Source organism: Oxyura jamaicensis, chromosome 1, assembly GCF_011077185.1.
Source record: "Oxyura jamaicensis isolate SHBP4307 breed ruddy duck chromosome 1, BPBGC_Ojam_1.0, whole genome shotgun sequence".
Lineage (NCBI taxonomy): Eukaryota > Metazoa > Chordata > Aves > Anseriformes > Anatidae > Oxyura > Oxyura jamaicensis.
Window position 1 is genome coordinate 112,962,431 of NC_048893.1, and position 70,393 is coordinate 113,032,823.

General features: G+C 41.5%; 2 protein-coding genes across 5 annotated transcripts; one reads left to right on the forward strand and one right to left on the reverse strand.

The window, feature by feature from the left end:
- Positions 1–4,295: 4,295 nt before the first annotated feature.
- Positions 4,296–19,035, reverse strand: RSPH1 (radial spoke head component 1). 2 transcript variants are annotated; one of them, XM_035315874.1, is made up of 9 exons: positions 18,925–19,035; positions 12,042–12,155; positions 11,818–11,923; positions 10,445–10,535; positions 10,108–10,243; positions 9,274–9,345; positions 6,808–7,033; positions 6,256–6,402; positions 4,296–4,488 (listed from the first exon to the last, which is right to left on the reverse strand). In XM_035315874.1, the coding sequence occupies exons 1-9, from the start codon at positions 19,018–19,020 to the stop codon at positions 4,439–4,441; spliced, it is 1,038 nt and encodes a 345-aa protein (XP_035171765.1). In that variant the 5' UTR covers positions 19,021–19,035; the 3' UTR covers positions 4,296–4,438. The 2 variants fall into 2 exon arrangements, with proteins under 2 accessions (XP_035171765.1, XP_035171764.1); XM_035315873.1 differs by lacking the exon at positions 18,925–19,035 and adding an exon at positions 12,312–12,455.
- A 6,819-nt stretch (positions 19,036–25,854) lies between these two features.
- On the forward strand, positions 25,855–57,695 carry SLC37A1 (solute carrier family 37 member 1). Of its 3 annotated transcripts, XM_035315875.1 has the most exons (20): positions 25,855–26,112; positions 27,722–27,803; positions 28,708–28,834; positions 30,768–30,846; positions 31,682–31,817; positions 33,343–33,419; positions 35,257–35,423; positions 36,201–36,238; positions 39,667–39,705; positions 41,734–41,817; positions 44,952–45,083; positions 46,308–46,398; positions 47,913–47,975; positions 49,672–49,757; positions 50,417–50,465; positions 51,341–51,414; positions 52,375–52,453; positions 53,015–53,112; positions 55,423–55,475; positions 56,069–57,695. In XM_035315875.1, the coding sequence occupies exons 1-20, from the start codon at positions 26,057–26,059 to the stop codon at positions 56,082–56,084; spliced, it is 1,626 nt and encodes a 541-aa protein (XP_035171766.1). In that variant the 5' UTR covers positions 25,855–26,056; the 3' UTR covers positions 56,085–57,695. The 3 variants fall into 3 exon arrangements, with proteins under 3 accessions (XP_035171766.1, XP_035171767.1, XP_035171768.1); XM_035315876.1 differs by lacking the exon at positions 39,667–39,705; XM_035315877.1 differs by lacking the exons at positions 39,667–39,705; positions 41,734–41,817.
- The last annotated feature ends 12,698 nt before the right edge of the window (positions 57,696–70,393 follow it).

Here is a 70,393-nt window from a genome sequence, read left to right on the forward strand (position 1 = left end):
AGCCTACGCTCTGAACAAGGCAGGTTAACAAAGATCCTTTCAAGAGTACATGGCCTTTTGGGATGTATACGTAGGGAAGCTGTTGCAGCCTTTCAATACCTAAAGGGGGGCTTATAAGAAAGATCGCTAACATTTGATTTCTGACATTACTTCTCATTTGGTAAAAGTCTCCAGGCTGAACATGTTTGAAAAGTACACAGCCAGTTAATAAATAAATAAATGAATAAATAAATATATTTGCCTTCAAAATGGAAGGTAAAAAAAAAATACCTCCTAGAAAAGAAGAAAGATGTGCACTTGTGTTCCACTGCATGTAAAGGCTTTTTAAGAGAGAAAAGACCTATATACTGCAAGGTTTTCCTCCTGCAGCCTCACAGGAAGGATTCAAGGATTCATAAAATTAGGCAAAAGGGATGTTTCCTACAACTTGCATGCATAGATCATAGCGCTCTGGAAAATGGCTAAAATTCCCTTAGGATGAAGTGAATGAAAGAGGAAAAATGCAACAGCTCAGACAGGTCTTTTTTCCCTTATCATCCGTAACTGTAAAATTGGCATCCCTTTGAGGTGTTTTAAAACATTTGCACTTTCAGGTGGAAGCAGGTATGCTCCTTCATGTTTTCAGAAGAATTTGAGAATCCCAGGTGCCTCCTTTAGCTGCAATGAACTATCTTGACCAAGTTCCTTGCTCACTGTGGAAAGAGTCCCATCTCTGGGGAAGATGTAGCTCTGCAAGACAAATATGCCAGGGTTTTCTGATGTTTTTTCTAAGATATGTAGAGCACAGATATTCTAAGCACCATTTTTTTCATAAACAGCTTTGGATTTGTGAGAGCATTAATGACTTTTAACCTAAAACTCACATTGGCTAACTTGCCATTGATTTAAAGGCAACATTTGGGCATCTACACCAACATTAGATGCACAGGTTAAAATGGCCTAATATTTTTAAAGAACCCTTGTGCCACCTTTGGAGAAAGTTGTTCAGACACTAGAATGGTAATCTAGGGACAAAAAACTGAAGGGAAAACTTCAAAACCTTAAGTTCAATGTTCCTTGCATTCAGTCTTTTTTAAAAAAAAAAATAATAATAAGGAAGAGGTTTCAAATATGACTATTTTGATGCTATTTAAAATAGTCTTCATTATTGAAAAGTGAAGAGACAGATGGATGAGGGGGGCTTGCACACCTCAGTGCAACAGCTTTTGGTGGGGGTTCCTCTTTCCAAGATAGTGATGAAGGAACTGCTATTCACTAATTTACAAATTATCCTTAGGGTATCTCTGAAAGTTACAGTGAAATGAATTGTCTCCTCCTACAAAAGCACAAGTGGTTTCCAAAAGGAGCAAACCATCTTCGCTGGAGTACTTTCTAACACACAAAGGCTTCCCGATGTTCTTAGTTGTCCTCGACTGTATTCTAGCAAGGATGTACTTTTTGCTGCTATGCCACTGGAGGTCACTCGTGTACTAACAAACAGTACAGTACTGGATGCTGTAGAGAAAAAGGTAATTTCATAAATCAAACAGGAATCAACTCAGCTTGAAGATTACCTTAAAATCAAGGTGCATTAGAAGAAATGAAAGAAATGGAAGAAATATACGTTGTGAGGATATTTCTCAAATTTACAGTGGAATATGGTGAGTAAACAGCTAGCAAACCAATGATTTGTAATATTTTTTATAAAAAGACCAACAACATTACCAAGCCAAGTTTGCTTTGATCATGCTACTGCAATAATGGAAATTCAGCATTTCTTTTTGTCAAAGCACATCTCTTTGCTCACTGAAGTCACACTGGTGTGACTAGGAAAAAAAAAAAAAAAGCATGGAAGACACGAGAGAAAAGAGTGCCTAGGAAATTTCTCACTATGACATGTCTGATAGGAGAAAAAATGTGGGAAGAAGCAATAAACTATTTTTTTTCCCATGTAATTCCTCTCCTTATCTCCACTCTCTGTTAATCAATTTTTATCACTAACTTAAACTTCTGGGCATATCTTTGCTGAAGTTGTGAGTTGCAGAGAAAATGTTTTCCCTTTTTCCCCTGAACTAAAATTTTAGAATAGATTTCGTGAACAAAAATAATATATATTTGTTAAAAATGTAAGCCCTGTTTCAGTGATATTGGTTGGACATCTCTTACCGCAATCAGGCCAAAACCAGTTATTTCACTTCAAAAGCAAACTGCTGCAGGCTGGCAGCTCTCTACCTCAGCCATACCAATATTCTCACAAGTGTGAGGAAGTCAGTTAAAGTCACAAAGATGCATCTGGTAACAATTAAGGTATTGTTTGCACATTATCAGGAAAACAATGGTTCAGAGCAGCTCCTTTCACTTGCAGAAGAGGAAAAATACGCCTACAGCATATAGTGCTTGTACAGTATTTTGTGCAGCTCTGCCTTGCCGTGGCCTTTTAACTCACTATATATATAATGACATTTGATTCTGGCAGCTTCCAGAAGGCTTCTTCAGCTGATACCTCCTGCTAGCTGCCTCCTGATTGACAGGTTCTTGATTTTAAAAGAGCAGCATGTTCATAGCTAGCTGCCTGCTCATAAGGGATTGCTGGTGTTTGTCTTTTTCTTGCGGTGTGGGGATGCCTGTTCAGCTGGGAGATGGGAATGCAGCAGACAGAACTTTTGCTGGTTCGTGTGGGTGCTGGGGGAAGGCAGAAACTTTCCTGCAAACAGTGTGGGGCTGTGCAACATCAGTGTTGATCAGCTTCTGGGCCTGATCTCCAGCACCAGTGGGGAAAGTACCGTTGGCACATCCGTGGTGTCAGTCTAGACCTGGCTTTGGCAGCGGGATGTTGTGTCCAGGTCTTGAGTTGGTGTCTCTTGATGGGGCTGTGAGTAATGAGTTACTCCCCTGTGGGAGGTGCGCCGTGGTCCAGCTGAAGGACCTGAGGGAGGAGGTGAATCACTGGGGATGGGAAAATGGGACATCAGCAGGGTCCCTGAAGAGGCACGAGCACAAGCTGTGAGGTGGGGGCATGGTTAGGGGCTGCGTTGGATGAAGCAATCAATAACCTTGTGGGGACACAGTAGATTCTCATCAGGTTTGCAGACAGAACTAAACCAAGAGGTGCAGCTGATACCTCTAAGAGCAAGGCTGCATTTCAGAGGGACCTAGGCATGCTAGCAGGATAGGCCAAGAGGAATACTGAAGAAATCAACAAGTCCTGATCCTGTTCTGCACTGGGAGGGAGCCCTGTATTGCCATGGACTGGCTGGTGGATAGCACCTCTGCTGCAATGGACTTGGGCACCTTGCAGACGAGAGGCTAAGCAAGAGTCAGCCTTGTGTTCTGGCAGCAATCAATGACAGCAACACACAGGGTTGTACTAAAAGCACTATAGTCAGCAGAATAAAGGAATGGACTGTTTGGCACTCATTAGACTCTGTCTGGAATACTGCATCCAGTTTGAGGTCTTGTCAGTACCAGAAGACTTGAGCAAGTCCAGCTGCAGGTCATTGAGATTGTCAGGGGCTGGAACAGTTAACAACATGACCTGCAAGGAGAGGCTGAAGGAACTGAGCTTATTTAGCAAGAGGATGTTTTAGGGGGACATAACAGCAGCCTTCCAATATACATATGTATCTAAGGTTACATATAGCCAACAGTCGTCTCCCTTTTTACCTGAGGTACAGAGTTAAGAGAATTAAGAGATGGTGATCATAAATTGGAATATTGGATGTTATAACTGGATATAAGTAGAAAAAAAGTATTCACTCTGAGGACACCTAAGCATTCAAATACTTTGCAAAGAGGTTGTGCACCTTCCATCTTTATAATATTTCTGGCCTTTACTGAAAAAAGAAAAAGAAAAAAAAAAAAAAGACATACTTGATCTGAATTTCATGTTGACCCTGCTTTGAGCAGAATTTTGAATTAAAGAACTCTTGAGTTTACTTTCAAATTAAAAGATTCTAAGATTGCCTTCTAGCATGTTAACTAACTTCCAAGATGGATACAACCTTCTGAATTTTGGGGCAATATTGAAGTATTCATCAGGTTCAAAAGACATCTTCCTGTGAAGAAATGAACATAGATCTTCAAAAGCAATGTACTTACCACAGGCATTAAGTGGTCTGATCTGTTACTGCATGCATATTTATGTTCCATTTTAAAACTATCATGCCTAGTGTTTCAAAGGTTGATTCTGCAAATGTGTAAGAACACAACTTTATGGACCCAGAGTAATCCCATACTGAATTCAACTGACTGCCTGCTGTGTGGAATAAATTGGTCCTGAAACTGCACAGTCTGAGATCATAAAAGTTTCAGAGAGATATATTCCAGACAGAACAGTGACATAAATGTTTATTCAAAATAGCTTAACTAGGCTTTTTATGAATAAAATATTTCAGATTTACCATAACAAATGATTTACTCTGATTTTTTTTTGCCGGTCTTTGTTGTTGGTTGTATCCAATTATTCTGCTTCCTTTGATTCATCCTCCTTATCCTCTAAACTAGCAGTTCCTGTGGAAGCAAAGGAGAAAAAACAAACAGGAAACTGAAATTAATAATATAAAATACTGGAAAATAATCCTAGTAACCTAAAATATAACTCTAGGATCATGCTGTCTACCACAGTCCTCCTTCCCACTGCCTTTCACTGCCAATACTTGAACCTAACTGTTATACATTGTTTGTCAGCTGCCAGACAGACTCAGTACACACAGACTGACTGCCAGCCAGTCCATATGTAACTCTGGAATAGCCAAAGAATGTCTCCTATGTAGAGAAGTAGCACAAAAACATGGAGTAAGGATGGAACTGCTGTCTGGAAAAAATGACGGTAATGGGACAGAGAAGGCAAACCTGCTAGAAAACAGATTTTGTTACATCTGCTCCTTACAGTTTGCATATTTTCTTCAAATCATTTTCTTTTACTATAACTTAATCTTGCTAAATATAAAGACAGGGGAACAATGTATAGCCTAAGTAATTATGGCTGTAGACGTATGCTGAAAAATATGTAAAATCCAACTCTTTAATTCTAGAAATAAAGAGCTGGAAAGACCTTCAAAAACACCTATCACATTCCTATGTTTTCATGCATTAGACTATGCATCTGTACCGTCTCTGAGAGACATTTGTCCTTACAATATACCAAAAAAAAAAACAATGGGGATACCAGAACTGCTTTATTGTAGTAGGCCAGAAAATTCGTTAGAATCAAGTTCAATCAAAAATGACTATTTGAGTCCAAGAAACTTTGAGACAAACCAGGCTCAATGAACATTTGCCAAATCCAAAGCAGAGCTATTCAGGAAACCTACTTAGATTTCTGCTGGATTTGATCTAAACCCAGGGATCCTGTAAGCTATCAGTCCTACACATCAGATCAGCTAGTTGGCTAGTCTGCCCTGAAGCAGGAGGTCACCTTCAGAGGTGATGAGTGAAAAATGAGAGCAAATAAGTTACAAGAACTCTATGCAATTTTCAAGTAGATAACCTTTCAGATCTTTAGGAATAGTGCTTTGCTTTGATATATTACAAAATGGATGGATAACAAATGGAGAAATTTATCTCATGTTTTCCTGCATCAGAAGCTGGTAAATGGTAACATTTAACAAATGCAAAAAGGACAATTGGGTGGAGGCTTATCAATTAAATATGGGTAAGCATGGATGCTTCCTTTTATGTTGCTTTTTAGTAATTCTGTATAAAAATTGGCTTCTAAAATGCCCAGTAGAAAACCTTAGCATCTAAATGCCAAATCAATTTGCTTTGTAATAGGAATAATCAATCAGACACTAATTTTTGGCTATCCAAATCATAACGTATAACAATACCTAAGACTTGTTTCTTCAGAAGAATTTTTTTCTGTGTTTCCTGAGAACAGGAACACACAGTTCCAGTCATAATGGAAAAGTGGTGTGCTCAAACCCCTGAATTCCCCAGGGTCGAAAATCTGCTCTCTCAGTTTTGTACCAAAAAACTTGCAAATGAGGTCACTTCTAAGCTCAGCTCTGCAAGTGCTGTCAGCTCTACATGTGCAGATAATGCCACACTGCACTATCACTAATTAGTACTGTTAAGGTACAAATTGAACTTGACTGCTCAAAAACAGTTTATATCTTTAGAGGACTGCTCTCCTTACAAAAGGTAGAGCTTCCCACATTCTCTTCAGCCTTAATATGGGCCTTCCAGCAGGAGCAGCATGTCCTCAGCTGATTGACAGGCACCACTTCCAAACCTGATTGCTTATTGAAGAATGAGCATGCATGCCCCATTCTTCACCTTGGTCCTCCTGAGCTTGTTTGTTTTCTTCTTCCCCTCTGCTTCTCTCATCTTCCTCCTCTGCATGCTTTTCAGGGCTAAAAACTTCACTGGATACTTCATGAGGAGAAGGCTCATCATCCCTACCGTCAGCGGTCTCATCAGTGACTGAAATATGAGCATTAAAAATACTGAAGAAAATTCATTTTTACAAATTTGCACTCATTGTTTTCATGCAGCAACTAATAAATGACTGAAGTCTGCAGTCGTCACTCACATGAGAAAACCCACAACATTTTCTGCAACTGTTTATAATGAAGTTTGTATAACAGGCCATGATATAGACTAAAATGACTGACAGGCTTCCCAAGACAGTTGTGTCTTATTATGCTATGTGAGAGAACACTGATGTAAACATATTGTGCCATTTATGAACTGACTTGGTAGTTTCCAATTCTGAATATAAGGTAAATAATAGGGAAAAAACATCTCATACTACTTGAAATTAAACCAGAAAAATATGGTTTCAGGGGCTAGTCAAAGCACAGTTTCCAGCTGTCTGTCAAAACAAACCTCCATTTGTTGGCATTGTCTCCTCTCCATCTACTGCTCCTCCCGTTTCTTCCACTGCTTCACCTGCTGCTGCTGCTGCCGCCTCTGCTGCTGCTGGGGAGGCTTCACTGGGAGAAGGTGCTTTTTTCTCACTGGGTGTCCAGAGTGTTAATGCAGTAATTTCTGTTGCTTTCCATTTTGGTGCAGCAAGTAATGAGGGGTCCTCTTCTTCTTCCTCCCATTTATCCTAAAAGACAACTCTTAAAATCCAGGATCTCATCTTACGGGTATTAAGGCAGTAGCTAAGATGATGTGTGCTTATCTACTAAGATTTCTTTACCTGGGCTCAAAATGATAATAAGACAGACTTTTAAAACACTGACAGGTGGAGGAACTTCAGCAGTTGCACATCTTGGAAGAGAACAACACTTCCAACCTTGATGAAGTCATTTGACCAATAGTGCTGATCTATGCTTTCCAGCTTTCTTTCTTAAAGGTAAAATTTTGTCTCTCCCGCAAACAAAACGGCCGTGAGGGGCCTATTGACCACGCCTCCCCTTCTATGCCTGTCTACAGCATAGCAGTGGCAAATTAAGACCTGATGTTCTGTCTGGTAGATGCTCCACTGTCTTTCTCATACAGAAACAGAATGGTAAAACAGCTCTTTCTGACTTTGTCTTTGATTATGGAACACCTTGGAATGGATCTAGGAAGTGGTAAGTTACTGCACAAAGCTTATGGTTTTGAACTTTGAAGATATATTTTTTTTAAAAAAAGCTTTATTTTATCAAAATCTGAAGGAGCTTTAGTAACAAAATCATTACCTGTATTGTAAGCTAACTTCTCTTAAAATGTTCTTTAAACGGGCCTTGATTTGTAGTTACTTCAATGAAAGCAAAAGGCAACATTTAATCTTACTTTAGTGACAGCACTGTTCCTTGCTCTACATAGTCACTACAGAATTCATATGAGAAGAGATGACTTTTCCTGAGTAATGATTTTCAGAAGTTGGATGCTTAACATTAGGTTCTTAAATTCATATTTAAACTCCCACACTGATGGCCTAGTATTCCAAAATCAGGACATCCAACAATTCCCCATTGCCTGGGAATATTAGATACACATCATTTTAGATACTCATGGCAGGTGTTGCCAGGCACCTGAATACAAAGCCAAATAAGCAAAACAGTCTCTGTTTTGCAAATCTCTATCATTAATGATAAGTTCTTTTTTATTATTTTGTCCTGTCTTAGGAATATTTTTACACTGTTTTACCTAGTATTTAAAAAATAACAATTTTGAAATTATTTAACTAGGACTTAGAGAATGGTATTTATGTACAGCTACATTTAGGTAAGTATGGTGGAAATACAGGGACAGGTGTCATTACAGCTGTCAGAACGAGCTGGCCAAACAAAGCACTGGGAACAGAATCAGGGCTGCACATACTGCAGAATATGTATTTCTACTAATCACTCACTGCTCTTCCACCCACCAAAAAAGAGGGATTATGTCTCCTCCAGAGGCAGAGTGTACCCAGCAGTACTTCCCAAAAAGTATCGATTCTACCACAGGACTATCATTCTGGTTCTTAAAGCTAATAGCCAAGCACTATTGATATAAAATTAGAGGTCCAATGTGGAGAGACAGAAAAATAAAAAGTAAATCTCGCTTGGAAAAGGTAAAATATACACAACAGAAGAAACTTAGTGAGGTTATATTATAAAACAATTGTTGCACTAGAGAATTTTTTAAGTATGTAATGGGAACAAATGTGTCAGACAACAGAGGTAGAAAACTCTGAGGTAAAATGTGGCATATTTTCTTGAAATCAAAACGGTAATATTAACATATATTTCTTACTTCTATAGCTATTTTGTATCATTTTAGCCAGAAAGACTTAAGAAAGTTCACGCCTGAAGGAGAAGGAAAAAGAGGCCCTGATACCAGTTCCTCCCTATGATTAGTAGCTGTGAATATTAAGTTTCCAACAGGACAAGGCAATGATGGGACATGTTTCCAAAACAAGAATCTTCTGGAAATTACCTTTTGCAGACATAGCATCAAGCAATTCAGAAATATAAGAAATAATTTCCATTGTTTTCTGGTGTGCAGAACAAAGTGGAATACAGGTTAAATGTACAGACAGATTTTTAGGTTCTTTTGTGGTCTGAAACCACAGAAACCTAAAAATTTTGGGGTAGGTCCTGACTCTTCTAAAGTTTAAGCACAAAACATTTCTGTCTGCAAGCAAGGCAAAATCACTCCTTTTAGTTGTCAAAGTTTGTACAGTAGAGAAGCTAAAGAAAAATGTAAAATGAAACCTTATTTAGTACTAAAGAAAGCATAAATTTCCACCTTTTTTGACTGGTTAGATCTAAGATACTTTAACATCAGTATCTATAAGGCATTTTATTGATTACTCAGCAGTAGATTCAATTTACTGAGTTCTCTGATTTTCAGTATAACTTTCATTATTTCATTTACCTCTGCTGACTGAATGTATTCACCATGCTGTTCACATCCAATATCAAAGACATATTTTCCACAACCTACAGGCTGCACAGAGAGATACAAAAAGGTCAGCAGAACTATAAAGTCTGTAAATTCTAAGCATATAAATGTAAAATATGCTTTACTACTAAATTCATGTAATAGTCAATAACAAGATTGTACAAGAGACATGGACATACTAGAAAAAGTCCAACACAAGGCCACCAGGATGAAAAAGGGACTGGAGCACCTCTCCTGTAAGAAAAGGCTGAGAGAGCTGGGACTGTACAGGCTGGAAAAGAGGAGGCTCAAGGGGATTTCTTCACTATCTATAAATACCTGAAAAGAGGGTGCAAAGGCTCTTTTCAGTAGTGCCCAGTGCCAGGACAAGAGGCAATGGACACAAACCAGAGCACAGGAGGCTCTGTCTAAATATCAGGAAAAACTTCTTTACTGTGAGTGTGCCAAGCCCTGGCACAGGCTGCCCAGAGAGCTGTGGGGTCTCCTCCTTGGGGATCTCCAACAGCTGCCTGGGCATGGCCCTGGGCAGCCTGCTCTGGGTGGCCCTGCTTGGGCAGGGAGATGGACCAGATGACCTCCCTTCCCACCTTAGCCATTCTGTGATTCTGTAATACTGTTTAAAAGCAAAGTTGCAGACACTTAGCTTCCTGATCTGCAGATCAAATTGGTTTCATCTGCTACATTTAAGGTACACGAAATACTACACATGAACAGGAGCCTACCTTGTCATTTAAATGAAAACAGATGACATTAAGACAATTCTATGCTAACTGTTCAAATGAATAGAGAATTTTCCAGCACACTTACATTTCCATTCAAAAACTTGCCCCTAAATCTGTGGTTTAGGTGAATAAGTTCAGCTTCTCCTTCCTGATTTCCATCTACCCAACCACCAACATATTTAGATCCAGTGTCTTTATACACGTATGTACCTTGGCCACGCCTAAGGAGAAAAAAAAATAATCTTGCTTTATATTACCAAATAAAAAGAATGTAGGATGTTGTTATATGTAAGGTACTAAGGCTTAATACCAACGTCATCCAGTAACACCTGATTTGCTGCAGTCATCTACACTTTGAAAATAACCATCATATCGTAATGCTACTGGGTAACCTGAAACATCACTCTAAGAATGAAACAAACCTATTGTGGTTAAACCATTCTCCAGCGTAGGTGTCTCCATTTGCATAGGTATATTCTCCATAGCCATGTCTCTGGTCATTCACCCAGCTTCCTTTAATGAGAACACATCAAAACTAGAGTGAGATGTGGTGTATTTCAGTGTGTTATATGGTGGCCAGTTTATAAAGTTATCATACATGAGTTAAGCTAATTTCTAAGTGAGTGGAGAATGCACCTCATTAGAGAAGGAAAAGAAAGCTATGACAGCATAATGATTGGCTACTAAAAACCAACCAAACAAAAAAACAAATCCCACTTCCTCCCACTAAACACAAAAAATCTCAAATGAAAGGGAAACATATGTCTATTAAACTCTAGGCATATCTAATTTCTCTATCAACTAAAATAGATTAAATCAAAGAAGTACTGGTACTCTCTGGCAGAGAAAAGTTTAATTTATCATGTATCTGACAAATGGGTGAGAACCCTGACAGGCAACGAGAAGAGCCATCAGTAGATGTAACAGAGTAGACAACAGCTCCACATACAAGATTATCCAATAACTTTCCACCTTCTGATCTGGATATATGTGTAAGAACAATTCTCATTTATGGACAAAAAAAAAATTCTAATGTTCTCACTTGAGATTGTTTTGTTCCCCTATTCAGATACTGTCTTCTTTGCTGCCAAGGAAAGACTTCCCCATAAACAGAATTTCCAGGTTCTGTTATCTGTCTTGGAAGTTCTGCCTTGTGGTTCCCTGCTCATTTACCAACACTGCCTTCATTTTGTTGCCCCAGTTGTTGTTTCTTAAGGAACAATAATAAAATCAATACAAGGAGGGTTTTGGCTAGGCACACAGGCCTGTGGGCTTTGTCATGTCAGCTAGACCAGTCTCGGCTTAAGATCTACTCTGCTGTATACTGTTTCAGGCTTCGTGTGTTCTGCTGGAAGAAGGGAAACTGTGAGTTTCAGCTTCTTCAAACTTCAGTGGCATCCCAATCCTAGGGTAAGTGCTCTAATCAGTTGATTATTTTTTAAGGGTGGACTTAATAAAATCTGCAGTGAACACACTCTAGTTCTAATCATCATACAGAAATAAGCAGTTATAATCTTTCTTGTGCAAACCCAGGAACTGGACCCGATGATCCTTGAGTGACAAGAACAAACTGCTACTAAATACCATGCTTCTCACAATAATCCACGTGAATCCCCATAAATAAATTTTAAAAAACACTGTTCTCAGAGCTTGTGAAAAAGGAATAAAAGGAAAATGTTGCATAGCAAACGTATCTTCTTAAAATAATACACTCTTCACCATCTCCTAGTATTCTGGGGGCTGCAGAAATGTGTCTTTCTGTTACGGAAATCCTTGCAACTGCATTCTGTTTTACCTTCGTATTTTGATCCATCTGGATAAAAGAAAACCCCATGGCCATGCTTTTTGTTTTGAAGATACTGTCCAATGTAGTAAGCACCATTTTTAAATCTGTAGGTCCCCTGAAACATATACGGTATAGATAAAATACTTGTCAGTTCTCACTCTTGTTTCAATAGTGACCAGACTAACACTACTGTGGAAACGTGAGGCAAACACTGTCTTCTGCCTCTGCCCTACCTGTCCATTTCTCAAACTGTGTTCATATTCACCATCGTACGTATCACCATTGGGTAGCTGTGCTTTCCCGCGCCCATGTCGTTCACCTGCTGAATTGCGCTCACCATCATACTCCTGATGAAATGCGATGAAAAACGGCTTGTGAGGGACAGACCTGCCACCACACACCGTTCAAGACCCCGTGACCGGCACCATTCGCCCTTCTCTCTCCCTGCTGGCCCTCCCGCCCTGTCCCGAGGCCCTGCTGCCCGCCACGGCACCCCGCCGGACCCCCAAATCGGCCTCGGTCTCCTCGGTCTCCTCGGCCTCGGCGTCGCTCTCCTCGCTCTCGCTCTCGGTCTCCTCGGCGTCGGCCTCGGCCTCCTCGGAGCTCGGGTCCGACATCTTGCGGCCGCGGCGCCGCCGTCACCCTGGCAACGACGGGGCGGGAAGGGGGGGGGGGGGGAGTGCGCTCCGCCGCCATATTGCTGCCGTGGCAACGGGCGGGGGCGCGCTGCTGTCCCGGGTGCTGAGGGGCGGCGGGGCAGGGCCCGCGGGGCCGGGGATTGCTGCGTTAATAAGCGATTAGTCTGCGATTTGTGCTTCTTTCGCTTACCTGGGCGGGCTGGGTTTCCCTGTTTTGTCATTCTTTCCTTTACCTAAGTGTTGTGAAAGCGGCTGGTGAGCTCAGATCTTCGAGTATTCGGAGGGTTCCCGGTGATTCAGCAGGTTTAGCCTGTAAACAACATTTAGATTTTAAGGTCATTCCTTCACCTAGACTTTTTTCTTTTCTTTTCTTTTCTTTTCTTTTCTTTTCTTTTCTCCCTGTAAGGGAAATGTTCAGAAACCCCAAGTCCATGGATCTTATCTTTTCATTATGTCTTACAGTTCCCACCCGTTAAAAGCAGACTTTCCCTGCTCACGGTGGTGAATCCCACTGTAAACACACTTCATCAGGTGAAGCCTGAAGCCTCCAGCCCCAAGATCCAAAATCCCTCAGGATTTCAGGAGATGGCTTCGAAGGACGCTTTGGCCGGCACAGCGAGACAAAGGACCTCCGTGTGCTGGGATGTGCGTGGGCTGCCCACTGCGCTGCTGGTGGTGGTCAGGCTCTGCATTGAGGGAGGACAAACTCCCTCTTCTACGTAAAACACAGCAGAACCGTCTGGATGGCTTCCCATACAAATATGATTACAGCTAAATGAATTTGGAAGGCAAGATAAGGGCTCTCCTTTCTCAAAAGGCCAAGGAGTAGAAGGGAGTGGCTCACAAGGAAGAGGAGAGGGTTGGTACACCATGGCCACCAAAGTTCCTTGGCTAAAGGGAGTAACTTGTCACTCCATCATGGCTAGTGCCCGCTTCCAAGGTTGCCTTGCTAAATGCAAGGGGTACTTTACTTCTCTGCCAAGTGGCAGCACTTCTGCCTGCTCCACAGTGCTTGCAGGAGCCTGGTGAGACTGTGGGCCTGCCAGTGATGGTGGGGTCCCTGCACCGGGTGACCTCCTGAGGTCCCTCCCAGCCTCAGCCATCCTGGGATTCTGTGGTGCAGGCAAACCACCTCACTGTCACTTTGTGAGGCAATTTAATGGCTAAGGTTTCACAACAGGAGCCATGCGAGGGTGTGCATGGTAAAAGCAGCTAGCTAGCTAGCCAAGCACTGTGCAGAGGTGGAGGTGTCAGAGGTAGGCAGCAAAAGGAGTGGCAGGTGGTTGGAAAATGTGTTGGAGGTCACTTTATAATCTAGGTCAAGGCTCTGCCACCCAAAACAGAAGAAAAACAGGATCTCTACACAAAGATACGCTATATATTTGGGTCATTTTATTGGTTTCATAGGTAGGAATCTAAAGAGCCAATATTAAGTTGTATATACACCTTATACACCTGTAGCATATACATCTTTTTGTTACATCAGCTGGGCAAAGATGAAAAAGGCATCCTGTTCTTAGCTAGTAGGAACCCAGTGGGCTCCCGAGTTAGCACTCTGTCGTTAATATGAGAGTGCTTTCTGTCTGAAATATTTAAGAGCACTGAAATTAAATTTTGTTAGCTGGCAGAGCATTACGCAGCTATACATTTATTAACTCAAAATCCTGTGGTTATTTCTCTTTCATCCACTTCCCCAGCATTTGACGAGGGAAGTCTGATTTGCATAATGGCTGCAGTGTTAATAAGTAACTGCAGAGTATGTAAATTACTACTCTAATTGCTTACATCCTGCACAATTGGATCTGAGTACACTTTCCTGAAGCATTGGCGTTTTCTCCTTTATCACTCTTGATACCTAAGTTTCTTCTTTCACCTAAGGAAGGCTAAATGCCTTTATCTACAACAAGGTAATGTCTCTACCTAAAAAAAGCACTTACTTAGTCTGTGAGTGGCATGTTAGTTGTAAGCAGACACCGTGACTCAGAGTTAAAAGGGAAAATATGTTTGGGATGCATATAGAGGCGTGCCCTGCTCAACCCAATGACAGAAATAACCGGATGTGTGTTGTAGCTTCAAAGTTCACGTAGCCAAGGGGACAGCTGTGACACACACAGGAAGCAGCGGCAAGCTGTCAAATACACTCCCCTTCACTGTCACTAAATGTTCTTGCTGGATGCATGGTTTCAGAGTCGTGAAGGAGGAAAGGATCTGAGGAAAAAAACAGTTCACTTGGCTTGTGAACCAGACAAGAGCTCTTTCTTTATAATTTCTCTAGAAATGGCAGATAGCACAAGCATCTGTATTGCAGGATCACACAGCTGACCTCAAGCATCATTTGAAGCTTTCTACAGCTAGCTGTTCTGTGAGGACAACTACAGCTTGTACAAATAAATGCACATAATGACAAGGAGGGCATATTTTGTAGCTTCTGATCTTCCAGCTGCATTTAGGTGTATTTCAATGTCAGATGAAAGTTAAGCTCTAAGTATGAAACTCTTGAAAAGCGCTACTACCATCCTTATGTTCTTGTTCTTTTTCCTTTTCTGTCAAAAGACTGACATAATACTATAAATGCTCTTAAGGTCTTGCTGATCTTGGACCTCTGGAGAGGGAGCCCCAGGGAACAAACCCCTGAGGCTGTTGCTGCCAGAGATGTTTGCAAACAGGGAGAGGCAGCAAGACAGCAAAGCAAGAGGCTGTGAGACACAGGACCCTGTCAAGTGCCTATGGCAGAGACTTTGTTCTCTGTTAGGAGAGGGGAGACTTTGGGCAGCGCAGGGACTTGAGGAAAATGCTGTTGTGCCAGGCCTGGCCTCAGGGGCTCAATTCCAGCACAGGCTGAGCTATGAAACCACAACAAGCATCAGAAATGACGGTATGTGTTAACTCTGATGTGGTAAAGGCGGCCTGCTCGCCGATTCATGCTGGGCGTGCTTCGTATTTTCTGCCCGCTGGGAGCTGCCGCTCCCACCCCGTCTTACTAGGCGTCCTTTCCCCAGAGGCAAGCAATGCGTTGTCAGTCCGCTCTTCGCCACCCAGCCAGGGACATGGCTTCAAGGGCTCTTCATTTCAAATCCTGCCACCAAAACAGGGAGAGTTGAGGCGGTTTCCCTGATGCAAGGGTTCCTGTCCTCACTTTCTGTACTGGCAAATGGAGATTCTGAGGCCCGTGTCTTGGGCGCTAAGCCACTTGGAGTTGTGCTCTGGGCTAAATTACAGCTCCAAGTGATAATTTATTTCTCTTGGTAGGGGAGGGGAGGTCCAGGCAAGATTATGGCTTTTGCCAGTTATTTAAAGAATAGAAATCTGCAGGGAAATATTTTGTTATTCCATAAAATATCTTCATTTACATCCTTCTCCTTTTAAAAGCCAAAACCATGGTTTGGTATACGGCACGGTCAGTATCATCTTCTTGCAGAGTGTAACCTGGAGTTGTCAAAAAAACTTAATGAAATCAGCTCTCTTCCTCCTGAAACTGAAATATAAAGCAGGTTGACTTCGTCAGCCTTTCAGAGGAAAAATGTGGGATTAGGGAATTAAAATAATATCTTAAGGGGAGTTCTTGTTTCAGAATATACATTTCAGATCTTATTATTTTGCCATATGTACTATAAGATGCAATTAAAGAATTCAAAATGTTCTGAGCAGAATATTTTCTCAGGTTATGGCAGCAAAGAGTGGACAAAGTAGAATTTACTGTCATTAACTTCCATATATTTGTGTGGGTTTTTTTTTTCGCCTCCAAGTAAGAATGAATCCAGATTCTGAGCTGTCAAAATCCTTTGCAAAATGGGAACTTCTCTCCATACAGCTCTGTTTTAAGCCCTTTACAGGCAAAATGAAAGCTGCTGCTTAGTTTGTTTGCATGCCAAGCAAAGATAGCCTCTTTCTGTGCTTATAAGCAAGCCAGAAAAACAAGTAAATGACCTTTCTAGCCACTCAGTTCACAATTGCCTCCTCCCAGTACAAGTAACATTGGGATATCCTGAAAGCCAGATGATAAGGAAAGAAAAGGTTGTATGAAGGCTATTACTGAATCACTGAATCACTGAATTTCTAGGTTGGAAGAGACCTCAAGATCATCGAGTCCAACCTCTAACCTAACACTAACAGTCCCCACTAAACCATATCCCTAAGCTCTACATCTAAACGTCTTTTGAAGACTTCCAGGGATGGTGACTCCACCACCTCCCTGGGCAGCCTGTTCCAATGCCTCACAACCCTTTCAGTAAAGAAGCTCTTCCTAACATCTGACCTAAAACTCCCCTGGCGCAACTTTAGCCCATTCCCCCTCGTCCTGTCACCAGGCACGTGGGAGAACAGGCCAACCCCCACCTCTCTACAGCCTCCTTTAAGGTATCTGTAGAGAGCGATAAGGTCGCCCCTGAGCCTCCTCTTCTCCAGGCTGAACAAGCCCAGCTCCCTCAGCCGCTCCTCGTAAGACTTGTTCTCCAGGCCCCTCACCAGCTTCGTAGCCCTTCTCTGGACCCGCTCAAGCACCTCGATGTCCTTCTTGTAGCGAGGGGCCCAAAACTGAACACAGTACTCGAGGTGCGGCCTCACCAGAGCCGAGTACAGGGGGACGATCACCTCCCTGGCCCTGCTGGTCACACTATTTCTGATACAGGCCAGGATGCCGTTGGCCTTCTTGGCCACCTGAGCACACTGCTGGCTCATATTCAGCCGACTGTCCACTATCACTCCCAGGTCCTTCTCTGCCTGGCAGCTCTCCAACCACTCATCTCCCAGCCTGTAGCTCTGCTTGGGGTTATTGCGCCCCAGGTGCAGGACCCGGCACTTGGCCTTGTTAAACTTCATGCAGTTGACCCCAGCCCATCGGTGCAGCCTATCCAGATCCTCCTATTGTTGAAATACTGGTAGTACTTCTTTGTGTCATGGCTAAATTTAACCCTTCAGCTCCCTCCTGTAAAATGCCCAAGGAAGAGCACGCCCTGCCTCCTATTTCTCTGACCTTACAGCTAATTTTGAAGTATAGAGTACAATCCATTCTTCAGACATATGGGAATTTTTTCAAGTTTTTCTTTTCCTTTCAGGTTTTCCTTTCCACTGAAGTGCAACTGGGATGCATACATACCTCTGCTATTCCATTTAGGAAATTATTGCTAATGTCTTTTCCCAAGCCTTTTAAGACAGTGAGTGCTACTACTTCTACCAAGAAAGCAGTTGGCATTCATGAGATAAATATATATATTGGTCAAGTACAAGAATAAAGCAGTGTTAATACGAAGTTTTTCTCTGCAAATGAATTTATTTATTTAAGGAAACAAACAAAAAAAACAACCAACCAAACAAAAATGAAACCGCAAACCTAAGCTTCTTGTTTATGCACAGTTTATAATGACATAAAGATAAAGCAGCCGAATCCTTTTTTCCCAAAACATCTGAAGTTCTAATCTGGTAACTCAGAATGAATTCAAAAGAGAAGAATGAAATGATTGAGGTAGATGGGACTACTTTGCTGCCTCCTCATTCCTGTCAGCTTGGATACCTTCATATTTTATCTTCCTATTCATGACTTGCAAGGCAATTCCTTTAGTGTAGGCTCTCTACTCTAGTCTGCTTTCTATTATACCATGGTATTTGTTCTGGTATTTGATTTCTATTTGGAAATGCCACCGTCCTTCCTTCTCATATGACTACTCTCCAGTGATCCACAAGAAAGGAGAAATGAAATCAATCAGTAGCCTACCTGCCTGGTTTAATCTGCCTGCTCCCCAGTAATTGTTTCTGTAGCTACTTGCACTTCCACTCAACCCTCTGGCCAATTTAGGAGAGGTAGAAATAAGTATAAAATAGCAAAAGAAACTCTCCTGCTTCCTGATGGAAGAAGAATAAATTCTTCAAGATAAGATCCTTAGAATAAATGTTTTTCTTTTGTAATGTTAGATGGTATATATCTTGGTTTGCATATTCCATTTATAATAAAACTGCTTGATTGTATGTATTAACTCTGCATTGTCAGTACATTCTTGACCATTTTTTTCTGTGAGCAGGTGGCTGAAGGTACAATAGAGCTGTCTGGCCTCTAACCAGCAATCTTCCATCCTAACTACAGGGCCACAGATCCCCGTAACAACAGGACATATGCAGTAGATTTGCCTGGGACTTTATCCAGTAGGTCCTACCCTAATAGACACCCCTGGTGCTACAACTGTTCTTTTTACAGGTCCTTCTTTAGAAAATATGAGGTGATTCCACAGTTCCACTCTCCACTCCTCTGGAAAGCCCCCACAAGAGTCAAAGTAGCATCCTACCAGCAAGACTGACCTGATTTCTCTGATTCTGAACTGACAGGGAACTCTTGGGGTTCAAATAAATGCCATATGCCTAAATGTCTCCTGCAATCGCAGCAGTATCTGTCTTTATCAGGAGTCCTGGTGACAGTTTTACTGCCCCCTCAATGTTCTACTGGCTACAGATTTTCTTGGTAAGCAGCCTTTAGTACCCAGGTACTGACCTGATCTGGTTGGGGAAAAGACTTTGTTTGCACTGTGGTCCTGTCTGCCCATCTCTTTTCCTGAAGACATCTCCTGGTGTTTCTCACTAGCTTCATTGCAAGCTAGGTATGGTGAAAAGTACCAGTCTGGAAACCCTGTAGTCACACTATTGTGGCACTGTGCCAAAGCTGAAAATTCCCATCAGCAGGCAGGACACGCCGTGCCAACTCAGCTGTACAGCTTCCAGCCCAAAGCTGGCCTACCTCCAGCCCTTTCTGAGGATGGCTGCAGCAGGGCTCTACGTGTCTGCTCCTGTCCATACAGACATAGCCTTCACAGCCTCTTTCTTTTTTGGTCTCTTTTGGGTATATATATATGTATGTGTATTTGCCAAAGCCTGATATAGCCGGGCTATATTTGGATTGCACCCAGCGTTGATGCGAATTGCTTATACAATATCCCAGCTGCTCTGTTGGGAAAACAAAGCATGCAAAACTAATAAAGGCAACTAAAAGCCATGATTATACCAGTCCAGGGAATTCTGCTACTTGTGTGGAATAAAGACTAAGTAAATATTACTTTCTATATAGTAAAGCACTATCTAAACCCCATTATTATGTAAAGAAGTTATGAACTTATCGGATCCCCTAAGACAAAGAGATCTCTCGGTGGCTATACAGATTAGCCTTTCCCATCTGTGCAACTAGGAATCATAAAATATGCTCATGCAATTTTCTGGAAAGAAAATAAATACATTAATCATCCAAGGGATACAGTAATTTGCATTCAGACCTCAGTTCAGCCAGCATCACCTGTGCAGCAAAGGAAAGACTGTGCTGACATCCATTGACTTCAAAGTGTTTTGCAAAGTCAGGACTGGAGATGTTAAAAGCACCACTCTTGTTCAGCAGAAATACAGTCTAGCTGTCCACCAGGAAATTATATTTTCAGAAAGAAGTGCCAGCAAAGGTATAAGTAAGCATCTGTCGGTGCATATACCTTTACTTTTGTTTGGTTTGGCAGAAAAAAACCACGCCCTTCTCTATTTCTTTTACTATGAATGTTGCCAGAGGCTTAGAAAGCCAAGCTGCTGCCACACTTGCTACCAATACAACTATTCACTGGACCATATCCTTCATTTGTGTTTTCTTCTAGAAAGGAACTGGCAAAATTCCCTCTCTGTTCTTTTCTGCAAAAATCCCTTTATTTTCTTTTCTGCAAGGCTCTAGATCATATATGCTATTTCAAATAATGTTTTTGTGCATTGCTTTTTAACCATTCCCTCCAGGCCGTACACTTCTGTCTATCTCCAGCTGATGTCTGGCCCTGCTTGCTGCTCCCCACCAGCACTCTGGTGCACAAACAGCAGCACAAAGCTCCTGTCACTCCTTATATGCATGTTCTTACCTTTTTTGCTGGCTTCTGTCAACCTTAGCTGCTGGTGACCAGTGCTGGCACAGCAGAAAGTAAGTACCTGTGCCAAGTGTAGCAGGCAGCAGGACTGGGAGAGTGCCTGTGTTTTAATGGGAAATGCAGTTTCTACTTTAGGTAGGAAAAATACAGAGTTTTTTGTGTTGTTTGGCCTGTGTTTTTTGCAAGTTGCTTGCAATGGAAGACAGAAAGATACTCAAGCAAGCCTAAATTCTTTAAGGAACTAAAAAGAGTCAAGCCAAAATAAATTCTAAAAATACGAGGATCCTGCATGATGATGATAGTTGCCATGATAATTTGGGGTGACTAGCCAGGTATACAAACAGATGCACCACGATGGGTCCGACCTTCTCTGCTGTAAAGAGGCAAATCTTCATTTTGTGTGTGTGCCGATTGGAATAAACGCTGCCTGGATGCCTTCCTGTTCTGGTGCAAAGGTGCAGCGACATGATTCATGCAAGTCGCTTCCTGGGGAGCATTCACTTTCTATTTTTTCTCTACTAAAGAGCTGTTACAGCAGAAATGACAAGCATCAGCATACCCAGATGTTCTGCTCCGGCTGTAATTACCCCGTCCCCACCTGATGCTAGCGTGTGCCGTTCCACCTCAGGGATCAAATGCCCGCTTAGTAAGACAAAGGCATTTCCATGTCACACCTGCACAGAATTAGGAGGCCTGAAGTACTTCCTTGGTGCGGTTCACGCACCATCATAGCGGGATGGCAAATGTGGAGGGCAACTACAGGCACCGACACCAAAACATTGGATGAAATTACGGTTCGCATTATTCTGCGCCGTGGTACACGCTGTGCTAACGCAAGTCTTTTTGATGCTGAGTAGCAAGCTTTTGCTTTTATCTCTGAATCAAGATCAGCTAATTAGAAGAGCGATCATAATCAAGAATATGAGCTTTTGAAGTAGGAACTTTGTAGCATTTGGGGGAGAAGGGAACTTTTTTTTGTATGTGTGTGTTGTTATTTTTAAGCTCAGATTCAGTACTTACAGATCTCAGCTAGAAAGCTGTGAGCCTGAGCAGGAGCCAACATCTGCTAGCGACAAGCTGGAAAGCAGCAGCAGGCTGTGCAACACCCTTTGGCATCTGTGATGGTCTGGTGTAACCCTGAGACCCGGCGCTCGCTATTTCAAGGAAGAAAGGTTGGTTTGTTCAGAAGGAGAAATCACAGGGCAGAGACCACCGTGGTTGTGTGGCAAAGCTGAGGATCTAAGCGTCTGAAATGGGGGGGCTAGGTGGTGGGAATCAGTTTGTTTTACTGGCATTACTGGCACAGGCAGTGCAAGAGGAGAGGGAAGGAGGGAAATAAATAATAAATACCGAGTGCCACGAGCAGGTTGCTTGTGCCAGGCAGGTGACACACTTCAAGGGACAAGCTGTCATACCCATGAATTAAAACCTATACAAGGCAACCGCGACGACCTTCTGGATGAAACAACCAGAGCAGGGGCGAGTTTGTCACGACGAAGAAACACACCTGCAGCCGGAGAAGGCACACAAAATGGATCTTCCTCCGCACTTTCCCCCCTCCTCGGCCCGAATAATCAAATAAAGCGGCAGTTGCCCCGTCAGTTTCCAGAAGGCGGTCTCGGCCTGCCCTCGGGGGGAGGGAGGCTCCTTTCTCCCTCAGGGCTCCGTGGGCCGCGCTCCGCCGAGCCCGTGGCGTGTCCCGGAGCCGAGCCGAGCCGGGCTGTGCCCGCCCTGCCGCCGCGGGGCGCTCTGCTCCCCCCGGCACGGCTCCGCTCGGCTCGGCACGGCCCGGAGCGGCGGGGAGGGGCCCGGGCGGACCGGTCCCGCCGCGCAGCACCCGCGGCCGGGCGGCGCTCGGCAGCCTCGCCCGGCCGCTCTCGGCTCGGGCACGGACCAGGAAGGCACCGGCAGGACGGCGGAGGGTAGGCTCGGAGGGACCGGGGAGGGGGGGGGTGCCGTACACCTGCCGCGCCCCCCGGAGGCCGATCGGGAGGCGGCGCCCGGGCGCAGCCCGTCACCCCGCCGTGCCTTTGTGCTCGTCCCGGCCCCGCCGCCTCGGCCTGCGGCCGGCATGAGGCGGGCCGGGCTGCCGCGGCTCCCCGCCGCTCCCGGGCGGCCCCTGCTGCGGGGCCGGGCGCTGCGGGCTTCGCCGCCTTCCCCGCCGGGGTTACACCGAAGGCGGGCGGCCGGGAGGGGCTGCCTGCAAGCCGGCAAGCCCAGCGGGTTGGGGTGGTGCTGGCTGAGGTGTGAGGGACAACGTGCCTTGGGTCTGCGTGCCCCACGGCCTCCGGAGCCTTTGCCCTGATGAGGACCTAAATGAGCAACGCGCTCCTGGCCTGGGAGCTTCGTGTGGTTCCTCCAGCACCCGAGCCAAGGCTCTCGCAGCGTTTCCAGTGGGAAAAGCCTGTCCCAAATGACCCTATTTTCCTGCAGCAGGGAGGGAGCTGCACTTCGTGTGGTGCAGGGGGACGCCCGAAGGAACAGCGCGAAGTTTGGAAGGTAAATGCACGCTCAGAGTATCGCAGTGTGACTTCACACGTGGCGGTGCGGCAGGAGGAAGCGAGAGTACTTGCTTTACATCAGGTAAAACGGTTACCGGAATCGAAAGGCCAGTTCAAGCGACTGAATCCTGTCCTCGGGCTTCGTCAGTAAAACGGAAATATAAAGGACGCGTTGGTAAACAGCCAGTTATTTGTCGTGGCGTATTAACGACGTTTCCGAATAATAGCTTGTTCTTAAAATCCGATTCCATCCACAGCAGGATGTGTTCTTAATAACCCCTTCAGAAGTTTTATGGCCACAAGCTTCTTTGCTTTGTTGTGAGAAGTGTAATTTGTCAATAAATGCACAACCTGCACATCACAGGAACTTGTGGAGTTAAGGGACGGAGATATGGAGTTGGCAAGTAAGTGAGAGCTTGGGTCACGAAATGCTCTTGAGACATTGTAAGGCCAGCATCTGGGTCCCCGCCTGCAGAAGATAAGATGAAATCAGCCCCTGCCAAATAGAGTTAGGGTGTAGCTCTCGAAATGCTGCTGATAGTCCAGCCTTCTCTGCTGGGGCCTCATGACTCTGGATTTACAGTAAGGAGTTAGGAGGTGGTTGTTGGTGGTGTGTTTTTGTTTGTTTGTTTGTTTTGGGGGGTTGTTTGTTTTTAGAAAAAGCAGGAGGGGGTGTGAATATGCTCTGTGCAGCAGGTTCTGCTCTGTGCAGCTGTGCTGCCTTCTGCGAACACTTAGCAACCAAGCTGTCTGTGAGATGGGTGAAGTCTTTTTGTGACTGTTTACACTAAAGCTGTTAAATAGTAACCTGTTAAACAATTCATTTTCTGTGACAGCGATTGCCTTATCCCATTATATTTAAAGGAAACAATTTGAAGAGGCTTAGGACCTCAGTTTTGTTTTGTTTTTCTTTGCTAGCTTCTCACTTTTATTTCCAGTAAATATTTTTGCCCCCTCACTTACAGTAAGGTCACTTAAGTAATAGCTTTGGTATTTGAGTTAACTGAGAGAGAGGGGAGATAGTGTTGGGATCCTGAAACAGGTGTGCTACGGGTGGAAGAAGCTGCACTGTGGTGGCTGGTCGCGCCCACCGCTTTTTCCTCCTGCCTTTCTTCTCCCACTGGAGTTATCCATAGCTTACTTCAACCAAACATGAAATTACTGATAGGCATTTCTTAGTTTGAAATTCAGCTGATGTAACAGCTAGCCATTGCTGTGGTACCACCTGCAGTCCCTGTCTTTATCCTCCTGCTGCTTCAAATAGCAGTTCTGTGGCCGCAGAGTGAGTTCACATCTTCTATTGGGTCAACTGTTTCTCAGGGCAGGTGGGAAACTATGGCTGGGCTTGGGCGAGGGGAGAAAGGTAGGGTTGCACTCTCCCTGGCCCCATCAGCCTCAGAGGAGAGGTAGGAAACTCATGGCAGGAGAGGTGGGAATGGTTATGGGGTTTGCCTGTTAATTGCACTGTCTGATTCAGGGCAGGGGGAGGAGGTGGAACACACCAAACAAGGTTAGCAAGTCTGTTCACTTCCAGAGAAGGGAGATATCAAGGACACTATGAAAAATTAAAGGTATGACACAAATATGTGTCTGTGTAAGGGTCCAGACCCTTGGTCTTTTGGTGTGATAGTCTGTTATGTGGAGAGGTGGTTTTCTCCCACTTACAAGAAAAAAGCCTGTGTGAATAGTGAAGTTTCCACATCACTAGCTTTGACACAATGGAATCCTGTTTGGTGTTGTCACTCAGTTGGCTGAGGACAGACGATCAGCTTTGCTTTCTGTAATAGAGGAGAGAGGCTCATTCATCTCCCTGTCATGTAACAGCCTCTGAAATTCCCAGGTTAAGATAGACCCTTGTTTATGGCCAGTGTGTTGACTTCAGAGGAGGTGGGTTTCCCTTTAGCTCGCTTTCCCTTGTTTGCCAGGGGAGCTGGTCCAACTCAGGAGCGTGGCGGTGGCTGGTGCTGGCTTGAAGCCTGCTAGCTGTGCTGCCAGCAGGGTGGGGGTTACGGTGCTGATCCTGGTCAGAGAGACCGCTGCTGATGGTCCTAGCCCTACCTAGTTCGTCATTCATTTGCCATCCTGCTGGGAGAGCTCTGCTGTTAGCACACAGGGAGGCTCGGTTTGCGGGCATGGGTTGCAGGCACACCCTTTGCCCACAGTGCCTTTTGTCATCTTCCTTGACAGCTGACTCAAAACTTGCTGCAAAGTAACAGTGCAGCTAGTTCCTGTTGCACTACCAGCAATAAAGGATACAGTGTGTTTTTGTTTCTGTTGAGGGGCTTTGGCCAGAGTTTGAAGAAACAGGAGGAACCTTACGACATTTTAAACCAAACTGAATCCGTGCTGCTGTGGTCTCACTGTTTGCCTGCATGTCACATCTGTACGCGAGCCTGCCTTCTCCTTTGTGCTGCCTGACCCCTGGGTGAGCAGGTGTAGAGAAGCTCAAGTGGGGAAACTTGTTTGTTTGTTTTTTCCAAGTTTGCTGACGATTTGGTGCTTTGTGCAGCACTGGTACTGGGACAGGGGAATCAATCTGGACAAGGGAGTGCCGGTCAAGTCTTGCTGGCAGCATTGTTCAGCTGCACCAGGTTTCATGCTGGAGGGTTCTCTGTTCTGGGCTGAAAACACTGCAGTCACCTTTGTAGAAAACTTCAGCCCCGTGAATGTTTCTGATGTGTTAAAATAGATCTTTCTAAGGTGGATAATTGTCTATTTGTACTCTTTTCTGGGACAAGAGCAGCGTTGTGATGTCAGCAGGCTTTGGAATCATGTTCTAAGTGCATCTTTTCCTTCTGTCCCTGCTTCTTTATCCTATGCTTCCTTCGCAAAATAGATTAAACATGATAAAATTCAGAAAAGGCTGCAATTGTTATTGGCTTAACATTCTCCATTACACTTTGGGTATCTAGAATGTCAGTTATGGTAACGCCTTTTATCTGGAATAGGTCATTACAGTCGAAATATTGGGATTAGAAAACTTTATAATATCTTTATGAGAATATTTACTTACCAGCTTTTCTTATTTAATGATCAGCAATTAACAGAAACAGGGTGAAGAATTGGCAACGTAGTGACTGAAGGTGTAAGAATCTAAAAGAATCTAAAGGGAAATCTTCCGAGTTTAAGAGCCTACAATTGCACAGCTCGGGGAGGAACTTTGTTACACATTCTGAACAGCAGCTAACGTTTTCACAAGCGTGTAATCGTGTTGCCTAAAATTTGATACCAGCTGTAGATGGCTCAGCTTCCTCCTGGGATTCGCTTCATCACTTCATTTTCACAAGATCAGTGGTAAGTCTTGAAGTATGGTGCTGGTCTTTATTTTAGGTTATATGAGTTTGTGTCTGGGGAAGATGATTTTGTTGCCTTTCTCTGTTTTTGCCTTTACATCACTGGGTATATACAGCAAAAAAATGTAGTCAGTTGTATAACAAATAAATATTGCTCATGTTTTACAAGTATTTGTCAAGTATGCTAGACAGTAAGTCCTTTTGTCCTTTCCTTTTCACGTTGTGTATTTGAGGGGATAAATTTCATCATTCTGCTTTCAAACTCATAGTTGAGGGGTGTGCTCAAGAGTAGCCATCTTCTATTAATAAGAAGTATATAGTCTTCCCCATAAATTGATCTGTGATACAGACCTTTAGAATTATGATCTTCGTTCTTGCTACTGTAATGTTAAAAAAAAAAAAAAGCTTTTAAAAAGCAAACCCTGAAAGTTGATGGCATTGGTTCTTGTTCTTTTGGAGAGAAAAAAATTGATTCAGTTTTGTGGGAATAAAAAAAAAAAAAAAAAAAAAAAAAAAAAAAAAAGGACCAAGCAATTCCCACTGGAACAATTTATCACATACTTTATTTAGTAGAGCAGCAAGGACAGAGTCATTGTGTTTTTATCACTCATGAAGATGCCTACAATAATGGGAGTGAATAACCCAGCTCACAGGATAACTCACTTAACCCACCTTTTTTTTTTTTTAGTGTCTTTGTGAGTATGGCTGAACTATAAGACAAAATACTTGTTACGTAGAAGCTTATTAGGCAGAAAATGATTGAAGATTAATAATTAGGGAGCATACTAAGGTATCAGATCTGTATATGTATATATGCGGTTTTATCTGCAGATTTTAACATTAAGATCAAGGCTAGAAGGGGCCAGTAGATTTGCTCTGATCCCTTTGTATTGTTAAAAGTAGAAATCCACAAAACACTCTCCTTAAAAAGGGAGGGAATAGAATAGATCAGTTTGCTGTCTTAGCCTAACCCTTGCAGTAGCAGGGAGTTTGAGATGCCCTTATAGTTCAGATGAACTGCAGGAAAAAAACAAGGGTGCCAGCAAGGTATGAGGGAAAAAGTCCTTCCCATCCCAAGGCTGGATAATTATGTTCATGTGCTCCAGTACACACTGTCAGTGTCTGTCTGTACCTCAGTCTCTAGAAATGCTTGATTTCTCTTGATACAGAGGAATGCAAAAATCCACAAAACAGTGAGGAAAGAACTAAATAACAGTCCACGGGAGCTAAATTGACAACTTAGCCGTTGTTTATGTCTTAATTGTAGCAGAGACCTGGGTGAAACTGTGAAAAGTGAGATCTGACTGTGCGTTTAATGTTGAACTGCCTTTTAATAGCCCCCAAAGAAAGGCTGTAAACAAGGCAGATTAGCTCTGTAGTATATCACAAAACTCCCGTCCGTGTTCGCATATCACAAAACTCCCTTCCAAAGCCAGAGCAGATGTTCTAAAGCAGTACTACTGCTTGGGTGGTTCTGGATGTTAGAGAACATGAAAAAAGTTGCCTTAAACTATTCCAAGGTTACAAATGACTTGTGTAACCTTTGTATGTAACAGCACTAAAATCCAAATAAAATCATTTTCAAATATGTATCTATTTTTATATTACAGGTATAGAGCCTTCATTTTCACCCTCACCTTCTTTTTGTATGCCAGCTTCCATTTATCAAGGAAACCTATCAGTATAGTTAAGGTAAGCAAGGTTGTGTCGTTGTTTAAACATCCTTCTGCTGTTATCAGAAGAGGAAGTAGTCTTCTTTTCCAGTGCTTTCTTTTGTGAAAGACAATGTTAAACTTTAACTTCGAATGATTTTAAAGATGAAAACCTGATAAAGTTGGCACACAGTGACATTTACGTAATAAACGTCAGTGACACCACTCCTAAAATACTGTTTGTACTTCTATTCTTTGGGCTTAACACTTGGAACAGCTATGCCTACCCTTGAAACTATTCATGTGAATTAATCTAAACTGTAGGTATGTAAGAGTTTACAGGCTGACATTCTTATGTTTGAGAAAGGCTCTTGTAACTGAGTTGAGTTAAATGAGATAAAATTCTACAATTCTACTGACATTTACAAGTTTGTTCCAAGGTCTGTTGAGCATTGTATTCATAGTTGTATGTACACTTGAGATGTTTTGTAGGTTGCTGCACACTCCATGGGATTTCTTTTTTTCACTTCAGTTCCCAGTGAAGCTGGTGACCAAATATTATCTATACATGTTTTTATTTTATTTTATCTAATCTCATGCATCTGTAACTTGCCAAACACAAATCCCCCAGGGTTGTTATATATAATTGATGAGTAAAAATGGGCCAAATAGCTTGATGTTAGTGACCGATTTTGAAATCCTTCAGTGTCAGAAACACCAATCCACCGTAGCATATTACTAGCCAGGTGATCACTTTTAGATACAATGGTGGCTTCACCCAGCAAAATACCAAGCAATTAATTAATGGCTTACAATTTTACTGGTTTCAGTGGGTTTGACACAGGTTCATATAGAACTAGAATTATTAAATTTGTTGCTATATGGGGTTTAACAGGGTTCTGTCACAAGTAAATTTTCCATCTCAAATTTCCTTTCTATATCAGGGAGAGCTGCATAAGCATTGTGCTGCTTCACATGAAGTTGAGCTCAGCTCCTACAGAGAATATGCTGCCCAGATTCAGCCTGTCAAAAAGCCATCTAATGCATCTCAGTGCGGTTGGGAACCATTTGGTAAGGCATTTTTTTTTCCCCTTTTGTTCCATAACAACGTGCTGATATTAGTAATTAGATTATCTGTCACTTGCTATTCTTCTTTTGTGGAGGGATTCAGGAGATGTATAATGGAGGGGCGTTTTTTCCAATGTTCACGTTAATTTTTCCAAAGCAAGTTAAGTCAAGACTTAATGTCTTGCCTGCTTAAATAACTGACGTTATTTTACCTGTTAGAGCTTTGAGAAGGTTTTGGTAGAACACTTTTCAGTCAGGAAATGGGATTGTGTAGAAGTTCAGATATGTCTTTAGAATGCCTATTAAGGAAGAAAAGGGGACAGAATAAAATAAATCATTACGATTTTCTGCTGCTTTAGTTCAAGGTCCAGCAGTCATTTAAATGAAATTACTTAGTGTTTATCTACACTGCAGCTTTTCAGAGTCTATCTCAGACAGAAAGAACTTACTTTTTTTTTTTCAATTGTAATGAAGAATGTGGGACTTTATTGCAGAATAGAGTTGCTAACTTCCTGAACAGCTTATAAACCTGGACTTCTACTTAAAATATATGCGTGTGTGTGTATATATATATACACACACACACCTACTTACAAAGTAACTTCAAATTTCATTATATTTGAATTTAATAGAGATTTTCAATCATTCCTTGACACTTTCATCTCTGCCAAGAACATCAGTGGAGTGGAATAGTCCATTCTATCAGTGTTCTAGTTCTCTCCAGTCTATCTGGAAATCAGTAATCCATTCTAATGGTTCTTTAATTATCAATTAAAAAAAAATGCCCCCCCTTTTCCAAGGTAATTAGAGATCTGAGCTATTGGTTTTCTGTGGACAGAATTCTATGTACTAAGTGCCCGCTGCAAGCTAGTCAGTATATTGAAATGATGGAGTTCCACATGTTTCCAAATGCTCTGGGTTGCAGTAAAACTTGATTGCTGTTTCTTGCCTCTTGACCAAGGGGATACTGAGCTTGCTTATCTAAACCACTGGTTAGCTTTCTTAATTTTGAAAACGTCTGAGCTCATGTCCTTCTTTTTTTCCATGAACACGTGTGTTATTGCAAAGCTGCCCCTTGGGGTGTGCCGTAGACTTGTTCCTTTGGCTCTGTTTTTGAGGTGGCATAACTGGCAAGCTGGTAGCACTGCTGAAAGAGGAATGTTTTAATTACTTTGTCTTTATTCTCAAAGTCAATGGAAATTATGGCTGCTTGCAAATACACAAATTGTCTTTCTTGCTATGAGCTCAGGTCACTTGAGACTAGACTTGGTGTTTCTCATTGGGTGGAGTCCTGTCTGCTGCATCCCTGCCTCTTACAAGTCCCGTTTGTTGTGATTATGGTCATTTCTTGTACAGAGCTGGACTTTTTTTTTTTTTTTTTTTAAAACAAGACTTAAACTGTGCCTTGTGAGAAATTGGAAAATGAAATGCAAAAGGCTTTAACCATTCTGTAAACTGTATTAAGACGACTCCTCAAAAGCCTGTATGATGATGGATTTTTTAAAGCTGTTTTGGCTTTTAGGACCACACATTTGAAATACATCTTTCCACTGTGCTTTTAAGAAGGCCCTTTAATGTTTAGAGCTTGGTTTTGTCTTGGCTTTTTTTGTTTTGTCTAAGGAGCTGTAAGAAGAGGGCACCTTGTTAATAACTTACGTTTCTTCTTTCCTAACTGCTATAATGAATAAGGTGGAATTAAGAGCGGGCCTAGCAATATTTTCCTCATACATTACAGATAAAAGCATAAATTGTAGAGTTGTTTTTCTGTTGTTAAATGTGTTTTGCATAATGCATGCTTACATCCCTTTTAAAAGTGTCCATTTAAAATTAAATGTCAATGCACGTTCACTAACATTTTTTTCCTATATTATGTAAAAATGTTGGCAAGTTACTGGTATGTTTAAACTGATGATTTGTTTTGAAAATATATTCTTAGATAAGAATAACTACAAGCAGTTACTGGGAGCACTGGACTACTCATTTCTGTGTGCATATGCAATTGGAATGTACTTAAGGTAAATCTCTCTCTTGGAAAGCTGCTTTATCACTCACTATTAACATAGGAGGCTATACTGCTTCTGAGATGTCCTTTCCGATTGTAAGATTTCTGATGAAGAGAATGAGAAGTTGGATTCTCCCATCTCTGTGCTAGTTGCTGGGGAAAAAATGCAAAATCCTGAGTTCCCAGTGACAGCATACCTGTTGGTATGTAGAAAGATTTTTACCCCTGTCTGACTGCCTTGTGCATGAAAGCTTTCCAGCTTGCAGTCTAGCCTGCCTTCCTTCATGTTGCACTGGAGCTGGGATACATGTCCCCAGACTTCATCTGTGCACGTGTAGACAAAGGTGATTGTCCTGGCTTTCTTTGTAGTCGAAGGACAGTACCAGACACCTCATAAAAATGCATCAAACCCATCATAAAGTGTACAATATTAACTCCAATTTGGAGATGCCTCTTTTTATTCGCTAGAAGTGGGACCTTCATAACCAAAGTCATTAGCAAGGGAGATGAGTCTCACTTTCAGTGGGTTCAGATGTACTATGTTATGGATCATTTGGAAAATAACTCTCTAAGTAGTCACTTCCAATGTGCTGCAGGTGAGTATCTCCCTGAAAGATGGTTGTGCAGATGTCAGCCCTTGTCAGTTAATGAACACAAAGTGTTTGCTGTTTTATTCTGACAAGTGCTAAAAAATGTTTATTTGCTTCTCTGAAGGAAAAAAAGAAACTACCAGCAGAGTTTTTCCTCAACCTGAATTAAGCAACACAAAATATTTTCTTCCTGAAGGCTTGGGGTATGATCTCATTTTTAATTATAGCTTTTCTTTTTCTTCCCTTCCACATTTCAAGTGGGGTAATAGGAGAACGGCTACCTATCCGGTACTATCTGACAGTTGGAATGCTTGCTAGCGGACTCTTCACTGCAATGTTTGGATTGGGTTATTTCTATAATATACATAACCTGTGGTTTTACATAATGGCCCAGGTAGGCACAATGTTACCTAGATACTCTGAGATTCCATGGTGTTTTTTAGTGTTGTATTGTTTTTTTTGTTAATTTTTTTTTTCTTTTGAGTTGCAAATTGTGATTAGTGGTTAGATGGGAAGATCTAAAGGCTGGCCTACATTGTCGTTGATGACAGTCGGAAATGATTGAGTGGATCGCCCCAGGTTTTATTTCAAAAAAATGTTGTTTTTTATAATGGAAGAAATCTTTGAAAACAAATTAGTGTTTCAATCTGTGTCAAATCATTGATCAAATCTTTGCAAGCTTAGATGTGGGCGAGTTTTAAAACAAATGTATTTACTTCTGTCAGTCTGCCAAGACCTGAGTGATGCATCCTGGCTTTCTGTGCAGGAAAATTACATTTATGCTGCTAATGATGAAGTCTCCCACCTTCACGTAGCTGAGAACAGGCAGCTGCTGTAATGAAAATTCATTGTGTGGGACTTCTCACAGCACCTGTAGATCTAATCATGCATCACACAAATATTTACCATAGATCTAAAATGGAATTTAGGTCGTGACCAGGACATAACTAGCGTTTCTGAGTCATTTTGGACAGGTCTGCACCTTGCACTGTTGCTTTCTTTGCTTTATCTAAGTAGCACTTTCACAGTTGGCATGTTTGCATGGCATTGTGCGACATGACATGCAGCGATACTAACTTGGGTCCTGAAAGCTTTAATAACCATTTCACTAAGTCACCTCTTTAACCATGTCACTGCCCCCGAGGCTCTTGGCTTATGTGGTTTCCAAGACCAGAGCTAGCACCCTTAGGGCTTGTCTGAGTGTGCCTAACAATGCTGCACCATGTGATGTGGACAGTGAATCCTGTAATGCAAAGCACAGCCTCACACCACCAACCTAACTGGTAAATGCTCATTGTACGTGTGAATTATTATGCTGTGATCTTTGTGTTAATGTGTAATTCTAGGTAGGGAGCTTTTTAGGAGCTGGGATGAGTTAGGATTTTCTTACAAACTTTGCAATCTGCAGGCTGAAATAGTTCTCACTTCAGCCTGAATACAGTACGTTAAGTTTCTCCTCTTGGTTCATTTGCATATGTCTTTTAATCATTTTAAAACTAGTGTTCAAAGTTGTCCAGTCTTCCGTAAAGCTTTCTTTTTGTTTCACTTTGATTGCAAACGTGCTTTGCCATATGTTCAAACCAAGCAAAGTATTATGTAGCTCTTACTGTAAAGGGAATTGGCTTGTCTGTTCAGTTCTGTGAAATGTGTTTTGGGATAAGCATGTGTTTTAATTTTTTTTGGTGTGTTTTAATCATAAAATAATTGGAAATATTTAGGTAGAGGGAAGAATATCTGTGAAATACTGTAACCTGTTTGTTTCTTGGGAAAGAATGCTTTTGAAACTCCCATACTAAACTTCTAAATTCAAAGCAGTTGCATAGGCTCCCTTTTCCCAGCACAGCACTCAGCAGGAGTTATGTAGGAACCTGACTTAATACTGGGTATGTTTGTTTATTATTATTTCTGTGTACTTTCAGATAGCTAATGGGTTGGTGCAAACTACTGGCTGGCCAAGTGTCGTTACATGTATTGGCAACTGGTTTGGAAAAGGAAGGTAAATAATCTATAATCCAAAGTTTCAGAAGTACAAAACAACGCATTTGGGGGCTGTAATATTATAGTCAGTTTAAGTATCTATCTATTGCTTCAGTGATTTGGGGATAAAACAAGCAGTTAGGTGGGTCCTTGAGAGGAGTTTTCTTTGTTATGCTGGTTAGCTTACGTAGCAGTTTGAAATATTCTCTATCATGTCAAATGAGTGTTCTCTGGTGGCTCCTTAGTCTGATGCTAAATTTTTCAGAGGAAGTATTTTGGAATTGAATTGAGAAGAATTCTTGCAAATATTATCAATCTAAAACCACTTTTAATAGAGGCTGTTATTGTGCCTTTTTAATATGGAATTTCCTGTGTTTTCATTTGTATTTCAAAGCAGTTGTTAGGCTATAGCTCTAAAAAGATCTTTTTGTCTAGTATCTTTTTCCTAACACACTTATAAAAACTTGGAATCTAATTTAAAAAGGAAAATAGATGTGGCAGCTGACTTAACCTTTCTTTTTGTCACTTTCTTTAAATCCACCTTTTTTTTTTTTTTTTTTAATCCTAACTAGAGGTCACTCATAATGCTTGTTTTGCCATGCCACACAGAAACCTTCCATAAATTTTGTGAGAGCTGCATGCTGAATTCATTGTCCCTGATAATGGTTGATGCCTGTAGCAATAATGCTGTAGTGGTGTCCATTGTAGATATCACCGAATGAACTTATTGTCAATCACTTCAAGAGGAAGACATGAAAATTCAGTGTAAGCTTTCTCTATAAAGTCATGAGACAATTAGGAAAATATAGTCTCAAACTAGATTTCCGTAGTCCCTGCAGCCTCTTTGGTTACAAAACAGAGAGAGTGATAACCATAATAAAATACTGAACAAAAATGGCAGGTCTGTGCAAAACAGATACATTCAGATTGTTTTGTGCAAAAGCAAGAATCTGCATAATGGATTTTAGGAGTCTGGATAATGGATTGATGGATAGGGCTCTGGTCTGAAAGTCAGTGAGCTGGTTCTCGTTTTCATTCTGCTACGGATTCCTTGAAACACGAGCGGACCTCTTGGATCTTGTCTTCAGCCAAAGAAAAAGATTTGTTTTAGTTAAAATTAGGTTGTTCCAGGTAAACTCTTGGGAAAACTGCCTTACCTTCAGTAGGACTTAGAAGGATTAAAAACTGCTAACTGCAGTGTCTTCAGTAGGGTTTTTGTGGTTTATGTTAGTCCTGCTGCAGCTATTCTACAGGAGCTCTAATCTGGGATTTCCAGGCTAACAGCAGTTTGATGTCTTTGAGCCAATCTTGAGCATGTTTTACCTTCAACTAGTGCCTAGCAAGTCCAGGATTCGATCAGAAATCACTGAATTTGCTTTACCTGTCCTGTATAGATAGTTTTCTTTGGTCTAACATATCCCCAAAGCATCAGATTACTTGTTCAATGTGTCTGCAGGGCTTCCATTCACAGAAGCATCAGAAGTATCAGAAGCATAGCATGCATATGCTATGTAATATTTGCATACATGTTCTTATCAAAGAAACTCTGTCCAGAAATATGCAAGCCTTAATGGTGCCTTTAAATGCCATTAAATGCAGGATGAGCTCTGTCATGTGCAGAGAAGTACTTAGAACACTTCTGTTAATATTTAGGTCCTTTGAAATTGCCAGATGAAAGACTAGCATAAAGAAGTGCTAAGATACAGAACAGTAAGTTTTCAAATATGTCGTAGACACCACAGATGAGCAGTCTTTTTTGATATACTGTTCTCAAGGTAACATTGTTATTGTTTGAATAATAAGAAATGTTTGTGGGTTATTTTTGTGTGTGTGGTTTTTTTTTGTTTTCTGTGCAGAAGAGGATTGATCATGGGAATCTGGAATTCACACACTTCAGTGGGAAACATCTTGGGATCCTTAATTGCTGCTTATTGGGTGTCTACGTGCTGGGGTCTCTCCTTTGTGATGCCTGGTGTTATCATTGCAGTGATGGGAATTTTTTGTTTCCTCTTTCTTATTGAACGTAAGTGCTTTAGTGTAGTAGAATCGTGGAGGGGCTTATTATGGTGAAAGAACACCAGCAGTTTAAGTAAAAAGTCCCAGGGCATAATATATATAATAGTTAAGGAATATTCCCCGAGGTACACCAATACTAAACCAACTTATTCCTAGAACGAGATGGGAAAAAAATCTGGGTATGTCTAAAGAATTTATACACTCAGACTCTGGCATACCTAAGAGAGAGAAACACTTCAGAATTCAGTCCACTGCCCTGTATTTAGTTCCCGGCCTTTATAAATTCTTTAAGTGAGATACAGTTGAATAGTAGAATACCCCACCTAGCTGTAATGTATGTTCAGCGCTACCATTCAACCCATGGCATCTGTATTCTGTACTACAAAATACAGTAATCAGCTAATAGAGCATCTTCTGTCACCTTAAACTAGAAATTAAAAAGGAATGCCTTCTCTTTTTCCTACGTGGACTCAGAAGTACTATGAATGCTTATTTTGCTGTAATTGTCCTATATGAGGAAGTGAAAAAGCTCTATAGACCCAACTAGAATGCTGTAATGAGCTGGACTGCCAGAATAGCACTTACAGTGGTCTTAGGATGGGAATGGTACCATGAAGCACCATTTTCTTTTCCCCTAAACATACAGTTAAACATTTATATCAGGACTACTTTTGTGTTACCTTACTGTTGGCATATTAGTGGTAAATGACACTACAGATAGGTGTTCTAAGACAGGTTCTTTGTGCTTGCATCTAGTTCAACTGTGTATGTTACTGTGTTTCAGATCCTAAAGATGTAAGTTGCTCCTCCACGCCATCCAGTGTAAGTGAATGCTTTTTCTACTGTGATTTTTGCCTTCTTATGGCAAAAGGTTTATGGTAGTTCTGGTAATCAGATATCTGCATGGCCCTTATGTGCCAGGTTGTTATAACTGACCCAAATTTGAGGGAAAGATTTGTCCTCTGTGCTTCAGTAGTAAACCAGGAGCTTACTTTCTATCAAAGTGGTATGAATCAAGGTGAATTAATCTGTTTTAGCTAAGGTTTTGTAATGGACAAACTTACTACAGCAAACCAAGTAAAAACTGTTCATCTTTCTTTGAGTTATCTTATTTTCTTCCACTCTTCCTGAGTATATTCGGATTATTTTGACCTATATCCTCCAATTGCCTGTCCTTGCTTGGTTATGTCATTGTGAGATAGCTGCCAACCATACCCTATGATGGTTCTCACTGTCTGAGAAACCTGCACTGGGTGTTGCAGAAAGTAAATGCACGGCTGGGGAAAAGAGGAGGCAAAGGGTGAATGTAAAGCTGAGGTAAAGAGACTAGAGCAGTCAGTCAGTGGTGGTGAGTTTAATTGCAGCCTTTATTTAACCAAAACTAACTGGCGTTATTGCAGATGATATTGGCATCAACGAAGAACTGTGAAATGGAGAGATAAATAATTTGTCCTTAGAGGTATGGGTCACATGACAACACAATATTGTATGTTTTGTGGAATCAGAGTAATTCAGGTTGGAAGGGACCTCTAGAAATCATCTGATCCTAATTTCTGCTCATAGTAGGTCTAACTTTGAGATTGGATTGGATCGCTAAGGGCTTGTCTAGTCAAATTTTGAAATCTTCAAGGATGGAGATGCTATTTATATAGAGATGATTTTTTTTAAACATCAGGTGAGTTTTTAGAATGTATTGATTACACAGTTTACTGGTGTCAAGACAATGGATCTTGCTGGTTTAGAAGAGCTTATACTTCAAGGGCTTAAATTTTGGCAAGATAGTGAACTATTTTGAAAGGTAGCAAATGTCACTAGGCTATAAATACATTATCATACACACAAACTGTTTTCTTCTGTGGGACACATGCTGCCTAGATCACAAGGGCAAATACCATGCAGGAGTTTGAAAACATGGTGCCAGAGATTGACCACTCAACGCAGTGGTGAAACAGGCTTAAAATATGTGCCTGAAGCTTTCTGAGCTTTCTTTGCCTTGCTAAACATTGCATATAAACTTTCTCGTGACATTGTGGCAGCAAAGTTCTAACTTTTATTTGTTTTTGAAAGGAAATCCTTCTGCTTTAAATATTAGTACAAGGTTGTTCAAACACTATTTAAATGTAGGTTGGGAAATGGTTACAGTCTGGTACCAAGATGTTTGCTCAATGTGTTTTACACAGAAGATCACAAGACTTTTTATGTGCTCAGAATTAAGTAACAGAGAGAGCTCTGTCAATGACAAAGAGATGTGCCTTAGAAAACTTTAGCTGCTACATGAGAAGATGATTCTTTTCTTGCCTTGTGTAGCTGTAACCCAAGAGGAGGGAGGCCATTCAAGCAGAAAAAGAGAAAAATAACAGACCCGAAAAGGGAACAAAAAGGAGAACATTAGGAAAACTAGCTGTGTAACAACCAGTTCTTTGGGGGAACAGTAAGGCAAAAGAAGGTCTTGGAGCTTCCCATGCATAACAGAAGTGTTGGAGCAAAGGTCCTATGTGAATCCCATGTGTGTTTTCCAATACTAGAGGATTATATATGAAGGTTGTCTGTATATGTATGTAAATGTGAACTATGTCTTCTAGTCGCAAGTAGCGCAGGTAGATTGTTCAGGGGTGATTTCTGTTTCTTGCCCACCCCCCCCCCCCCCAGTAGTTTTAGATAAATGGCTTTTTACATTTTTAAATACTCTTTTTCTTGAATAGTAACTGAAGGTGACTTTTCTACTCTCTGTTATTTCTTCTTCTTTACCAGTTAATGGAATTTTTCCTCACGTGGAAGGCTTCTGATAAAGCTTCTGATTACCTGTAATGGTCTGTGGAAGTCCTATTCTTAGTTTCTTACTGTGAGATAAGCTGTACTCATAATGAGCTCTGTATATTTCATTTAATTCTCTTTCACTTCTTAAAGGTAAATTCTGCTAAGTATGAGAATCTTTTATGTGACTCTTAGAGACTCGTAATGGGGCATTTTTTCCTCAGCTTTTCTGTATTTTGTAAGTGCTCCCATGAACGTGTCAGCTGCTTTATATAATACCTAGAGCATAATGTTGACAGAATTCGCTCCTAACATTTATAGAAGTAAATGTATATGTTTTGTTTCAAATATAATTTTACTGGAAAGCACAACTAGAGTTGTGCACAATGGCTTGCTCATATATCTTAAGGAGCTGGTATGGAAAACTTTGGCATTCAGTATCTACTCATCATGATGTTTTTAAAAAATCCAGTATCTTAGGAGGTTTTTCCCATTCGCTTTCCCCAGTTCCCAGGAAGAGACTATCATTTGACCTAATCTTCTCTAGGACATCAGCAAGATCACTGCACAATGTGCAGTCTTATTGTGTAGCCATGCATTTGACGTACTGTTTCCCTGGAAACCTTGCTCTCCAGAGCAAGAGGCATTACTTCTTCCTTCCCTGTTCCATATATTCGTAACTGTGAATCTTTAAAAAGGCGGCTTTAAGAAGTACTTCTCTGCCTGCCTCATTTTTTTTTTTCCGATTAAGACTTGTCATTGTCTTGGGAAGCTGTACTCTCTTTGAATTGCTCAAGTATCTCACTTTAGACCTGTGTGGTCTGCAAAGCACAGTAGATAAAACATAAAATGTATGAATCCTTTAATAAATCTGGCTTGCAGTTTCTGTTCACTATGGGGAGGGTGATTGTAGAAATTGAGGAAGTAAAAAAGGCTAGACAAGAATTTCAAGATGATCTGGAAATGCAGATGTGGTAGTGACCATATCTGATTGCTAAATTAAAAATAAATAAAAATTGCTAATTGAATGAAGGTTCATGTAATAAAACAGACTCTCTAATCTCTTATCACTGGCAACAAAATTCCAGCCTTGCTGAACAAGAGGTAAATTTGTTAGCAGGCATAAAATGGTAACTGCCCTTTTGTGCTCAGTCATATCAGGTAACACCCTGTATGCCTTTGTAAATAGTTAGAAATGTTTTTTGTTTTTGTTTTCTAAGAAATTAAAGAAACCTACCTATTTGCTTTGCTCATAAGACTGTAGCAGGTCACTTTGGACAAATGTTTTGGTTATGTTCAGGCAGCTATGCCAGTGGGTGCCAAGAGCTGAACCTCACAATGGAAGGGTGAAGCTGGTTTTGTTTAAAAACAACTGAAATAAATACTCAGGTACAAGGGAATAATTTAAGGTAGATTCACGCTAAGATTTAAAGATTAGATTAATCTCTCTGTGGTATCAGTATCTTGGATGAATGTGGTCTACTGTTTGTTTGCAGCATGGTCATGAGCCCAGTATTTCTACAGAGTTTGTAGTGGTGAGTAACCTGATTTTACTGAGTTGTCCAGAAGAACAGATGGAGAGACAAGCAGAGAGCCTTGGACGTGCAGTTCTCATTCTTTATTCAGTGATTCCTTCAGCTGTGCTTTCTTTGCTAGTAATCACGTTGGCTCTAATTTATGAATTTGAAATTTGTTTCAAAACATTTAATTATGATAAAAATGATTTTAATTACTAGAATTGGAAGCTTAATCTACAGTGTTCCCGAAGGATATGCCCATGACAAACACAAACAAGAAGTCGGTGTGCCTTATTATGCATTGGTGCACTTTTATCATCAAAGTTGAAGAGAAGGTTTAATAGCATTTGTAAAACATGATTATTTAGAACCTTTTTATTGCTTCTAGTCTTTTCACCCTGTGCTTCTTTTTCGTAAGTATGTGTTCATTGCAGCATGCTCATACAGACCTGTCTTTATGTTCTAGGAACTTTCTTTAACCTGACTTTGAATTTGCAGGAAACCTACATCTCTTAAACTCCTCTGGCAAAGTGCTTGTGCATTTAGAAGAAACCAGAGTGCAGTTTTTATCTTTCTGAAAAGAAGAAAGAGGTCTTAAGTATTAAATGTGCAGCCTCTGAGTCTAGTCCTTATCCCCAGACATTTCCTCCTTACCACAGTAAATCTTACTTTTGACAGTCAGATGAAGAAGTCTTTCTCTTTTTTTTTTTTTTTTTTTTTTTTCCTCTGCTCAGCTGCTGAATAAAGGTGTAGGTAACTTTTCTCTAGGTAATTGATTTTTCTTCCCCACAGATTGTTGTAAATCACTTTCTGACAAGAGCTTAATTTTCTATAAGATAAAATTTTAAAATCTGTCATTCAGACCCTATGCCCTTTGGTGTTGTTTGTTTTGGAGAAACAAGATTTTTATGCCCAAGACTGCTTGTGCCTCAGCTCTGCATTGAGCAGCACAAATTTTGAAATTTATTCCCACCTCTCAAAAGTTTCTTGCATTCTTAGAAAGATTTGGGTGATGAATGGCAGTTTGTGTAAAGAAAACCACAATATATATCCTTGTATTTGTGCTGGGCAAGAATTACTTTGTGATTCATTTCAAATTAAAATGCTCAGTGAGGATGGGCGTTCTTTTCTGATTTGTGGTGGTTTCTTTTTATCTATTTGTGGGTTTTGTTTGCTTGTTTTTAATGTGGCATTCAGAATGTGATTTGACACATCAGAAGCAAATACCTCATCCCTGAGGAATGCACAGTGCTTCTTGTGGTCTTAGCAATAGGTTGTTCCTGCCTGACTCCAAACCTACTTTGAAGCTGTATATTTATTTTAGTGGACAAACTGTAATCTCCCTGGCAAATCCTTTTAAGCCAAAGATTTCAGGATAATGTTTTCCAAGGGATGTAATTTTGGTGTGAAATGATACACTAATGCACGTGGTAATAAATATGTGTAAAAACCAGTGCATTAGTTGAGGTCCATCTGGGGCCTAAAATACAGCTTGTTGCCTTGATTTCTGTTCTGAGCACCCCAGAAGCACTCTGACTTTGCAAACCCTTCAGCCCATAGGAGCACGGTCTCTTCCCCATTTCTGGTGCGTGAGTAAGCTAATGGGATAATCTTATCTTAAATGAAGAGAAATGAAGAAACAGTTTTCCTGGGGAAAAGTAAAAATAAATCTGTAGTTGCTACTAGGATTATCTGCTTATGAGAAAAATTGTCAGCAATGCCAAGGAAAGTTCAGTAGAGGAAAAAGCTGCTAAAGATGTTAAGAATGGTACGACTGTGCTCTGAGTTCAGTATGCTACTGCTGTATAACGGCAGTATAAAGTAAGCCTTCAAATACAGCTGTAATTGCATTTTCTGTATATTGCCATAGGTCTGCATAAAAGCTTAAAAAGGCAAAACTAAATGCACAGTTGTTTAATTAGAGATGCATCCATTTATGTTACGATGCACAAAGACTTTAGTTGTAAAGAAATGATTAACACTATGTAATCCTTTAAAAAAAAACAAGCAACAAAAGTATGGGGAGGTGTTGTTTGTTTCTTTCAGAGTTCTAAAGCCTTCCTGAATGGTGCATCTCGATTCAGAGTCCACATGCCAACCTTAAATGCTAAGGAAGCCAGCAAGCCTCAGGTAAAATGCAATGTGTTGTTGTAAAATAGTATAGTAGACTTCCTAAAGTTCACGTGGAAGGTTTACATTAGATTTATTATTGGTAAAGGTAGATCTTCCCTTTATAATGCTGAAATCTACTTGCCTTTTCATATACTAATGTGCTGTCAGACAAGAGAACAAAGCATCATCTAACATAAGTACTGGAAGCCAAACTGAGTAAGATAGCATGCTTACATTTTGGTCTTAATTTGTGATCTTCATACAGTTCCAGCAAAAGTAAATGCTGCCGGATATTTTCAAGACAACACATTTGAAATTCTTTAACTACTTCTGTGGTGTCTGTCCACTCCTTACAGTATCACTTGTGTTCTTTTTTTGATGTACTAAATGTATGTACTTAGTATGCACGGAGGCAGAGAATTTTAAATAAGAGCAATTATTCACAGGAATCATGCTTAAAGCTTGTAACCATCAGTGCTGGTGATTCTCACTGGAAACTGACCTCTGGATTTGCCCTTTAATGGGCAAAATGATTTTTTTTCTTGTGATGAAAATTAACTGAAAATTTCCACTTGAAATACTGTACACATTTGAAATACTCAGTACACTTGACACATCGTATCCTGAGAGGATAGGATAGGGGAGAGAGCCTTTTTTTCTTTTTCTTTTTTTTTTTTTTTTTTTTTTTTTAAACACTTCTGCTTCTTTCAGACTGTTACAGGAAAATAGAAGCTTCCTGTTCTTTTCATTCTTTGCCCATAAATTGTTTCCCAGAATTATAATCAGCAGGGGTGGAAAAGTTTTGAACTTTTTAAGGAAAGTCTGTGCTAGTAATTTTGGTTGGCTCTCCCTGTAACCCCTGTGACCAGTCTAACTGAAACTTCCTTCAGTGACTCGGAATGAAGCTCAACACAGAAGGTACCCTGCGTTTACTGAGCTTGCTGAGTTTACTCCTGTTCATTTTGAGCTGCCCAAGAGCAGTCTCCAGCCCAGAAATCATTTGTCAGTATTATTTGACAAATAATTTAGCTGGAAGATAAGGGGAGAAGATGTAAGAACATAAGTAGGTGTCTGTAGACAAGTCATGAAGACAGAGCTAAAATATAGTCAGCAAATCAGTTGACAAAGATTCCTCTTTTAACTCTAATGGTACCCCTAATTGGCCCCCTTGCTGTCAGCCTGTGCAAAGAGCCTGCAGAGCAAGTGGGCAAGGAAGATGTGCCCCTTCCCACACTGACTGCTGTCCCCTTGTGAGCACAACAGGGAGACAATGCTGACAACAAGGCATGTGGGCACTTGCTGGCAATCTTTTCAATATCCCTCCCCCCCCTTTTTTCCCTACCAGCTGGGTTATATGCTTGTATTATGGAATTAACAATTTAAAAAATAAATAAAGAAAAGAAAAATCCCTTTTTTGTTACTGCCTAGGATCCCCAGATTTTTTGCCAGTGACAAGAGATAATCTTGCTCCTGTCAAAATGGAGTTGAACACCTCTCCTTTTTGCAATGGTTATGTTACGGTTATGCTGAGCTGGTGATCACTGTCAGATTTTGTGTTTGCACAAGCAACAGATGTTCTGCATTTATGAGCTGGTCTACCACAAGGACACTGGAGTGGCAGCTTTTACTGTGTTGTCTGTTTGTTTTTTTACTGACGTCTTCAATTACTATAGAAATAAATATTCAGGATATGCAGTGACTGGAAAAAAAATACCTGAATACCTTCATGTGTTTGTTACTGCTTTTGTCAGGTTGGCCTCTTGAAAATTGTACAAAATTGAGGGATAATGAATCCTTCCCCAGAGATCAGTAGTGTGCCATATGCCTAATCACAGTCCGTAACAAACTGACAAGGTTGAACAATGTTACCCCTGCTAAGTACAGGCTGATGTTTTTATTTATGATTTAGCTACATGCAGTGCAAAAATTCCATATTGTTGGTAAAGGTTTTCAGTATGAGTTGCTAAATAAGTTATTGTGACTTTGGTCACTGTCATTGTCATACTTAGCCCTCTATACTTAAATAAGTTGAGAGCTACCTGTCTGGGAAATGAGCAGCATTACCTCAGACAATCCCGATTAGGTTTGCTGAGTAAATTCTGCCCTAAGGCATTTTCTAGACTTATCTCCCATTGACTTTTTTTAATGTTAGTAGCTGGTATTTTGCTTTGCTACTGTTAAAATAGTTTGAGTTTTGAAGTTGCTCCAGTAATTCAGAAGATGAATGCTGCTCCTGCTGGAGTGACTCATGTACCATAACATAGATTTACAGTGCTGAGCTAGATTTCTGTTCATATTTTTTTCCTGTCTTCTGGTTCCTGCTTTGTCAGAGTGTAGGTCTCCCATAAATCCTGCACCCTGTCTATGAACTCTGTACAAACATTTTGGATAATAGCAAAATGGAAAAAAATAATGAGATCTGTTTGTGGCTAGACTGGGATGGCTTATTCTTGTTGAGTGATAACTTGCTCTGCAATTATTCTTAGCAGCCAGTGGAGTTGTTATTAGAGTGAAATCATCCCTAGTTCAGAAAATACCTCAGAATTGAGTTCTCTAGCCAGTATTGGTAAACCTCAGACTTCTTTGAATTTGTGGATTGCAACACTCAAATGAGACAGGTGAAAAATTCATTATCGCTTAACAGAAAGCACTCGTATCCATAACTCAATTGAAAATACGGCCTTGCCTGTGCTTACATTATTGAGTAAGATGTTACAGAGTCTGAAAAATGAGCTTGTTGTTAGTACAGAAGGAAGATAATACGTGGTTTTATACAGAAATGTGTTGTAGTGTTTAGGAGGTTTTCAGTTTTAATCAGACCACATATACGTAGTAGTGCAAGGGAAGACTGGAAATTTTGTTCCTTTAGACTGTACTCTGTAGGTAGGTTTTTTGCAACTTGAAAAAAGTCACTATAGAATGGAAACATGCAAGCATAAATGACCAGACTTATTCCATCCCCTTTTCTGCATATACTACGTAGTCTTTCTTTATACTCCGTTTGTCCAAAACAAGAGATTTTAAAAGCTGTAACTTTATGTAATAAAATACTTTTTTTAAAGTAAATTATTTATAATGATTTGATAGTTTGATATGTGTTTTACTACATTGTTCTCTTCTTTTATGTGTGGTGTTGCTGGGGGAAATTGCAGGATCCAGAGATGCAGCATTTGCTTATTGACAGTGAAAACTGCACGGCGTCACCGAACTCGAGCAGTGCCGTCACTGGGGAAGGTAGACATGGGACATCAGCTATCAGCTTCCTTGGGGCTTTGCGAATACCTGTGAGTATGTGCTATTCTTGCTTGTTCCTCTAAGAGTCAGGTTTTGCCTTCTTGTTTCCGTGAAGTTCTAGACAGAGTGGTAGATGACGTTAACTTTGCATCACAAGCTTTGATTGGCAGCTCTAGTCTATGTAGGCTAAAGCAGATTTTGATACACAAGACAAACATCTAGGCTCCAGTGGCTGTATATATTGCTTTATTTTTTTTAACCTCATTATAATTAATACTATAGTAGCCTGTAATGTAAAAGTTCACTGGTCTTAGTTAATGATGTGAGTACTGAGAATGGAAGAGTAGGCTGAACCTGTAAGTACTTTTCTGTGTCAGAGCTTCTTTCCATGGCTTCTCTGTTACACTCCTCAACATCACTTTTATTTATTTATTTTAAATCTCTTGTATTGTTTATATGGAGAAGTATGAGACAGACCAAACATTTAGGTTGCTGCTAAAAGGAAAGGAAATAAGTTTCCTGTAGTTCAGGGAAATCAGCCTTGATTGTCCTATCAGCTTGAAGTCTATCAGCTTCAATACAATGCACAAATAGAAAAAAATTATACCCGACTTGATTTGGACCAGGTGTAAAGGTAGCAGAAGAAATCCACTCCAACAACAACAACAAAAATCAGATGGTAAGGGGAATGAAGACAGGTTAATTTGGCAGTTTAGTTGCAGCTCTGTGCAATAAGTAAACCTTTCATATACCCAGCATGAAAGAGAATGGAACAAATTAGTGTTTGAAATAGGCATCTGCCCTATCTGCAGTGTGCTCTTGTCACATACAGCTTGAACTGTGTCATGCCAGTGAACTGTCTGTTTGTATAGAGTTAATAAGGGAGAGATCTTTGACCCCATCTGAAGGGCAGATCTAAAGAACATAAAGATATGTCCATTCCTCTGGAATATGCTCCCACACAATGCTGCGTAAAAAGCCTCTAAATGAGACATACAAGTGATTCAGGTGTTCCAGACAGAATCAAATCCTTCCTGTTCATTTTGGTGTTCTCTCTGTTCAATTCAGTATAATTAAGAGAACGTATATAAGTAGATTATCACAGTCAGCTCTGATCTTAAGCTTTATGTTCTCAGGGGAAGAATGCCTTCAGGGAATTTTTGAGAGGAAAAGAAAGGGTAAAATGCTTCTTAGAAAAGATTTCATAGTGATCTTTGAAAGTCGATAACAGTCTCTATTAAGATAATAACTTCCTGTTTTCTTCGTTATCTTAGGGGGTAATAGAGTTCTCCCTTTGTCTTCTGTTTGCAAAACTGGTGAGCTATACTTTCCTCTTCTGGCTTCCCCTCTATATCACAAATGTGGGTAAGTATCACAGTAAGGAGAAACAGAATTATGACTACAAAGTGTGTAGAAATATGAGCTTGAAATAAATAAGAAAATAAACATTACAGCTTCTGAAATGGGCTATCTTTGCAAGAGTGGCAGGAGAGTTTTAAGTCTGCAATAAACATATTTCTCAGTTTTATGAATTCAATTTTGTTAAAAAGTATTTTCAAAAGGAAAAAAAAAGTGGTTTATCTTCAAAAATTCCAAGTTGCAGTGCTGTGACTTTGGCCCTTGCAAAAAAAACCAGAAAAGTATACTTTTAAAAATAATGTTTTAAAATGATCAAAGTGCCTAATTAAAACAAATACGAAAAATCTCAATGAGCTTTCTGATGTGTTCAGTAGTGCTGCATTTTCGTTTGTGCTGCAGAGCACAGAGGAAGGAGTGTTCTCCCTAGCCAGAGAAATTACTGTTCTTGTGAGTCATGATGTGACCTTTAAGCCCCCAGCTAACTAAACTGCTGTGCTGGACAAGTGTTGCAATAGCAGCCAGTGGAGAGAGACAGGTTAAACAATCTACTGAAGTGCACACAGCTGAAAATACTATAGCTACAGGCTATTACGTGGACTCCAGCTAAACAATAACTTCCTGCAGGACAGAACACCTCGAAAGCAGCTAGCTGGTAACAGAAGGATTAATGAAATTTATCACAGTTCTCCAGTCTGTGCTGTAGCAGATTCATTGTTAGTGAGGTTATGGCAGTGCCACTGAACCCACTGTTCTAGCAGATACTGTTCTATCAAATGTATTTCAGTAGCTTTTAAAAAATACCAAAAGTGTTTAGAAATGTAGCTGCTTCTGAAATGTCGTACTTAACACGATGAAACTTGGTTGCCAAACTTCCTGATATGCTCTTGGAACTCTGACTCCATAGTGCATGAGTTACACTAGACCTAAATACATGCAAACAGTGCTCCTTGCTGCCTGTGGCAAACAGCGGACTTGATGAAATCATTATTTCTTCATATTCCAAGTAAACCGCACAATGCGTGTTACACCAAGCACATGGCCAATGATCTAATGGCTTACATCACCATCACCTGTCTTGTGATGGAAGCCTCCAGGATGAAGCTCTGTAGACAATCCAAATGTATGCTAATCATCATTTTAGAGTCAAGAACCTCACTTAGGAGCATATGTCAACTGTTCATGACTCTGTGGCTATTCACAAATGGGAATATTGTTAAGCCAAACTTTAACAATCAGCAGCTCCATTGCTTGGACTTTATCTATAGCTGAAGTGTTAAAGTGTCCTGCCATGGATATAACTGTATTCAAAAGACTGTATCACTGAATAACCAGTTATGATACATTCTGGTTTGCCCTATGAAATGATACCTTACAACACCTTCTCTTAGCTTATTCCTGTGAAAAAACAATACTGATGTAAGATGCCTTTACCCTAGCATGTCAAGACTTGAGACGTCTGCTTTTTGTGGTTTGGAAAGGAGGGAAATGTTTTTCTATGTTTGTTTGCTTTCTGTCACTAGAACATCTTGATGCCAAAAGAGCTGGGGATCTTTCTACATTGTTTGATGTGGGTGGAATCTTTGGTAAGTTTGAATATCAATCCTTAATCAGACCAGTTTAGCAAACACAGTGGTACACACAGCTTATGTATACCAGTCTTGCACCTTATATGAACTGAAGAAGAGCAGCAGTAAAGGTACTAAGTATAGAGCTGGGTTGGACATTGAAAATCTAGTAAAAAAAAAAAAAAAAAATCTTTCAGTTGAGCAAATCACAGAGCCAATGATGTTGCTCAGCATAGACTGAGCCAAATGTTATGGAGTCTTTTAGCTCCGTCAGCTCTGGCCCATGGGGCTTTGTCACTTCACAATTCAAAATGTATTCCTTTATTTTCTCTAACATAGCAGAACTATCCAAGCTGTACAGTTGTGCGTTTTTTGTGGGGCACAAAGGTGAATGGCTACATGTTGGTTTTTTTTCTTGATATCTCATGAAACTGTATGTGATGAAGCTAGGAGATTATTACAATGATAAGGATGAGGTTATTCCTTTGTAATTTGTGAGGTGACAACTGAATAATTGTTTATGCCAGTCAGACAGAATAGTTCACAGTAAAATAAGCATAATCATCTCAATACCCAGCTGATTTATGTGACCCCCACCCTCTCCCCCCCTCCCTGAGTGCCTTTTGGAAATAAGCCCTGTATCGGTCTATTGGAAAATGGTGCTCATGCTGGGGGAGTTTCGCTGGATCAAGAACTGTGTAGGCCCTGGTAGTTCAAGATACAAATGTTGAGGTGTGTTGCATTTACTGTTCCGGGCTTGTTCTGGATGTCACTTCTGCTATTTCTCACTGCTTATTTCATCCCAGACAGCTGGAGCCAGAGTTAGGCATCACCTTAGGGAATGTGAATGACCTCTTTCAGCAGCATTTCATTCCACTGTGAATACAAGCTTGTGCTTGTGCCATGTGCTGCTTGGACCCATGGCATTTATATTTAAATCTGAGTGGGATGTAGGCGTTTTGGAGATGGGCAGCTGGAGAGGGAGAGGCAGGCCCAGCAATATTGAGGAATCTGGAGAATCCAGAGAACTTCCTTTCCTTCTCCCTGTACCAAGTTCCCTTTGTATCATTTTGGCAGCTCCTTTCCCTCTGTCCTCCCAGCCTCCTGCTGCACACTCCAGTTAGTGCTTCTGTGTACAGCTTTTGCAAACACCAAAAGGGAAAATTGAAGAGCCTAGAGTGGCTGCCTGGAGAGAAAAACAAGTATTTCATTTGCCCAGGGATCTAAAATAGCTCGTTTTCCCTTGTTGGGAAATGGACACAGCACACTACAGCTAAGTTTACTGTTGCATGTGAGGAGTTAAGGCACTAGTGACCAGCTGGGCACAGATAGAGCCCAGAATTCCAGGCAGAATGGAACCACCTGGTGCAAAGGCATTTTGCATTCAAAAGCAGCAGAACAGTGATTTCTAAATACTTCCACGTGTTTTAACCCCATCCCTACCAGCTTGGAAATTCACTTGGAATAACCAACGAGGCAGAACAACTGCCCGTTCCTGACTGACCTTCCAAGTCAAAGCTGGTTGGGTTAATGAGGTTGTTGCTAAGTGCAAATTGTGTCATCAGGCCCATGATCTGTGTTGCTGTGCGTAACTGTACATTAAAAGTTGTGTTACATTGTTTTAATCTGGGTTGGGTTTCGTTAAGTATAACTGGTATCTTTTGTGTAAAACATGCACAGAGTATTCTCCTCACGTACCTGTCTCTTCTTTCAGGTGGAATTTTGGCAGGCCTGATTTCAGACAGGCTAGAGAAGAGGGCATCGACCTGCGGAATGATGTTGTTGCTGGCAGCACCCACGGTAAGAGTTTGCCTCTCTCTGACAGCTGTGGCTGGGACTTTGACAGCACTCAGGATGTTCTGCAAGCAGCATCTTCTGAGTTGAACATATAGTTCAGGCCAGGTTAACAGCATAAGAAGTTGAGAATGTGAGCAAGTATAGACATTTGGGCTGCCTCAACTAAGCAATGAAACGAGTCTAATGCATTGCTTGTTACAGGATTATATGAGAAGTTTATCGCTCTTTTGTAAAATATGATGTCCAGTTTGTAGCCAGAATTTTAGTTGCTCAAAGGCTAAAACTGCTGTGCTCTGTTGGAAAAATGGCAGTTGGACATATGAAGTGCATTTCTCTTTGAGTCTTGATTCTTTTGTGAGCTCTATTCTGTGCTTTGTCAAAGCTGACAATTTGAGAGTTTAAAATTGAGTGGTCTCATAACACAGCCCTTTCTTCTGAAAGGACACGTGGGAAGGGGAACATTCTCCTTATCTCCCTGATCTGTCCAATCAAACAGCTATCCTGCTGTGGTCTAAAAGGGTTTTGTAAAACCTAGAATGTGAGAACTACTTTTTACACGATACCAACAAAGATATTTTTTTAACTAAAATGGGGAAAATAGGGATTTTACCGTTAATGAGGGTGTTGGTATTATAACACATTTGTGTTTTCATTTTATGCAGTTGTACATGTTCTCTGCAGTCAGTAAAATGGGCCTTGAGGCTACTGTCGGTGAGTATTTTTAAATTATTTTCTGCCTCACTTTGTGTGTGTATTATTTTTCAACCTCGCTTTCTTTTTCTTCTCTTTTTTTCTCCCCTGAGAGGAGAAAGTGTGGAATGAACACTGTCTCTTGGAGGCTTTTTGTGGGATAAGGAAAGGGGATAAGAAATAATTAAGTGGTGACATGGTTTAGTTAACAGTGATTTAGTTAACCAATAATGTTAGTTCATGTCCACTAATCATTAAGATAACAGAGATTCAGGTAATATCATTAGCCTTCTTTATGGAGCTTTATATCAGCATTGGCTCTATTCTATCCCCTTTTCCAAATATCAGACACTTTAAAAGACTACTTATAGTAGTTTAAAGACTACTTATAGTACTTTTGAAAACAACTTTAACTGTACATATGTGGGCTGAATTCCTTTGCATCTGTATCTATTACATCAAAAGAGAAGTTGAATCACAAGAGCTGACGGTCATGTCTCACCTACACAAAGGCCTTGAGAAGTTTTAGGGCTCTCTGGTGCTTGGTGCTGTACAAGGAGTGTGCTTATGGTTGAATTCCTATGAGCATCCTCTGTGTGTAGAATCAGTTTGGTTAGACTTTCCTCTTTCTCTGAACTACCAGGATCAATAAGGCCCTGGGATGTACCTTTAACTCAGTCCTGTCTCCTGTTATTTTTGGGAATTTACACTGTCGAGCAAGCATTGCAGGCAGATATTAATTTATGTTGCTTTTCCTCCTGTCCCCTGTAAGGAGGTCAGGGCAGCCAAGGAAGGATTAAACTGTTTGAAAACCACAGGCAATGACATTTCCTGTTGTTACAGTTAAGTCATTCAGGCAACTCACATTTTTTTTATTTTTGTCCATTTTGCAACAGTGATGCTGCTTATCAGTGGTGCCCTGGTGAACGGACCTTATGCACTGATCACCACTGCTGTCTCTGCTGACTTGGTGAGTTTGGCTTCCCCTCCGCTTCCAGCATAGCAGCTTTGGCCTCCAGAGAGAGCCATTTGACTTCTGTAGGATCATCAGTGAAGGAGCTGCACTGTCCTAAAGCAAAGTGAGGTGGATAAGCTGTGTTGAACTCAGCCACTGAAATTGTTTTAGAGTTCTGTCTTAAAACTGGTTAGTATCCTGCCTGTCTGACCCTTAACGTTGTCGAAGGGACTGCTAGCTAGAGAGTGGGACCTGACATTACAAGATGTCTACCTGTGGGTTGGGAACAAGATTGAAGGGTCTAACTGATTCCTCAGGTGTCAGCAATCAAACATCTGACCTGAGCAAGGTCTCAGTTTACGTTATCACTGGTTACCTGAGTGTATTCTCCTCAGTGTATGAAGATAAGTCTGTCTGATTAGCAGTTCTCTGAAATGTTTAGTTTATCTGTCTTGTTGCAAAGTCATTCACTTCATCAGTAGTTCTTTGTTGTTGTTTTTGTAGTTCTGAAGACCTGCCTTTTAAAATTGGGACTGAAGGGCTTCTTCTGGCTCACAAATTCTTTGAATTAGCTTTTCAGTTTATATTTATAATTCTGGTACTCCAGTATTCTTGTCACAGCAGAACTTCTTTTGTTCTGCAGAGTTTTGCTGTATTAATAGAAGAAAAGATGGCCATGGAAACAGTCTTGTAGCATAATGCAAAGCAATAGAGTTGTCCTTGTTGCTTGAATCCACAATGTGCAGAAGAGAAAACTTCACAGCTATTGTTTAACCAAACTGATTGAATAAAGGAGAACACTGTAGGCAACCATTTGATTGGGTGGAGGGTTTCTCTGAGTAGTGATAAACGGATCTGAGCTAGGATATTTTAGGCAACTTCACAATGTACATCTCACATAAAGAGGTGTGGACATTGCAGAGACTTTTTCGGAGTTCAGCTCAGGATGGTTCTAAACAGTCTTTGTCTCATTAGGGTACCCATAAAAGTCTGAAAGGGAATGCAAGAGCCTTGTCCACAGTGACAGCAATCATTGATGGAACAGGATCTGTAGGTAAGCCAGAGCTGGAAGGTAACCTGCTTTTGCTGGGGTAGGTTAAAACAAAAGATCTTTGTGAAACTAGGCTCTCTATGGTTCATGTTTTGCCAAGACACAGTAGTTGTGGAAATGGGGAGTACGGCAAACTTAGCCTTAAGCCTCCCTTAATTTCCTGTATCTGAAGGAGGGAGGGAGGGAGAGGGTGATAGACTCATACTGAGTGCAGATATAAAAAGTAGATGCCGTGGGGCTGTTTGTGAGACTGGTGATATTTTACTCATGACCTCTGCACTGGCATGTAGAAGGGAAAATTGAGTAGGATTCACCTTGATGTGGGAAGGGCATTATTTTCCTGTGAGCCAAAGGATGGCATTTTTCAAACCTATAGCCTTCCAGCTTCCCCTGTGTTAGGTTCCAAGCTGTACCAGTTACACTTGGCACTTTGGACATTTTAATCCATAAGGTAGTACTGAGTTAACTAGGTGGATAAATTGATGCTCTAACTCAGAATAGCTGCCTTTGAGCATAGTAAATCTTACGTTGCATCATTCTGACAGTATCAATATTAAATTTTAGGTGCGGCTTTGGGGCCTCTCTTGGCTGGTCTCATTTCCCCTTCTGGTTGGAACAACGTGTTTTACATGCTCATGGTGGCAGACGCATGTGCCTTGCTAGTAAGTCTAAAAGTACTTCTTGGTGGCTGTGTATTTCTTTATGCTAAACTATTTCTATTAAAATGCACGTTTTCCTTTTGCAAATTCAGTAGTCCGTCATAACCAACATCCAATTGCATAGGAAATTTTCAATAAAAGAGCGAAGCAGCTCATTTTGAAATTCTCATTTAATCAGAAGTGCAGATTAGTTCTGATGCACTTCCATTTCTGAACAAATACACATCTGTTAATTGCTGGCTGAGCAGATTACTGCAGGCCTAATTGTAAGCAAACATACAGAGAGCTGGAAGATGCCTCAGATTCCACTCACGAAAGAATTACTTCTGTTTTCTTTAAAGCTGGTTTACTGAAGTAGAAACAACTGTTTTGCAATGTTGCTGCATCACCAAAATCACTGTGATAATGAAACTGCTGAAAGTTAACACATCACATTCTCCAGATGGGCTCTGAAACTGCTGTACTAGGTTAAACAAAAACTGGCTTCCTCACTTTTGACAGTAACCAGGCACAGATGCTTAGGGAAAAGGAGCGTGACACACATTGTGACACGGTACCGAGCGTATCCACTTTCCTCCCTCCTCCTCCTGTTTGAGATCCTGTATGCTGGATGGGAAGATCTGAGGTTTTTCACTCCTTACATGCCCTGCTTTGCTTTAAAGACCAGAGAAGACTCAAGATGAGGCAAGGAGTGTCTTGTTGTACCTTTGAAGTTAGTCTTGCTGCAGCCACCTGCAGGTTAACCTGTAGGTTATGATTTTGTGCTTGCCAAGGATTTCCTTAGCAGGCATCTGTACCAGCTTTGTCTGCTCCACTCCAGCAGAGCAGAATGCTACTATGACTCTACCTCAGAGGCATCCTGAAGTGTCACTTGCTTATCCTCTCCTTTTGAAGTCCTGGATGGAAGTGCTCATCAAAGTGTGGGGTGACTGTGAAACACTTGAGAAATACGCCTTCCTCTCTACTGGCTGTGCCCAGACAAAACCCTGTGCCTGCAGGGTATTCCACTGAGCCCCGTACTGCTGCAGAGGAGCTGATGCTGAGAGTGTCAGACCACTCTGAGACAAGCAGAAATTTTAGTTTTGAGTTGGGATTGAGGCTTTCTTTCTAAACTCAAGCCCAAACTTTTTAAACTAAATTTTTCCACGTCTAAGATGTGAAATCCATGGGAAGTAATTGAATTAGGTAAGTTCAAAGTAATTCAAAGTATGTTCCCCCTAATAGGCAGCAGCTCAATAAATCCTGGTTTGTACTGTTTTCAGTATTAGCCATTCTGTGCTGCAGTGGGTTTGGGAAATCATAGTTTTCCTAAGCAGAGTTAAAACTCTGCTTTTTTATAGTTATTTATTTAAAACAAATGAAAAAAATCCCACATTTCTTTGCAGCATCAGTTAAAATGCATTTTTAAAGCACTGTTACTGACAGGATTGACTGCTCTTGTAAAGCAGAGTAACCCCTTTTACTGTTATTTGCAGTGCAGAGTACAGGTGCCTGTATTCAACTCCTGTTTATTCAAAGATATCTGGAGGGGGATTAGCTTCATACATGGTATTCGGATTGGTCATGCTTGGCCACTCACATCTCTCTGAAATGTTAGGTCTAATATCTTAAACCAGCAATACTTAATAATATTCTGATAATTAATAATATTGAAGAAAATTCCATTTATAACAGTGAAACTCTGAAAGTAAGGAAACCTTTAACAGTGAGAAACCCTGGAATAGTTAGAATTCTGTCTGTAATGTATGTCAGAATCCTCAAATTATGTTTGTAAAATCTCTTTCCTGGGGACCGTCTCCATAAGCACACCTTTTAAAATGCACTTGAAAGTCCTGATCCTGCACGTGCAAGTAAACATGACTAACCACTCATCTTGACTAATTGTGTGATTTAAAGGTTTTCACACACACAGCTGTTCTTCAGAATAGCAACTGAAACAATTTTAAGATCCAAAATTTCCATCTGCCATGTTTTCTTGAAGTCTTGGGTTCCCTCTGCTGGTTTCTTTACACATCTGCTGGTAAAGTAACTTCAGAAGATCGTTGTTTTTTACACAGGAATTGGTCTCTCAGTTGCAAAAAGGAAATTATTTTTTGTTGCGAGTTCATTGTGAAAACTGTTCCAAACATTAACTAAGCATCTGTATTTTTTTCCTTTTTATTTATTTGTTTGTTTTAATGATTTCAGCATTACGAGGTAGTGTTTCAAATGAGGAACTCTTTGAATAAAAGTGTGCATCTATCTTATCCAGAAACTTAGCTTGCTGGTACATCTGTACAGATAGTAACACAGATACTGTGACTCTCTTTACAGTTCTTACTCCGTCTTATTCAGAAGGAACTTCGGTGTAATGCAGATCATACCCTGTAAGTGTTACATACAGCTCTTGGTCTTTATAACAGTTTAAGAACATAGTACTAAGCAAATACCCACATGTAGACAGAGCATACTAAGGTTTTTATACGTCCATTTGTCTTTTTCAAGTTTTCTTCCAAAGAGTAATATTTTTTAATGTTCTTAAATCATGGTTATTTTTCTTTAGAGCCTTGTATTTTAAAAAGCACCTGAAAACGGACTTGTCACAGTCTCTTAGTTATGATTTGTTTTTTCCTGAGTATGTAATATTTCTGACTTTCATCACGGAGCATGCAGGTGGGGAAGAAGCTACCTGATTGCTTGCTTTCTGTGTATTGTTTCAAATGTGGCTTTTGCTAAAAGGTCTCCATGAAGGAAAGGTGACTGAAATTACAAGGTTTTGAATTGAGGGGGGGGGAAAAAATCCAGTGAATCAATGGGGTTACACTTGCCTAAGCAAAATCTAAATTGGGCCCCTTGGCTGTTTTGGAGCAGTGAAATAGAATAGAAAAGCACATAGCAAGGAACAGATCTTGCATTTTGAGTTAGTGGCTGTTACATGTCACGCCTAAGGGTTTCCTGCCTGATTGCTGTCCTTTCCCAGGTTTAAAGAACACTGAGCTGAAAGACCAGATTTGAAAGAATGGCTGCGTAAGTGACCAGAGCTCTCCCCTGAAAAAAAACTTCATGGAATGTGATATTCTATACTTAAGAGATGCTATTTGGTGAAGAATTTCTGCACGTTTACTGGAAGCAATTTGAGAAACGCAACTGGTAAATCCCTGAAGCTCTTATTTTTGCACATGAATAAGTACCTCAGGATGGCAACTATTCAACAGATGGAGGGACAGGAACTTTGGGAAGCTTTTAGCAGAGCGCCTCAACTGAGCCAAAGAGAAATACCAAGTGCCTTTTTATTTCTTTTGATAGGATGTTTTTAATTAAAGTGCTGTACTGTGTGCTTTCCAAAAACAAGTCAGAAGTAGAGCAGAAAGGATGTTGAAATCATAACAGACAGTCTAGCAGTGAAATGTCCCTGTGTCAGTGAGCAAAGTATCCCTTACGTTATCGTGTGCATCACTGTGAGGGCATCACATTATAGAGGGCAAGACCGGCTGGTTATTAATGTTCACTGCTATTAGGATTTCAAAGCTGCTCAGACAATAATAACCTCACCATATTATTAGTTCTTAACTATAGCACAAATTCTAATCCCAAGGACAACATCCAGCCTTTCGGTAGGTAATGAAATGGAATTTACAGTTGAGGTGTACCTCAGCTAGCGGTTTTCACAGACTCTCTGGGTGGATGTTAGTCCTCAGTTAGGACTGTGCAAAACGGAGTCCCAGACAAGAAGAAGAAGTAGATTATGAGTCAGAATTTCCAGTGGGGGGCTCTAACAATTTTCAGGGCATTATAAACTGGTAGTGCAAACGTCACGTAATTGTTGTGCTGCTCCTCTAGGCTGGGTTGAAATGAAAGGTGGTTCCTTTGGGGTGGCAAAGAACTGTGTGCTGCCACACTTTAGCATTACAGGATTGAAAAGAGTAGCTGCTTTAGTGCCCAGTGCCACAGTGGTCTTTATTGGGTACTCCAGTGGTGTTGTGTGCACTTGGAAGTCATTGCCAGATCAGGGCCTTAATAACCAGAAATCTCTTTCGAGTGGCTAAGTTCAAGTGGCTTTGATTTTCAGATGCAGAGCCAAAATATGTATGTATATATAAGAGAAGAAAAATTGCCTAGGTGGTAGGTTGTAAGAGAACATTTCAGTAACTAGTGTTACCCAGCAAACAGACAATTTAATGTCTTCAGAACATATCATTTCTTCATACAGGTATCTCCTTTGCAAAACAGATGTTTCTGTGATCTTTTTTTAAACGTGTACAAAGTAAAAAGGATTTTTTTTTGTATGAGGTGTTTATACTTAGATTGTGAAGGTTAGATAATTTAAACTGTGTATTGTTTGTAATTGTATTTATTAAAGTTCTAGGCATATGTCTTGTTCTGAACTATGCTGTAAGTTTTGTGAAACAATGCAGTAGTGTTTGTACTTGATTAACAAAACAGCGCTCTAAAACAGCCTGGCAAAACATGGAGAAATGTCTCATCAGCTGCTGGTATTATGTTCCATGTGTTGGCACAATACTTCATTTCCAGGACTGGTTTGTAATTGTTCAGTCTCTGATCAGTTATTTCACTGTTTTGATTCAGCATGTGCTTTATGCTTGATCTGAACAGCATAAGGATGTGTTTTGTTTTCAACCGTTTTGCTGAACAGAGACATAGGGAAGACGTCAGTCCCACAAAGATTTATGGCGGGTACCAAAGTCTTTGCAAGTGAATGCTCTATGTAGGCTCTGAAGCTGCAGTTACCTAGATCAGTGGTTAACTGTACACCTTCTGAGTAAACCTGTGGAGACCGGGGGACACTTAGCCTGTACTGGTAAATCCGTGCTGCATTTATGCTTTAGGATGTATTTAAATGCCACAGAATTCTGCAGTAGATCAGGGGACTCATCTAGCCTGCAGGGAAAAATAATACTGCATGCCCAAAAGAGCTGTGCTGACATGACTTCAAGAACTGTGTGAGGAGGGAGGGATGGAGAACTTCTTTAGCTGAAGATGTCAGTCTCTTCCCCCCAAAAAGCTATGTAGAGCTATATTGCTAGTTTATCAAAATGATTTTTGCTCTTAAACTCTGCTGCACTCAGATTCTGAGAGGCTGTTCCCTATGGGCTGAAGTCTTTGGTTAAGATGCTTTCAGTTAGTTATAGTTAACAGCCACACGTTGTAAAGATGTTTAACTGTGTTTTGGATTTTACATGTTTTACTTGCTGGGGCTGCTGCTGTTATTTATTTATTTATTTGAATAGCTATTGTGCTGAAGTGACTTGGATATGGGACTATGAAAACATTTGAGGTGCTGGGCTGAGTCCTTCCTTCCACTGCTCACAGGAGGGATTTGGGACTCCTGCTGCACTGGCATCTCTTTCCTTGCTAATGTGCCACATTTCAGTTCCTCCCAGCAACAAATGTGTTCGTCAAAAAAGTGAAGATTGCTGCTCTTTTGTAACAACCCCAGGGGTCCTCCAGGTTGTGAACAAACTGTTTTGTTATTACTGGGTGTCAATATTCATTCATCTGGAAATGAGCAAGACTGACAAAATTTTGTATTTGTAAACATGAATGGCCAGTAGGTAGAGCCGAATTGAAATAAGACTGCAGGGTTTTTTGTTGTTGTTGTTTTTAATGCTGGTTATTGTGAATTTTATCTATTTATCTTCTGTGTAGAATAAAAATGGGTTCTGCTTTAAAATGAGAAATGCTGATTACTTCATCTTTTACATCTCCTTGAAGAAATGCTCCATTTATTGTTTTGGATGGTAGGCATTCCTACTGAGACAGCTCTCCTGTCTCCTGTGAGGGTAATGAAAATAGTTCATTAAGAGAACAAATTAGAACCTTTTGTTTTGAAAATGATACCCTTCTCAACTTGAACAGGTATTTTTTTTCATTTAATGGGATTGTGGGCTGTGCAACAACATTTCCAATCAGATGAATCAGATGGGTATATTCTGCCTCCTTATTTTCATCTAGGAGGGAAGGAGGACAGTTACCTGAGTCAGGGGAAAAACTGCTTGGAAAGGAAAACAATTATGATTAGAAATATGTGTCTGAGGGTCTTGGACGGAATTTCTGATCAAAAAGTGCCCAAAGTGCCCCCCAGAAATAGGCAAGTAACAGCTTGGGCCTTATATATATAAGAAAGGAGACTCGGGTACAAGCTTCTCTTCTGCCTGACCTGGAGCAGGAGCCTCCATCAGAGTACCTGCACCCTCATCAGTGCCTTGGCTGTCGCTGGAGATGCTGCAGTGGAGGTTTGTCTCCATTGTGCATTGGAAGGGTTTATAGATCACTTTGATATCTTTTACCTGCAAGTTAAGCTGTTAATCTACTCCATGAACCAAAACATGCCTATTCCTGTATGTTCTGCCAGCTAGGAAACTCCAGAAGAGATTCTGCCAGCCACTTCTAAAGTTACTGTGTGTATTTCTTGCATAATATCCTTGGAATAATAATGGGAACCCTCCATTTGTGTTTATGCCAATGTCACACTACCTCAGACTTCTGCAGCAGCATTTACACTTACCCATTCAGCTGGTGCTGGTAGTTTTCTCCGGTGATTGATGCCTGGAGTTGTTTGTAGGAGAAGTGCTGCTCAAAGTTACGTAGGCGTAATATGGTATAAAAGAAATCAGAGGTTATTTAGAGCCATTGGAGCCTGGCTGTTCTTCATATGGGGTTCAGTTGAGAAAGATTGTTTACAATCTGATCAAATTATTAGGCCTGGAATTGGTGATGGTGGTATTCTCTGGTCTGAATGAGATTTTATGGCCTGCATATTATATAGGAGTTTAGATTAGATTATGTAGTGATTTTCCCCAACCTTGAAGTTTATCTGATGGGTTGTTCTTATTGCTGAACTATGTCACTTTCACCTCACAGCAAATCTATTTTGATTTTGTTTTGCTCTTCGCTAAATTATCAGCGTGATAACGTGGACTCTTCCTCCTCTCTGCTCCCAGACTGCTGTGCCTGCAAAGTGACTGCAGACACAGGGCTCCATTACTTTCCCGGGGAGCTCTGCATCTCGGTGCTCTGGGGCATCAGTAACCTTGAGCTACATTTTCTGCCACACTGAGTTAAAAATCTGACTGTCCTCCTTACAGCTGGGAAGGGAGAAGGAGCTGCTCTCACTGCTGCTCTACTTCAGCCTTGTGTCCAGCGACTTTTACAGCATGTCTCACTGCTTCAGAGCTTAATAAACTTAATTGCTGTAAAATGTCCTTATCCCCTCTTTGTTTCCCCTCTTTTGATTACGAGTTGGGAATAAGGAGAGAATTAACATCACTAGCTGATGCTTATGTTTTATTCCTCTATATTTCTCTGACGTATACATGTAGCATAATATCTAGTTAGTATACATGTAGCATAATTACCCTTCTGCTGCAGTGAGACTTTCACAGCTCTGTGTTCCATAGATACAAGAGCCAAACTTTTTAGGCCTGTTTCAGGGACTCTGCTCATCTCCTGCACCAGGATATCAGCTGTCAAATACATGTTGAAAGTTGTCTTTGACACTGTACTGAAATAGAGAATTGAAAGGATGTTTGCTTCACCTCATGATGATATTGTGGCTGGAGTTTCTCTCCCTTATTCTTTAACAGAGGCAGGTTACAAATATTTAGCCCCATTTCAGTAATGCTATCTGTGGTCCAGACATTTCAGGCAGCGGATGACACTAAGCTGTGCATGTGCTGCCATGTAAGTGTAAACACAGGGATGCTGTTAAAAGGCTGATGCTCCAAGTAATGTGTTTCACTTGGATGGGAATCCAAAAACATTTCCTTCCTGGTGGCTGACTGCAATATTCACGGCAAGTTTTTCAAGCCATTGAGAAATGGAAGATGTTTAAGATCTCTCTCCACAAATGGTTTACACCACAGCTTCACCTTGTAAGGGACCGTCTGTCCGGTTGTAAGTAGATACATGTATTCTGTGGCATATAATAAGGGTGCATACACACACATCCATAGAATATCCTTTCTTGGGGCTGTTTAATAAATGTCCAGATAAAAATAAATACAAATGAGTCGTGTTTTTTTTTTTTTTCCTCCAGGAGAGGTGTATCTGCGTGTCACAGTTTAAAAAAAAAAAAAAAAAAAAAAAAAAGGCAAAGGCAGTGAAGTATGTGTTAGTGTAAGTAGAGACCATGGATGAGGAAAAAGGGCAGTTGCTGGAAACCAGTGAGGTAAGCGAAAGGTTGGCATCAAATGCTGAAAATCTCTTGCCTAAAAATAGCTCTTTCCTGTGCTTCTGTAAATACGAGGAAAAAGCCAAACTACACAAATACAGTGTGTTCTTTTGTGGGCGAGATGTCACGGTGAGAACAGAGAGAATCAGGTAGTGGCTGGTCTTTCTGTATTTCTAGGAATCACTGAGTCCCCCCTGCCTTTACAAATGGTGTATGCAGGCTTAGGAAGAGGACAAGGAGAGAAGAGAGCAAGCGAACGGCTCTGGGATTAGGCACGTTCCAGCAACTCCGCAGAAGGCTGCAGTCAAGAGCTTGAACAGGTTTCATCTGAAAGAGAGCAAAGTCCTTTGCCTACGAAATGTTAGCTGCAGACTGAGAAAAGGCAATGCAGAGGCTGAAAGGTGGTTCAATTTTGTAAATGAAAGATAAAGAAGGACATCGAGTGATGATGTAATTAAATGCAGGGTACAGTTGGGGTGCTATAGAAATGTGAACGTGGGATTGGTACTAGTAAAAATGCCAAGACTGCAAAGCGCAAAAACTGAGTTGACTGAGAAACTACAAAGAAAAGTGAAAATCTGGTGTTGTGATATAAAGAGGGAGGGGAAGGGCTGTTTCACCCCAAAGGTCTTTCCTGGCACCCTGTAATGCTGAGCAGCACTTGCTGGCTGGGGCAAGGAAACTGCTCTCCCTGAACAATCTTCTGATTTTTCAATTGCCAGAGGGCTTATTTGAAGCTTGGCACTTTTGTGCTCACATCTATTGTTCTTCCTCTCCACAGACCAGTTGTTTCCTGTGCTAATAAGAAATGCCTGTGAGGGTTTGGGCAATTCCCCATCTGAGGGCTGCAGCGACAGAGAGGCTCCGCAGGTCTCTGAAGCCATCAGGGGACTTGCATCCAGTCATGCTTAGTTGATTTTGCACTTTCAGGCATCGGCGTCTTCCTTTTGCTCATGGGATAGCAGGGTGGAAGCTGGGTTGGATGAGTAACTAGTAGAGAACCTGATGCTCACATCTTGCAAGTACTTTTCAGTTAAGGTGCAGGCCTGTCCTGTGTGAGTCTGAATTCCTCCCATGATATTTAGGTTACCATGGTTATTGGAGTCTAGGGTTGGGGGTAGAGTTCATGCTTCAAAACTAAGCATCACAGAATCTGCGTTACTCTGATATTTGCATTTATTTACCATCATACTAGCTGATCCTCCTCTAATCATGTTCATGGTGTGTCTTCAATAATGCAACAGAAAAAAAATGAACTAAAACTTATCAATTTTTCTCATCCCTACAAATCACTTCCTTGCTTAAGCCTGGCTCTGACTTTGTAGTGTTTCCTTCCAAGACTGCAGGACACAGATTTCATGTTTGCTAGATTTTTTTTATTTTTATTTGTGGCCTGTGATATCTGACCAAGTTAATTTCTGTTGTTTGTTTCACATAAAGATTCACAGCAGGTAAAACCTTGGAGAGATTGTATTAGACAGATGAACTGTGGCAGAGTGGAGTTACAGTGAGATGCTTAGCCTTTTCTAACTGTTAGTACTTTAGCAATGACACTGACAGGCTACAGTGAAGATCTAATACCTCGGGATGTTATTTCTAGGATGTCATTCTCCTTTCACTTGCGTAGCTCAGGAGCAAACATTTGGAGAATTCAAAAATTTTATATGTCCTTGCCATCTTGGGCACTGAAATTTTCAAGTTTATCTGGTACCCAAATCCTTAACAGGTGGCCTGAATTTCTCAGGTTATTCAGAAACCAGCAGCAGCTTGCATTGAGGTCAGAACTCAAAGCAGCAGCCTGAGTTCATATGCTAAATCAAGAGGGATGAAGATGCATTTGTGTGTGTGTGTGTGTGTATATATATATACATGAGTTACAGCATGAATCAGGATCAAGCTGAAAGAGAGATGGACTTCACTGCGCAGTAGGTATGGGAAGCCTAGATTAAAAAAATATTTAAAAATAAAAATAAAAGGAGAGATGGGGTGACAAAATAGTCGATAATTTCTGAATTCTCACCTTTTCATTTCTGTGATACAAAGGGTAGTTGGCATAGACTGCATGGAGCAGCCAAGTAACATCCAAGGTAGTGTTTAGGTTTAGGAAGGAGTGGGTTTCTTCTGATTCTTCTGCCAAACACAATGCTCTTATTTCTGCTGCAGAGGACAGAGTATTATGTTTGAGTCTGAGTCATCCAATTTTGCTGCAGGCCACGTGAGACTTTAGCTTAATAAGTACAGCAGGTTCTGAAGCTATTATTAAATCATTCCTATCATCTGGTAGGAAACATCTGAATGTTGTGTTGTTCCATGACACAATCTGCATGTTTGGTTTTCCACTGAGACTTGGGGCTAATAGCCATGTAATGGAGGGGTTTGATATAGCTATTGCTGTTGGGAATCCTTGTAACACTTCCTCCCCTTCCTCCTCTAGCTGCAGCTTTCCAGTTATATGAAAGCAAAAAAGCCTTCTAGCAAATAATGGAAGAGCTCACAAAAATGTATCGATCACGTACTCCCTGTCCTGAAGTGATATGCAGGGTCCTCTGTGCTGGAGTGACTGTCACCCCATCGAAGTGTGGGCATACGCAGCTCGGTGCCAGCACGGATGAGCTCTGTGCTTCCCTCTTGGCTCTTTTCCAGGGTTGAGAGTAAGAAAGTTTGCTTGCTTGCTTGCTTTGAAGAGGAGAACATATTAGCACAGCTGGTCAGCACATCTGCTTGCAAAATGGAGTGGTTGCTTAAAGCAGAGAGCAATGTCAAGAAACCAGTTTTCCTTGCTCTGATGTTCACATTGACGGGTCTCAAAACTGGGGTCACCAGCCCAGAAATGCAGAACTGTGATGACTGACAAGTCTGGATGGGGAAGCCTGAGGGGGTGCTTTAGGACTGCTGCCTGTATTGGAGCTATATTTGACATGCTAACTTCTCACATGCTTCACTGTCAGGTAAATCATGAGAGACTGACTTTACAGACCTCAGATTTTGGTAAATAATTACTTGAGGGGGATGAAATCCCTCTTCAGCAAAACACCTAACGATGATGAATTGATTACATTCCCTGGTCAGTCAGAGTAAAGCTAACACGTCTGGTTCTCGGGATAATTTCCCCATCCCTGGTGTTTGAAATAAGACCGCATGGTAGGAAAGTTACAGATGATGTAAGCCATTCAGTAGCAGGGAAAACAAAGCTCCTACATTTGCCTGCTTGAAATCCTATAATAACATAATGCATCTGCCGAAGCAATATCTAAATCTCATTCCTGTGTGTCAGCAGAAAGGAAATGGTATTCCTCAGCACAGACTGGTTCCTATACACAGTTTTTTTTCAGTTTTCCCAGGCCCATAACAGCAGACAAAATGAATGACTAGCATCCAGTACGCTCACCTACGCATCCCTTCTGTGTTGCTTTTGCTGTCTGTGTTTTCCAGGCACAGCTGAAATTGCCCATGTAAATGTGTTTTGCTGAGAACAACAACAACAACAAACAACCCTGTGATCAACTATATCTTATTTTTTATGCCAAAAAAATGGATGTAGTAAGTGCTCCATTGCTGCATGCCTTTCCAGCAATTTTCTTATTCTGTGATGTGATTGTTTACAAGCAGATTTGCCCAAGCAATTCCTTCATGAATGTTAGTTTGGTTCCCCCAGAATCAAATTCTGGATCTGCTTCATGGTGTACAGCCTTTGCTGGCCTCTGCCCATGCAGGTACCACAGCTTTCTGCAGCAGCTGATGCCCTCCATGGGGGATGTGGCAGCCAGGCATGAATGCCAAAGGCAGAAGATTATCATACAGTGATGCATGGTGATGGATTTGGGGTCTCTGGAGGACTTGGCTGAGCTTACATTCATCAACCTTTACCTTATGCAGTGGAGCCAGTTGTTGAAGCTGGCCAACACGAAGCTGCAGGCCGCCATGAGGCCTCCCCTCAGCCTGCTCTGCTCTGGGCTGAACAAACCAAGGGACCTCAGCTGCTCCTCATACATCTTGCCCTCCAGACCCTTCACCATCTTTGTAGCCCTTCTTTGGACACTCTCTAATAGTCTAACAGTTTTAAGTCCTTCTCATACTGTGGTGCCCAAAACTGCACACAGTACTCGAGGTGAGGCCGCACCAGTGCAGAGCAGCAATCTCCTCCATCTCTTGGCAAGGCCTCTCTGCCCTCAAGGGAGTCAACAACTCCTCCAAATTTAGTTTCATCTGCAAACTTAGCATGCCAAGTAGGACAACATTTGACAGCTTCCAGTTGACTAGTTGCTTATAGCGATACTTAATTTATGGTAGCCAGCACACATCTCAGTTTTGTGTGCAGTGGTGGGGTGTTCATAACCCATGGCATACCTTAAAGACTTGCAGAGACGCACCCAGTCACACCTCACACAGAGATGTACACTCAAACCAGGCACGCTTCTGGGCAGCAGCTCTTCAGCAGCAGATACACTTCTTTAAATACAGCTCCAGTCTTGGTTACTCACTCCATGAACATGGTGGTGGTGGCCTGGAGGAGGGGAAGGGTTGTGTAGAAGACAAATAGAACAGACCAAATGCACCATTTTGTTAAGAAAAACAAAGTGATTTAATGCCTTTGGCTTTCTCCCTAGCAAATGCAAGGGTCAAACTCTCACAGGCTCCAAAGCAAGCAGGACTTGGCTTCTCTGTAGGAATCCTATTATACTGATAAAGTAATTCTGGCTCTGCAGCTTTTTCTCTGCTTGCTAGCACTGTTCCTTGGGCAGAGGGACAGAGGAGAGTGGTGCTGCACTGCTGGCAGGAGAGGGTAATAGGAAATGGTGGGGAAACTGCACTCCTTGGGTGAAATGGGACAGGGGGAAGAGCATGGAGCACCCACAGCCATGGTGCGTGAAGGTACCAGGGCAGGTAGTGAGGAGCATAGCACTGGTCAGAGGAAATGATGAAAGAATAAGCAAGAGAAACACAAACAGTAAAAGTGCAGCAAAAAGGAGTGGGGTTGGAGAGTAGAGCTGGCCACAAATTTATCCTCTTTTTAATAGAGGGCCGTTGGGGGTTTTGTTCTGTTTCTATGTGTTCAGAAAGTTGCTTGATCTTCTCAGCTTCTCACCAGAAAATTTGCTTGCTGTCTGTGAAAAGTTCATTCCTCTCTTATGAGACAGCGGCCGAGAGCCAACAGTGTGTTTTCATCAAACGCTTGGGCAGAGGGAGAGACTCAGGACTCAGGGAGGGGGAAGCCTCCCCACCCAGCGTCCAGACTGTGGGGAAGCAACTGACAATGAAAGGATAAGGATTTTTTAATGAATAATAATAATAATAATAAAAATCCAAGGTGAATTCAGTGAAATCCACTCAAAGAAGGAAAAAGAGGAAAGAAAGGAGGGAAAGGGGAGAGGATGAAAAACTGGGATGGAGACATGGCTTTGGCGGTGTTGGAGAGTGACAGGAGAGGATGCAACCACTAATGAAACCTCTCTGGGAGAAGTTTATCACTAAAAGTCGGCTACTGTAGACTGTTAGGGACAGCATCAAGAGTTGTCCCCTGTGATGGTCTCCGAGCTGCTCTCCTGGCAGTGTACCCAAAAACCACCACAGCGGTGTCCCTGAAGGGGAAGGTTGCTCTCATTGCTCAAGGCTTCCCATGATGGCCCTTGTCAAACCCTGATTTCCCTCACGTGGCTGTCAGTCAGTCCAGGGTTGTGCAGTTTGCTGTGCCCATGGCTTGTAGGGACACTGCCATGCAGTCGGGACCCTTGTCCCATGCTACCCGTGCAGTTGTGAGAAGACAGGAGAGGCTGTGGGGCAGCCCCAGGGGAGCCAGGAAGTGGAAGGGACTCTCCAAATGGCTTGTGATTCATGGCATACATGTTAGCAGGTCATCGGGACACCAGGACATCCACCTGTTGTTACACAAGGCCGTGGGCTGAGACCAAAGCCTGGAGGTGAAGAGCAGTGATGAGACCCAATAACTCCCAGAGGTGGGACAAGGGATGGAGAGGCTGATCACTGCCAGCCCTAGAAGGGTGCAGAAGACACAACCAAACCCTGCACATGGCCACCAACCCAGGAATAACCCATGAGATGTGAGGAGGACTTGGAAAGTAGTGTCCCTTGTCCTCCGTGACAGCTGATACTGGGCCTAAAAATCTGGGCTCAGTCTGTGGTGTTTGGCTGCTGGGTGGATGGCCTGGACATGCTGCCCTGGTGCCTGGAGGCTGAGTGGGCTTCTTGGACATTGCACGGGCTTGCTTCTGTGGGAGGTAGGAAGGGAAGCACTGTCATGAGCTGCTTTTCTTTACCTCTTGCAGTATCTTGGACTTTAATGTTCACACCTTGAAATAAATGTTACCAGTCTTGGGTTCACTTGGGACCACCCATATGAGCAGGAGGGTGCAGGACATGGAGGGAGGTGTGCGATGAGACCCATCACTGTGGTGAAAAGTCAGGAGGAGGCTGTGTGGGACAGAAGCAAATGAAGGACAGAGAAAGGGTAGTGAAATATATTGACCAAAAAAAATCTCAGTTTTCATGAGACCCACCCTCACCCTAAGCTACTTCCATTTCATTTTCTATAATACTTCAGTGCTGCCCTTTCTTCTGACTGTACCATTAATTGTATGACATTTACTGTTTTCCTCAGGAACTGGAGCCTTATTATGGCATGAAAATCCTGGTTCAATTTTGTTCCTTGGCTAACATCTCTGGCTCTCAGACTTGTAGACAAAAGCTCACGTACATGACCTGGATGAACAGCCAGGTTCAGAAATCAGGAGACAAGTAAAAAGAAAAATCAGAAATGTGTTATTTGAAAGCAGACACTAATGATTTCTCATCCAATCTTCTGACTTGCTGTGGTCGTGACCTATGACTGTCAGAAATGGTGACAATGCTAATGGAGAGACGCATAATGGGTGATTGTCTAGGTAACGTTCCCAGGGAGCAGCGTCACTGAACTCAACATGGTTTCAGAAACTGCAGGAGTGTTAGAAGTTTCCATATTTCATCCAGCCTTCAGCTCTCTGGTGAAGCAGGCCAGATACTTTCTGTACTACCTGGGCGCACAATCTTTTGTCATCCTTTTCACATGGTATCCATGGCTCTCTTCCGGCCTCCCGTGCCAAAAGATGAGCCCCTTTAATCTGTTGTATAAAGGAAATACAATGGGCTTCTGCCCATTAATTGCAATGGCACTGAATGCTCTGTGCAAACAGGATATATATCAGAAAATACGGACATCATGGAAAAATGTTACTTAATGTGTGAAGTATTATCCTGCTATCTATGAAGAAGTATTTTAAAATCACATTAAAATATAGTGTTTCATTTCTTATGTACTGCAAAGTGTTGTTCAAAGTCCCTTTATACTGACCCAGCAGATGCTCACACCGCCACTCGGACCTCTGCCAGTAGCAGTGGATGCTCGTCCTTCTCTGACTGCCGCAGGTGATGCCAAGCTCTCTGCCCATGCCATCCCTTTCACCAAGACACAAAGACACACAGACCTCCTTCCCCCCAGATCCCCATCCCATGCATATGTTAGGCATGCTGTGCCAGGCTGGCACAAGCATTAGCAACCCTTCATTAGTCCTCGAGCTCTCTCCAAACTTCAGGATGTCTGAGGTCTGCTTGTCAGAAAGATGGAAAGAGACGATTTGCACTGAGCCGCAGAGCAGCACCGAGCTGTTCAGATGGCTGCCTCCCAGAACATGCATCTGAGGTAACTTTGCTTTCATGTGATGTGTAAAATGCCAGGCAGTTTTCTTTAAATAGAGTCGTGTGTTGCTTACCTCCTGTTTGGGAGCATGGGCTCTGGTCCCCCACTCAGGCTTTCTTGCCAAAAGCATGAGCCAATCTTGTCCAGTAGAGGGAATTTACTTTTCCACTCCTTGGCTCCCAGCCCTCTGAATGATCTAGCAAGTGACTCCAGACACAGTTAATTTCGTTTATTTTTTCCCCATCAGCTATGGAAGGTTCCAGCTGGGTCGGCTAATTTCTTCCACAGCCTTATGAAAACAGGTTTTATAGCTGGGCTTTCCCAGAAGCTCTGCACCAGGGCTCCAACATGCTGGCTACATCTACCATTAGTGGTCAGCTAGGGTTTGTGCACATGGACTGCATGCTTCATACGGCACACAGCGGTGCTGACAGCAAGATTCCAAGGCGCTTGGGTACTCTTAAATCCATGAAAATACTTTATATGAAGGACTAGGAAGAGGGAGCAGGGTTACAGAGATGGGAGGGGACTGAGAAATTAAGGGAAGATGTGGAAAAGGGAAGGTAGAGAGGGAAGGGAGCCTGAAAAACCACTGGAGAACCTGATGGGTTGCAGCAATCCAAGACCGTGCAGTCAAATCTGTCTGCAGGCAGCCGCAGCTCTCTGTGTCTGCAGTGCCTGAGGTCCTGCTCACCCTGGCAGGCAGACGGAGCCAGGAGAGGTGATGCAAAGTGCCCTGAGCAAAGTCAGGACCTAGGGTCAACTGTGTCAGTGTTGTAGGGCTGGTGACAAGGAACCAATGTAAGAGTTTGTGACTTAACTCTGCTTCCTATTTGTCTTTCCCATGTTTTGAGCTGGTGTGTTTTGAGACATAAGCAAGAACCACTGCTACCAGAATTTTAACAATAACTGTAGGCATAATAATAAAGGCTGTATTATCATGGAAGTGGCCAGCATTGTTGTGTTAAGGAGCAAAGCTGAATCCAGAGTGAATAATACTACCTCTCCAGCCCTCAGGTCTGTGTGTCTCAGAATCACAGAATCTCAGAATCATCCAGGTTGGAAGAGACCTCTAAGATCACCGAGTCCAACCTCTGACCTAACACTAAAAGAAGTCCTCCACTAAATCATGTCCCTAGGCTCTAAATCTAAACGTCTTTTAAAGACCTCCAGGGATGGTGACTCAACCACTTCCTTGGGCAGTCTATTCCAGTGACTAACAACCCGTTCAGTAAAGAAGTTCTTCCTAATATCCAACCTAAACCTCCCCTGGCGCAACTTTAGCCCATTCGCCTTCATCCTGTCACCAGGCATGTGGGAGAATAGACCAACCCCCACCTCGCTACAGCTTCCTTTAAGGAAGTGGAGTGCAATAAGGTCGCCCCTGAGCCTCCTCTTCTCCAGGCTAAACAGTCCCAGCTCCC

Excerpts from the sequence above, each read along its gene's own strand:
- SLC37A1 (XM_035315875.1), top strand. The coding sequence starts at position 26,057 with ATGGCTCAGCTTCCTCCTGGGATTCGCTTCATCACTTCATTTTCACAA. Across the intron at positions 31,818-33,342 it reads GGTTTTACATAATGGCCCAG|ATAGCTAATGGGTTGGTGCA; the intron begins GTAGGCACAATG and ends GTGTACTTTCAG. Across the intron at positions 45,084-46,307 it reads TTGGGGCTTTGCGAATACCT|GGGGTAATAGAGTTCTCCCT; the intron begins GTGAGTATGTGC and ends TCGTTATCTTAG.
- RSPH1 (XM_035315873.1), bottom strand. The coding sequence starts at position 12,425 with ATGTCGGACCCGAGCTCCGAGGAGGCCGAGGCCGACGCCGAGGAGACC. Across the intron at positions 12,156-12,311 it reads AGACCGAGGCCGATTTGGGG|GAGTATGATGGTGAGCGCAA; the intron begins GTCCGGCGGGGT and ends GCATTTCATCAG. Across the intron at positions 11,924-12,041 it reads ACAGTTTGAGAAATGGACAG|GGGACCTACAGATTTAAAAA; the intron begins GTAGGGCAGAGG and ends TATATGTTTCAG.